This window comes from Maylandia zebra, linkage group LG2 (genome assembly GCF_041146795.1).
Source record: "Maylandia zebra isolate NMK-2024a linkage group LG2, Mzebra_GT3a, whole genome shotgun sequence".
Lineage (NCBI taxonomy): Eukaryota > Metazoa > Chordata > Actinopteri > Cichliformes > Cichlidae > Maylandia > Maylandia zebra.
In genome coordinates this window covers 38,376,574-38,437,521 of record NC_135168.1, presented here as the reverse complement: position 1 = coordinate 38,437,521, position 60,948 = coordinate 38,376,574, and the positions used below count along the sequence as shown (strand labels likewise).

Here is a 60,948-nt window from a genome sequence, read left to right as displayed (position 1 = left end):
GAAAAGTCAGCAGCTAGGAGAGAATTAGAGGAGAAATTAAGAGAAGTTTTTAACACATAAAATTGGGGCCAACAAACTTGTGGAGGTTGGGAAAGCGCCCGGAGCATCACAACAAAAGGTGAAACAAAAACACACACACGCAATGAACAAACAGCTTACATTCATGAACACGTGAAGATTTTCCAGCAAGGTTAAATCAGCGAAACTTAGCATACACCTGTTGTTAAATGATAAAGGTTATCCACTACTAACGAATAAACTCTCTGGGTTGCAGGACAACAACTTAACTTCAAAAATAAGGACACTGGTCTGACCAACCAGTGATGACACGACAAATTTAGTGAGTAAAAGAGTCAAATTGTGACATGTTTTCTGCTGATTGATTAATACAAGTGATTGCTGAATGAAAGAAAATTCCATTTTTGGGGTTTTAAACATGATCTTAAGGATTTTAACATGTACCTGTGTTGTCCTGCCAGCTTGGTGGGTTATGAGTTGATTATATGTTATATATATATATATTATATTATATGGTGAGAAAAAACAAAAAAAGGGGGAGAGAAGGCTAACACAGGGCCTGGCCCCGTTGTTCCTCCCCTCTCTGAATAACACAGCCAACACAACATTTCATGACAACATCACCCGTTCGTCCGTTTTTGTTTTGTTTTTGTTTTGTTTTTGTTTTGTTTTTTCTCTTTATGCTTGATTACAGGCTGCTTTGTCGGCCCGGAAAGCCGAGGCTGACCTGGACTCCTGCTCTCCCCTCCACCATCTTTGCTCACTCCTCTACCATCTTTGATGTGACCCTGACCAAATGCTACAGCAGCTGGACCGACAACAACAACCTGAAAATGTCAACAGTGCTGCAGGAAAACGATCTCATACAGCGGAGACGGAGAGCGTTAAATCCAAGGCCCGTTTCACTACACAGGGGAGATTTCCAGACAGCTTCAGCTGACAGAGCTGTGACGAGACGCCCATTAAGCCCAGATGAAAAGTGAGGCCGAGCAAAGGAATGCTGACCTTAACAACGCTGCATTAAAACTGTGCAGGACAGTGACGGACCAACACGGATGATCGGGCAGCAAAAAGGGCGTGCCAGAGACAGGAGTAACTGAGGTCAGGAGGCACCTCAGAATGGACAAAAGCACCAGAAGAAAATAAGCTGAAGGCACAGGTGTCGGGGCTCGGCCAGGAGCTGACCTCTGAGAAGAGCCGAACAGCAGAGCCGCAAAAGGCCGTGGAGCAAAGCAAGGACAACATCAATGGACTTCAATCTGACTTGTACGGAAAAGACGCTGAGGCTTCTGCCCTCGGTGGGAGTTCAAGGCATCAGAGCAGAAACTGAACATGGCTCAGGAGGAGCTGGCTGACAATCGAACCCATCAGTCAGGCTTGGAGTCCCAGACACAGGACTTGAAATCAGGCCGGAGCTCGCTGGAGCAGGAGGTCGCCAAACCTGACGGAAAAAGCGCCAGCAGCATGAAGCCAGCCCTGAAGGAGCTACGGAAGCAAAAGGGTCAAGTTAAGGAGGAGCTGAACAAGGAGAAGATGCAGGACACTGGAGAAAAGGACTTCCTCAATTGGGGCCAGAACCAGTATGGACAGAACTTTGAGCAGCAGCACCAATGGATGCAAACAGACGGAGATGGAGGAGGGCAGGACCCCAGGGCACGCTTCAGGCCGCGGTTTACCCAGAACACCAGAACAGGAAAGTGATGAACACAAACACACACAAACACACACATCTACATGCACTGACTCAGAACGAAGAGAAACACACACATGAACACATATGCACTCATTGATTGAGTGAGAAATGATGCATACACACACGCTGATGCAATGAAGAATGCTTTACTAACAAATGCTGCACACAAACATCCAAATACAGAATCTGTTACAACAACAAAAAGCCATTGATTGTTTATTGGTTAAATGCATTTCATGTCACCCAGAGTGCGTTTGTGTAGATTTGGGGGACAATGTCTAAGGCGGTTTGGTTATGAAAACAATGTCTGTGCGTGATGTCTGTTTATGGCTTAATTATACATGAAGGTAAGTGTAAATGGTTATTTGTTTCTATCTGATGACTTTGTTTCAATCGTGTTATGAACACAAAAGGCACAGGTTTACTGAATATGAAAAGGTTGTGTTGATTTAACTCAGTTGTTTAAGTTTCTACCAAAGCAAAACATTTGTGTGTAGCCCGTGTCCTCTATTGAATCGAGTAAGTCTGACATGTTTTTGTCAGTGCAAAAAGGAGTTACGGTATCTGTGCTCCTACACAGTATTGTCCCGCGAGGGAGAAAAACTTTCTGGTGAAGTTTTGGTTGATTTTTGGGTTTTGCTTGACACTAGGTTGATTTTATCAGTGAGGTTTGGATTGTTTTCTTTCTCTAAGAGAGAGAAAGATGGTTTGTGCTTGGACGTGTTTTGCAATGAGCCCCAGTATTTGTTACTATATGAGTATTTTATTGGTTACGTTTGTTTTTGTTGTTGTTGCAGTGCACTGAAATAAGAACATCTGAGAGGTGTGGTCCACCGGTGGTGATAGTTTGGTATTTTGTGAGCTCCTGATTTAACAAATCAGCTCTTTAATCCAGGCCTGAGAGATTGAACTTTAAAGCGCTATAAAATATTCTTTCTGAAAGCAGTCGCAAAGTGTTTTCTCCATGATTATAATGGGTTTGGGAGAAATTCACTTATATGGGACATTGAACCACATGAGAAGTTCTGACCCTAAGAGGATTGCAGCGAGTCAATCCAGTCCAAAAACAAGGAAGTGTTTTCCTTTAAAATGATGACGTCATCTTGCTGGTGATGGAGTCTTGAATAAGTTGCGCGTGAGACTCTATTATCAGCAACAACTGGTATGAATGTGTGTGAAAGTATGCATGTGACTGGACTGTGATGGACTGACGACTAAAAGTTTTAACTGACTGAGACAAAAACGATACTGACTTTAGAGTTAGTAAAAACGTCTACAAACAATTCACCCAGCCTGTAAAAGAAGGGTGGATGTTTTGTCTTGCTTTGTTTTGTTTGGCAAAGAACAGAAGGATGATAGAGACGAAGGGGGAGGCTGTAACTTCACAGGAGTATAAACTGCAGACTTAACCCTTTAGTTGCTAAATTTGGAGTTACTGAGGTTTGCCTTAGAAAAATTGTGTTTGAATAACTGTGTTTTAATTAATTATATCATTTATATTGTTGGGAATGTTAAAATGCTAAAGTGAAGAAAAGCTTTGATTTCACTCATGACTGAACATCTTATTATTAATCATTGCGGGCCACTGTAAAAAGTCAATTAACTTTTATGGAGGTTTTAAAAAAAAAAAAAAAAAAAAAAGAATAACAGGGGAATGATAGACTTGTCACACTCAAAATGGAGATATGTAATGATCAGTGGCGTCGTTAGGCCTATTTTAGGGGTGCTGAAGCCTCCCTAAAATATTCTTAAGCCCCCCTAAATAATTTGGTGGGGGTTTTTTTTAGTTTTTTTTTTTTTTTTAACTTATTCGATTTTTTTTTACAGAACTTGCAGACAAATTCAATATAAAGATGCAGGAATATGAGTTTAAAGAAATAATAATATAAACCTGTCGCTATTCACACAAATATGATCATAACTCGGTTGGTCCCTTTCGCTTTACATTGTTAAGGTAGCGTCAGTGCTTCGTTATCCAATCCGTTCCAGTTGTTCACAGGGGACATCCACATGACTGAAAATCCAGTCCTCGTTTTCACTGCTACTTTACACTCCGCTCGTATACACCTGCGGACACACTAGCGTACATGTGGCAAACGGCAAGAAATCATGGATATACGCAAGTTTTTCAAGAAAGTAAGTCTTCATCACTGGCTGGTAGTAACAATTAGTTAGCTCCAGCTAACAGCAGAGAGTCCCATGTAAATAATGAACCAGGTGTTCCCCATTTTGTAAATAAAAACCTGGCTAGCGCACTAAGTTAAATTGTTAGCATAATTTTAATTTCTGTCACTCGTTTTAGCTCTGAAAAATCCAGCTGAGCTCATTCAGGTATAGTTATCATCAGTGGAAATAATAATAATCATCACTCCATCCCCATTAACCTGTAGGAGTCAGGGCAGAGGAGCACAGAGAGGCAGAGGGGAGAGACGTCTGCTGGAGAGGTGAGTCAAAGGATGGAGTCATTTGTGATGCAGACAGTCTGATTAGAATTTTATGGGACTCAATATGGATATGAAATATGAAACATTTCAGTCACGGTACAACATATAAGACCTGTTTAACTTGAGCTTTTATTTAGGAGAGTCAAGGTTAGAAAGTGGAGAGAGCAAAGAGAGAGAGATATATATAAGTCAAATTAGCCTGACTCACATATTTTTGAGGGTTCTATTTTAATATTACTTCAATTCAAGTAATTTAGTAATATTTTTCAGGGCTTTAAATTGCAACCATTTTAGTCACATGCGTGCTCAAAATATAATGTTTGTAACTTCAAAATATTTGGGAGCAACAAATTACTGTGGAGCGGGAGCAGAAGTCATGATATTAGCAATTTACATTACAATTCAGTATGTTTTAATGTATCTTGAAGGGTGAGGCAGAAGGAGTGGCTGAGGGAGAAAAAGGTCAACAGGCAAGTTCAAGTCAGAGAGAGCAAGGAGAGACAGAGGAGCTGCAGCAAATGGATCGAGAGGCAGAGGAAGATCAAGTTATTACAGAGAGAGGAGAGCAAACAGGCCAAGAGAGGGAAAATGATGAAGCAGCTGCAGCAACTCATTCTACTACAGGGTTTGATTTAGGTGACAAAGACACAGGGCCCAGACAGGTGAAGCTGAAGAGCTATCCACATGATACGTTTGGTACACAGAAGCGAGCATTTAACCACAGCTGGTTTGAAAAGCACAACTGGTTAGAATATTCAGTCAACCAGAATGCAGCTTTCTGCTTCCCATGTAGAGTGTTTGGCAAAAACATCAAACATGATAGTTTGGTCAGTAACGGTTGCAAGAACTGGAAGAAAGCTTTAGTCATCTTTGGCAAGCATGAGATGGCACAAACACATAAGGACAGTGTTGTTACATGGAAAAGCTACCAGGGAACTAGCAAACAGGGAAACGTTGCACAGATGATAGCAACTGCAAATGTGAGTGAGATAGTCGAAAGAAGAGAGTATCTCAGACGAATTGTTGCAGTCTCCTCTATGTTAGGGAGACAGGGACTCCCTTTTCGTGGCCATGATGAAGGTGAAGACAGCCCAAACAGAGGGAATTTTCTTGCATGCATGGAGCTTTTGAAGGAGTTTGATCCTTTTCTTCAAAAACATAATCCCCCATCAAATGCACAGTATATCTCACCATCATCCCAGAATGACATGATTGACTGTTGTGCCCAGGAAGTTACTAGTGTCATTGTATCTGAAATGACAAAGTCTAAAGTCTATTCCATCATGGTGGATGAGGCAAGGGATAAAAAGGCAGAGCAGTTAGCTGTTTGTGTCAGGTACGTGTCAGAGGGGGCAGTGAAGGAGCGTTTCCTTGCACTTGCAGAGATAAAATCATTTGATGCCCAGTCCATTGCAAATGAGATTCAGCAGCAGATCCAAAACTATGGTCTTGCAGAGCTTAAGTGTGTAGCACAAACATATGATGGTGCAGCCGTTATGAGTGGCTCCACTGGAGGTGTACAAGCACATTTTAGAAGGCTCCATCCTGAGGCTATCTATGTGCATTGTTATGCTCATCAACTCAACCTGGTTTTGTGCAATACTTGCAAGGCTGTCCCAGAGGCTGTGGAGCTTTTCAGCTTGTTGGAGTGTGTGTATTCTTTCTTCAGCACCTCCCTAGTCAATCATCATAAGTTCATGGAGACTCAGGCAAAGCTTGGATTGACAAAAACTGAGCTTGTGCAACTTTCAAACACTCGCTGGGCATGTCAGTTGCGATCAATCAGTGCAGTTCTTGAGACATTGCCTGCCATTTTGGAGTGCCTATCTGCAATTGGATCCCCCATAGCTGTTGGTCTCAGAGCAAAGCTCTACAAGTTCTCAGCAGTCTATGCACTACTGATGTTTCAGTCGATTCTGTCTGTAACCGAAGGACTCCACAAATTCCTGCAGAAAGAGACTTTAGACCTGGCAGAAGCTTTTATCTGCAAACAAGCTGTGTGTGACACACTTAAGGGCAAACACTCAGATGCATTTGCTACAGAGCTGTATGAGAAAACCAAGGCCCTGTGTAACACCCACAGTATCCCTGAACCAGGTGCCAAGACAAGGCACAAACAGAGGAAAATGGAGGATTTTGTCCTGGAGGCAACTGTGGGTTCACGCACTGAATTGAACAACTCAGACACATTGAAAAGAGAGTTACTTTTCCCTTGTGTGGATCGGCTGGTTGGCGAGCTTGATCAAAGATTTTGCAGTGTAGATGCAGGGCTGCTAAAAGGCGTCCAGGCATGCAGTCCTAAATCTGAGAACTTCTTGAGTGAACCACACTTGAATGAACTTGACCTGAAAAAAGAGGAGGTTCTGGTGGCCAGAAACTTTCTTACCCGGAAAACAGAGGCTGGATGTCCACCCAAAAATATGTTGTCTGTGTACAACCTCCTTGATTCAGACATGTTTCCCTCTCTGAAGGCAACCATCCAAGTTGCCCTAACAGTGCCTGTCAGCAGCTGCTCGTGCGAACGGTCCTTTAGTGCACTGCGTCAGCTGCACTGCTGGCTGCGTCAAACAATGGGTCAGAAAAGACTTCACAGTCTTGCAGTCATGTCTATTGAAAAAGACACGCTTTAGCATCTGAGTCACAACAGAGTGATTGACCGATTTGCCACTCTTAAAAACAGACGTCATTCTTTGATGCTTCCACCCACCAAGTAACTGGTGATTGCAGCCAGAAAAATGTACTTTTTTATTTTCAGTTTTTTTCTTGTTATTGATGCGGCAAACACATTTCCTCTGTTTTTTTGTTGTACTGTATTATAAAGCAGACTTAAATAAAACAATAGATCTATTGGTGGCCTAGGATGTTTAATCTGTCCAAAAAAGTAGGAAAACAATTTCTCAGTCTTTGTTTTCTGTTTGTGAAATTTTGTGCTCATTCTCTACGTTCGTTCATGTCGTGTGCATCTCTTGGGGGCTAAGCCCCCCCTGTCCTTAAAACCTAGTGATGCCCCTGGTAATGATAAAGACTGGGCCCCGTCTTTTAGGTCCTTTCATTGAAATAGTCAATAATTCAGAAAAAGTAGAGACATAGCCGACAGGGGCATGCGACATGAGGTGGTGCTGCATAAGAGTAGGAGCCAAATAAAGAAAACTATTGTTCTTAGCTTTGAGAAATTCAAATTAAAATGTACCATTGCACTCAGAGGATCAATATGAAATTCAATATATCTTAATTTTGTATAAAGTACATGACTGATGACTGTTCTGTTCTGAGCTTTTGTTTTTACAGCACCCACTTGACCACACCAACAGTTTCTCGCCACCAACAGGGGGTACTTGCAAAGAATAGGGAGGAATTGAACTCAAGACTGAGAAAGGTAAGCCCCAAAAGGGGGTGATAACACCATAACTTTCACTTATTCCTGCTCCAAATTCTCAAAAGTTGACCCCAAACATGAGAAAGTCTTCAAACCTTTAGAGACAGAGTGGAGTTCTAGATAAATGTAATGTGCCAAACCACATGCAAAGGGAGCATTTGAATCGATAAGATGGTGAAATAACACGCAGTAAAATGTTGATAATATTGATTATGTTTATTCCAGTGTGCAGAGCAAGGTTATTAGTATTAAAGAAAACAAATGAAATAACAAAAACTAGAAGTGGAAAAACATTTGTGCTAACGGAAATAAAATAAAAACAAAAAAAAGGAAAACTAACTAAAACTAGAAAAATTTGCATTTCCTGTGAAAAAGCAGTGTGGATGCTTTAAAGCTGAAGCTGCATGCAAAAAGTAGCTGAAAAAAGCTGAAAAGTAGCAGAAATTGTAAGAAACTTTGCAGAAGCAAAAGAACTTTGCGAAAATCTAATAACTTAGTAAAACTGTAATATCTTGGAGGAAACATAATACTTGGCAGAAATACAATAGCATAGCAGAACTTAGCAGAAATATTGTAACTTACCAGAAACATGATAACTTCTCAAAAGTATAAGAATTTAGGGGAAATAGTATAAGATAACAGAAAAGAAATATATTTAACCAAAAATACTTAAACATTACAGAAACACTAGGATTTAGAAAAAATAGTACAACATAGCAGAAAATACTGTGATTTACCAGAGACGCTGTGATGAACTATGAATATTGTAATTTTAAATTAATGCTATATTTAGCACATCTACTGTAACATGACATTCCCATTTCCCTCAAGCCAAGAGCATAGCAACCATAACAACGCATGTATTTTGTGAAAAATCACAATTTTGCAACTCAAAACGTAGAGAGGGATAAGATGAAAACGGTAAAAGATATGAAAAAGCTGAATCATACATGAATAGCCCAATAATTCATGTACATTTTAAAGTTTGAATGGTTGCTCTAGCCGAAAGGATGGGGTAGTAGTTAAAGTTTCAAAAAAACAAAAAAAAAAAAACAAGCAAGGTTTGGCAGAATTGCGGAAGTTTCCCATTCATTTCAATGGGACAAATTAGAAGAAAAAGCTTAAATTTTTTAAAGAAAAAATATCAAAAGTTATGGCCGGAAAGAGCAAAAATAGCAGAATAGATTAAAATTTAAACGGTGAAAATAGCACAAAATTGTGGAAGTAATAAAGAATAAAGAGAAACAGGATCTTAATGGTGTGGATGCTTAAAGCATACACACAACTAACTGAATGTATAGCAAAATGTGTTTAATTTTCATTGATGTCAATAGTCAAGAATGAAAATGAAATTTAGTTTCCAGATTTTTCCTTGCTGTCTCATTATGCCAGCAGGTGGTGGTACGTTAGTCGAGTCATCTGTGCTGCTGCCAGTGGTGCCAACTTAGCGACTTTGTCGCTATATTTAGTAAGTCTCCAGACCCCTTAACAAAAGATGTGATAGCGCGTATCACTTTTACTCTCAACAAGCAGCGGGGCTATAACGCAGTCAGTTCTTGTTTTACCGTTTTACTCTTATGCTGTTTTATGGATCACAAGGTTTAAAATTAGTTATAAACCCACACACACGAAGTAACTCCACAGGAGTGCCTATTTCGGATCACTTTTGCCGGTCCAAGCCCAGGTGAAGGAGCAGGGTTGGAATTGTGTCAAAAAACAACAAACAATAATGGCAAAACAAATTTAACTTGTAGTTCTAAATAGACTCTAAATGCAGTTAGGACGTTTTTTACCCACTTTATGTCTCTTCCACGATGTTATTTCTCTCTCCAACAATTTGGGTTACAATGAGGTTAGCATGACCAATTATGCAAAACTAGGCGATGGCGTCATTCAGCGACTTTTGGAGACTTCTAGCGATTTTTAGCACAACCAATAGCGATTTCCCCTCTGTGAGGAGTTGGCGACACTGGTTTCTGCGTCGTCCTCATGCAGAATCATGTCAGGAAAAGTTGGGAGAGAGCAACAGAGTTCAATTTGGGATTATTTTGAATATGACTGTGTTTTGGTTAAAGCAAGTGTCTTTTAGTGGAAAGAGACAAATTATGAGGGATATTTATAAAATGGGAAAAAATCCCACAAACCTTAAAGTGCACTTGAAAAGCTCACACAAGGAGGCTAACCTAGCTTACCTTGAAAAGGTAAGGGAGTACACTCCCCTCCACTCAACCACTCATCCCTCATCCCCAGAAAACAGACGCTAACCTCAGACAAGGCAGCGTGACGCATCCCGAGGCAACAGGACGGGAACATCTAGACAACGGTGTGAGTCAACTGCCTTCACAAAGTTTATCAATTCACCTGAACCAAAATTACGAACACCCGGTGCTGTAAGAGTTAATAATTTCAATACCTAAAGATAAGTAGCGGAGGAGCATGACTGATATGATGAAACTGGAATTTTGTTACACTTAATTATTGCAAACACAATTAAAACTAAACTGAAACTGAGGATTTTCAAATAATAAAAACTAAACTAAACTAGCACATAGTTGGTAAAAACTAATTAGAAATGGATATAAAATTGAACATCTGACGTCAAAGCTAAATAAAGAGATAAACTAATGAAAATTGCAATACTATTAAAACTCTGGTGCAGAGGTTGGCAAATCTGACCAGATTATGATATGAAATGGATTGTCAGAACAGTCAGCGTTAAAGTTGCCTTTGACAGTCCAGATTAAGATGGCATTGAGCATCTTTAGGGCGGAAAAAGATTGGTGTGACCAAGGTGTGGTTTGGCTTGTTGTAAGTATATTTCATGATCATGTTGCTCTGGATGGACCAGTTACCAGGGCATGGAAGGAGGACAGACTCATTAAATGAAGAGAAGGAAACTTCTGGGATTGGAAATCCTCTGGGTGAGTGGTTGACTAAAAGCATGCATGAAATAAAAGCTATTTTGATTTTGATTGGTAATAGATTGATAATTAGCCATATTTACAGCTGTATTGACTTGTTGTGGACGCAGTCTACTTCATGTTTAAGCACTCTAATTAACAGATTGAAAATAGTGACATTAAAGGAAAAGCATGCAGCGCCACCCTTTCAGACGCCAGTGACGGTGGAGCTCAGTGATGAATCAGGTGAGCTGCATTCATGGCTGAATCAAAACTAAGTTTCCCCTGCTGTGATCAGTGAGGGAAAAATGGGGGGAAATAAAAAATTTAAAAGAGGCTGGTAAAAGATACATTTATGTACGTTATATGTGAAGTAAAAGAGGTAAAAAAAAGGGGTGGTTTTACTGTGATTTCAGCATCAGTATTATTATTGCACCAGAATAATAATAATAATAATATAACAAGCATTGCATTAATGATTTATTGAAGCTTTCGACATTGTACTAACTTTTGTGTTGCAGTGATGGTTATAACCTAAGGTTAATCTTCTATTTACAGGTGTCGGAATAATGTGATCTTTCATTGCCGGTGTAACCATGATCATCTCACACATTGCAATCTGTTGCTCATTATAGAGTTGTGTTCAAAGTCAATAAAGGGTTAAGAGCCACAGTCAGCGCTATGTCTGAACTGATACATGGGGGGGAAAGGCTTCGAGCATAGAAGGCCGCACGCGCTTACATAACACTGATATCATTTTTTCAGTCATTCTTTGTGATCTTTTTTCAGTTATATCCTTTGCTAAGGTTTAAGTAGTGGCAGTTAATTAAACGACATACATTTACTTTTATATACATGAGTTAGAACATTACCCACAGATCAACTTAACAGTATTCCTTTGCTGTGTCAAAAAGTAGTCAACAAGTTCATATTCAAGTGAAGTTCATATTAATGCAGGTTTTGTTTCTTGGTGATTCTAAGGACGCAGGCTCTGGGTGGAACCAATAGTTAAACAGATCTAACATGTCAATTAGATTGATTTCATTCCCTAACATGGGATGACAGCACTGGAGGTCTCATGGTTTCTAAGATATGAGGTCACTAACCTTTTAATTTCCTAGCTCCGTTGGTTTGACACATGGGAATGTGTCAAAAAAAGGGGGGAGTTGAGTATTAACATTAATCAAGGGTTATATGAACATTTCTATGACTTCATTTGTGTTTTAATAACTTAGGTTTGGTAAATTTAAGCTAATAGTGACCCTAAAGGTTTTATAAATCATTTTTCATCATTGAATCATTGAAATGAACTGAATTTTTTTAGGGGGGGGGGGGCAAATGTTGGGATTATAAATGGCTAATTTGTTTTTGATGCCTTTTGTTAAAATGAGTGGTCCTAATAATTTTCTTACACACCTTGCAAATGTGCTTATAATGAGTTGGCACTCGGTCTTTTGAAGGTCATAAGCTTCGTTCGGCGTGATGGTCCGGATTGATAAAGTGTAGGAAATGCCTTGAGTGCAGAGGGCTAAATGCAAACACGCTTACACACACATAGGATATGATTAGAATAAGTCCCTGGGACATTCTCAGTGTTCTACACCAATTCTGAATCACTGGAAGGTCAATAGATAACAACATTAGATTATTAGGGCTAGGTAGGGAGGTGTTTTGGTTTTTTGTCTCTTACAGAGAAAGGAGCAGACACCAGACGAGGTCACAGATATACGAGGATCCTTTGCAGCGGAGACAGACACAGTGATGGCCGAGATACCAACTGGGTCCAAGTGTCATGGCGTTTGGGCTCCGATTAGTCACCTGAAAGGATGGATCCCATAAACACAGCGATAACCATGAAGGGGTTGGCGGAAATCCAGGAACACCAGAACAACGACGTTCGAGAGGCTCTTGGGCAAAAGGGGGACACGTTCCTGTTCCTTTTTCTGGAGGATACACCGGACCGGAGGATACACAGATTGTTGTTTGAAATCGGGGCAGAATAATCCCCTGATCTGTGCAACGACTGAAGGGTTGTCTAACCCCTGAGGTTGAAGAAAGAAGAGCAAAGGGCCACCCAACTGGACGACACTGGTGGCTGCAGCAATAAAATAAAGGTCAAAAGCTCCTTGGACAGAGGTTCTAGTCTGAGTACGTCTGAAGGGTATAAGGTAGCACCAAAATAAAGCTGTGGGAGACCTGGGGAGTGTCATCTGTACCTGCTACTGTTGTAAAAATAGTTTTTCTTGCATCTGAACCGCGCGAACACAGAGGTCATCTCACATATGGTTCGCCCAACAGAGGGACAAAGGGCCGGAGGAGTGAGTCAAAATGGACCCGGCCACACTGGATTGCAGGGTGTAGGTGAGCTCTGGAGAATCCAGAGCTCAACAGAGGGAATTATTAAATTTTAATGTTGGGTTATAATATTATTTTATGCCTAATTAAGGATTGTGAATTATTATGTAGTTTTAGTTTGCATTATTCTCCTGAACTAGAAGAAGCTGATAACTATTGCATTTGTTAGACTGATTTGCATTACCTTAGACTGCTGATTTATTGTGAATGAATGATGTTGTTTTATGATGCATTATACTGCTAAGTTATAAGAAATACTGTTCGCAGAGAGTCATCGTCTTATTTGTCTGATTAGAAGAGAACAGAACATACTGGAGCTTCCTGCTCCATCTCAGCAGGAGCAGATAAACAGGGAGCCAAGGTCGTAGCTTAGGCGCCATGTGTGAGAGAGAGTGTGAATGTTTATGCTTTTATGATAAGGTGGAGGCACCAGAGCCTATAAGAGTTTGAGCAATGCTCCACCATTTTGAGATCTGATGCTGTCTGCATACGGTGTTTATCTCCCACGCTGTGATCATTAAAATCATTGTTTGACTGAACCCGACCGGACCAGTGTTGTTCTTTTGGTTTTTCATCTTGTCTCCATCCCCAATTTTGAACTCGTAACAAGAGTGAAATTTGTTTTAATTCATTCTACACAATTTAAAAAGTTTAGGAAAACAGAATTAAATCTTGTTGTTTCAACAGCTACTTTGTTAATCAAGGCAATGATTTCACTCATTTCAACCAAATTATTTCAATTAGATTTGTTTACATTTGTTACACATTTAGAAACCCACTACTTTACAAAAAAAGTCACAATCAGATTATGATAACATTATCTTTATTAACTGGATTTAATGGACAATATAAAAGCTCACCATTTTTGTACACCTGCAAGCATTATGCCACTTCAAAAGGTAAAACGTTAGAATACTTATTTACATAGGTAATATGTTGGAACTAAAGCTTCCACAACTAAAAACAGATGAAAAATTTGCTCAATATATCGACTGCATTTAAAAAAATTAAACTAAAAGATAAAAATACATCTCCCACTTGGCAAGTTAAAACATGTGACAAAATAGAATTGTGTGAATTTGGAAAAATAGAATAAAATAATTAGAAATAATTTGGGGGCAATACAACAACAAAAAAATCCATAGGTGATGAAAATCTATATTTGTTTGGTGTATCTCATTGAAATAATTATTAGTTTGACCAATTTTTATATTTCTGTATTTATTTTTTAAATTTTGGTTGCAGTCCTCCACAGCTAGCAATATAGTTTTGCTGTGTTTTAAAACATGCTAGCAAGCAAAATGGACACAATAATACAGTGAACTTAACAGGTGGCAGTGGTCTTAAACTTTACAGGCCATTGACACATAAACACAACATAGTACTTCTGTCAGTACTTCTGATCCATTTTGAGCCATCTATATAAGGACAAACAAAAATCATCTGCAGTGCTGTATAAAAGGTGAATTGCCCAACAGAGAGAATCCAAAAACTTTAAAAAAAAAAATTTTTGAATGAAAGAAAAAAATATAAACAACTCAAATATTAACATTATATATTGGAAATCACCATTGCACCAATGAACCATTCAAGACCTATCAGTCATTTTCAAGTGCTCTCACCCCATAAGCTTGTTTTTCAGAAACTGTACCTTTGAAGAGAGCTTTTGTCCATCAAGATTTAAAAGTATCTTCTGGAGGACTTCAAAGGTGCATTTAAGTTCTGGTGGGTAGCTCAGGTTCAAACAGTATATGAGTCCAAACAACAGAGCACATGCTCGTGCAATGTTACCCAAATCAGTGTTAGCCTCCACACCCTCAATCAGGACACCAACGTCCTCTGGGTCATCTTCAGGTTCAGCACCCTCCTTCTGGATGACGTACACCCCCATCACAGTTTGCTCCATGCAGCTTTTTGCCTCGATGTCCGTATCCTACATGAAAAAATATAAGACAACAAAGTAAAAATTAAGAGATTGTTTAAACAACTGTTTCTATGCTGTTCATAAAATCCAAGTAGTCAAAGTAATAAACAGAAAATTACACTCATCGTCATAGTCTTCGTTTAGGTGGATGCACAAAGACTTCAAGATGCATGCTCGTCTGGTATGGATGTTATCATGCTGGAGAGGAGGAGGAGATAATATGAGCCAAAACCATTCTGTTTTTCTTAAAGCTAGGGTAATCAGTTAACTTGCATAATTATTCTTTAGGTTAGAACCTGGCATCTACCACTTGTTAAGCCGAAAAAAAATTGACAACTTCATCTCCAAATAAAAGTTATTTTTGCTGCCTATGACAAAGTCTACTCAATCCTAATACAAACCTTGGAGATGGCAAGCATGAGACCTCTTATTTTCTTTCCATGTGTCCCTCCTTTGGTCAGAAAGATTTCCATTAAGCGTGGCGCGTATTGGTCAAGCTCGGCAAAGAAAGTAGATAGCAGAGGCTTTGTGGTGATTCGCAGAAACTCCTTGTCAATCTGCAATAGAGAACAAATACATTGATTAAAAAGTCAACTGTATATTTCACTCACTTCACATCTAAGCTGACTAAAGCTGCTTTTAGAAGACCATGCAGACATCAGTGCTGTCTGTGTAGGACATGAATCAGTCTGTGTCAGATCCTGAATTTGAAATTTCCACTAAAGTCACAAGTAAGAGGCAAGTGGAACCAAGATCGAGGCCGTTTGCTTTTTGAAGTTTGCAAAGACTGCTAAATTGCACCAGTGGTAGTTCACTCTTTGCAACATAGTACACTGTTCTAAACAGATTTTTCAGGTTTATTTTTAGTATATTGTTTGCAATTGGTGTTTGTTCTGGGAAAGATATTGCAGACTGAGCAATAATCCATTTCTAATGGGGGCCTTTCTTCAAATGACTGGTCCCAGTAACAAAGGCGCTGGTCGACTCAGAAATCGAGGGAAAACCAACAACACACCCGGCAGAACATTATGTTATTTACACGGGTGCACATAAGTGGTCCGCATGTGCGCATTCACTGTCAAAATAAAAGACGCGCAACAGATAAGAAGTTGCAACGAGCGTTTGCATCCATATAAAAAGCACTGTTTTTGTCCGCTAGAGTGGGATTTTCACGGCACATTCCGCACCACATCTCTGTGCGTTCATCATTTGTTTGAAGCCAGCTCACCTCCTGCAACCACTTTTCCGAGAATACGCGCTTCTTTTGTGGTTCGGACTCCTTCTGACATTTCTCTGGAGGTGGAGGAACACCAAAGTAATTGCTTAAAGGAGCTTCTTCGACATATTTAAGAGTTCTAAACAAATGTCTGTCCTCCTCCAGAAAATCTTATGTATGCAAACACGCGTTGCAACTTCTTATCTTGTGCGCGTTTTTTATTTTGACAGCAAATACGCACCTGCGGACCACTTATGTGCAGCCCTGGTTATTTAGCTCGTCATATTGCAGCCACAGAAATTCTTTTGTTCATGAAACCATAAAGCTGCACTTTCTTTTTGCCTTATAGTCTGATTTGTCATAACTTTTCCGTTTTGTGGTAAGCTTTTCTTTGGCTGTCACTTCTTCACCCTGACCTGTCTTATTTGGCTCAGCAGAACTAAAATATATATCCTGCTGCTTTTACACACCCACTCACATAACGCTCAGTGATTCTCTGCGCGATCAACCTCTCACATGTTTAAGCTGCGGGAGATTTCACTTGTCATGTTTACATAGTAAGCTAACGATTGATAAGACGATGTCAGAGGAATTGGTGCGCAAATTATCATCACTCACCAATCAGTACTGTCACTCTCTATACACAGTTCGCGCGATTGCAAAGTGAAAGCAAAAAACAAGCGCGAATTCAAACGCAATTTCAATATGTCACATATTGACAGTGGCTCACCGATGCCAATGACATAATTACCCAGCTACATTTCCGAAAGAATGCAAAAGCATTGACATAATTTTCCTTCCTATGACAGCCCGACGGGCAGGGCAGAGATAGATTTTGGTAGCCCGACTGGAAAAATCGCTAGCCCCGGGACGTCGGGCTAGCGATTTTGCGAGCCCTGTACAGTGTTTCAATAATTTGTACCTACTACTCTCCCTGATGGAACAACGCTTGCACTGCCACATACAAGTCACTGAAAGAAAAAAAGAAAAGCAGTTTTAAGGATAGTTTTATTGGCACCTTTTTTTCACTTTGATTAAATCATAAAACTATCATAAAAAATATATGATGGTAAAAGGCTTACCATGTATTAAAGAGGAGGCACAAACAATCAGAAAAAGGGGTCAGCTTTCTTTGTGGTGTTACTATGGTAAAGAAAACAGACAAAATTATTTTATAAAAATTCCAGTGGATTTTTTTTTACTTTGTTGCAAATGTATAAAAAAAATACAAATACATATAAATACCTCTTGCAATATAAAATTCACAGATAAATATCCAATCTGTTGCCAAATGTAATAGCAGTGTTTCACACTATGCAATAAAGATGCTGGTAGTTGCGGTAAAGGTCCGACAGGCAATTTTCATAACTATCCGCCATTGCCTTTTCCTTTGACCTCGTGCTTATGCTCTTTTTCCCATGCACTAGTATTCAAGTCAATTCGAAGGATGCAGCCCCTGAATTTGGACACAGCTAATATTTAGCAACTCGCATGCTAGTTTAACTTGCATTACTGCGCGAGGCCGAATGCTTAAAATAAAAGGAGAGAGAAAGAAAGAAAGAAAAAATGCAAATGATAATAAAAAAGTGAACAAAGACCATGTCTTGCAATAACCGTCATTTAAAACCAAAGTGAATGCTAAGAGAGCTAGGTAAAAGTTCAATGAGACAACCATACTAGCTTTAGCTAACTTCATTTACTTTGAAAGTGAATTACAAACGTGTTAAATGTTGAATTAAACATATCAATAACCGCTAAAAACACTATAAGACTAACTGCAAAAACGGGTAAAAAAAAAAAAAAGAAAAACAATGAAGTGGAAATGCTAATAATAGTATAAATATACCCAGAGCGGATTAGAAATCAGGTATTAGACGGTACCGATTGGCACCGTCTAATACCAGATTTTCACTGTATTTGCTCCACTCCCGCTGTCTAATGACAACTTACACATTTGGAATTAAAAACATTGTTAAACAATTAACGGACAGAACAACTTCGTTTGACCAAGATATTTTGAGTTATTTATTACTTACCTGTATTGTGGAAGATTCCGCAGAGGGAAATGGCAGTCCACTGAACACATATAACTTTCTCCGCGTTCCCGCCTCTTCACTTCTGGGAAGTTTGAGCATGCGCACTAGGCATCGGTTTTAGAGTTGTTGATTTAAAATAATTACATTTAATTGAACTGAAGAATGCAAATCTAGTTCATTAAACTTTTTGTTATTTTATGTTAAACCAACAACTGATAATGATTTAAAAACCTAAACTCAATATGTTCATGTTAAATAGACAAATGTCTATTGACTTAATCAAACAACTGCCTTAGTTGACTTTTTTGAGTGTACATACATAAGTTACTCATAAATAAATAGCTGGAAAAGAAACATGTGTAGTTGTAGCAGTAACCAGTGTGTTAAGTGGATGCGTTGTACAGGGAGATGGCCACAGGCAGGAAAGATTTCCTGCCATCTTCTGAAGATGGCAGGTCTCCGTGCAGTGGCTGAAGTCTGTGGTGTAGAGGGTGAAGAGGAAGGGGGAGAGGACAGTCCCCTGTGGTGCCCCTGTGTTGCTAATTACCTTGTCAGACATAGTGTGAGGAATTTATTGCCAGTGTAGTGGGATCTCTCAATGCGCATTGGTAATAAAGCTTTGATGAAAAATACTCCAGCCTCATCTGACTCTTTTTGTCCGGCTGGGATATCAAACGGTCAAGAAGAAGTAAACCTCAAAAACACTTAATTGACTTCAAAAGTATGAACACCATGAGCACATTTTGTTAATGAGAAGAATAACAGTACACAGTTAGATTTTAATGTATATTTATTTTTGGAATATTGTAACCGAGTTGTTTATCTCCCTTCTCATTCGGGCAGGAAGTCTGTAAAGTACATGATATTTGTAAGCTGCAAACAATTTTATTCTCTCTTGTATTATTCGTGATTAAAAATGAACATCTCTTTAAAGACATTTCTTTTATTTCTACGTGTGATGACTTCTTCTGGGCTTAATACTTACCAAAAATTAGGAGGCGCTGTAGATATTCTTGAATATCCTGAATGAGAATGAGGAATAAAATATCAAGCCGTGGTAACTTCATTTTCCAGTATGTGTAAATAATAATATAATTTGTAACTAAAGGTACTGGATTAATAGTACCGGATTCAATTTTATTAAAATTGTACTGAAGCCTAAATTATATATAAACTAACAGTGTGATCTCAAAGGTACTGGATCTGCTGCTTAGATATGGAACATTTTGAAACATAACAAAGAAATAACCACTCACTGGAATTGCCAAAAGGCCATCGTTAGACGAAAGTCCAGTTATTACGAACTCTCTGAATTTTATCTGGAGAAATATACAATATTAAAAGAGTACAACCACACTGTTCTGTCTATGAAACAGAAAAGAAGAACTCGTGTGTCTAATATGAGTTTTGTGATGCGCTCTAGATATTCATGATATTCATGAGTGTCATGATTCGGCTGTGTGGCAGGCAGGAGAGGACCCAAACTAAGAATACTGGGCCAACATGGCCCAGGATCATGACAATGAGAAGCTCAGGACACCTCTGATTTTCTGAATGTCTGATCTACTCCTGGATATGATAAACTATAGTTCATCATATCCAGGAGTACCACATGCAGGGGTGCAATCCAGGGTGCATCGTTATGAAAATACTGAGGGATGAGTAAATGTGTTAATTAATACTTATTAAAAATTGTACTGAAGCCTAAATTATATACAAACTAACAGTGTGATCTCAAAGGTACTGGATCTGCTGCTTAGATATGGAACATTTTGAAACATAACAAAGAAACAACCACTCAATTGACTTACCAGAAGGCCATCGTTGGGCAAAAGTCCAGTTATTGCGAATGCTCCAGATTGTATCTGGAGAAATATACAATATTAAAAGAGTTAAAATCTACAACCACACTGTTCTGTCTATGAAACAGAAAAGACTCTGATGAAACATAGTTCATCATATCCAGGAGTACCACATGCAGGGGTGCAATCCAGGGTGCATCGTTATGAAAATACTGAGGGATGAGTAAATGTGTTAATTAATACTTATTAAAATTGTACTGAAGCCTAAATTATATATAAACTAACAGTGTGATCTCAAAGGTACTGGATCTGCTGCTTAGATATGGAACATTTTGAAACATAACAAAGAAACAACCACTCAATTGACTTACCAGAAGGCCATCGTTGGACAAAAGTCCAGTTATTACGAACTCTCTGAATTTTATCTGGAGAAATATACAATATTAAAAGAGTACAACCACACTGTTCTGTCTATGAAACAGAAAAGAAGAACTCGTGTGTCTAATATGAGTTTTGTGATGCGCTCTAGATATTCATGATATTCATGAGTGTCATGATTCGGCTGTGTGGCAGGCAGGAGAGGACCCAAACGCACACTCACGGGGACACGGGGAATAAACTCAGAGAGCACAGCTTTATTGCTGGAAAGGCAGATCACGGGTAATACAAAACTAAACTGGGAAAAACTAAATATAAAGCTCACCAAGAAACACAGGGAGAATCACACACAGCATGAGGGAGAATGCGACACCGAACTGAGGGAGACGCAGACATAAATACACAGAGGGTTAACGAGGGAAGTGGGAGCACACGGGGAACACAGGTGACACTGATAATCATAACAAGACACGGCAGGAGTAAATGTAACACTGACGGGAGACTGTCAAAGTAAAACAGGAAGTACACAGAGGTTCAGACAGGAGGAGAGAGAGCACGGGGAGAACACAGACATAACGGGCTGGGGAAAACATGGAATAGAACACAAGGAGAGACGAGGGCTCACAAATACACAGAGGGGCACACAGGGGGTAAGAGTCACAAGGGGAAAACACATAAGGAACAACGTAAAAGGGCAACCCAGGAAGCATGGCCTAAATAAGGAACAAAATACAAAAATACATGAAAACTAAGAATACTGGGCCAACATGGCCCAGGATCATGACAATGAGCAGCTCAGGACACCTCTGATTTTCTGAATGTCTGATCTACTCCTGGATATGATAAACTATAGTTCATCATATCCAGGAGTACCACATGCAGGGGTGCAATCCAGGGTGCATCGTTATGAAAATACTGAGGGATGAGTAAATGTGTTAATTAATACTTATTAAAATTGTACTGAAGCCTAAATTATATATAAACTAACAGTGTGATCTCAAAGGTACTGGATCTGCTGCTTAGATATGAAACATTTTGAAACATAACAAAGAAACAACCACTCACTTGACTTATCAGAAGGCCATCGTTGGACAAAAGTCCAGTTATTGTGAATGCTCTGGATTGTATCTGGAGAAATATACAATATTAAAAGAGTTAAAATCTACAACCACACTGTTCTGTCTATGAAACAGAAAAGAAGAACTCGTGTGTCTAATATGAGTTTTGTGGTGCGCTCTAGATATTCATGACTATCCTGAATAGGAATAAGAAATAAAATATCAAGCCGTGGTAACTTCATTTTCCAGTATGTGTAAATAATAATCTAATTTGTAACTAAACAAAAACCAGAAACTAAAAAAAAAGAAAGAATGTTATTATAAGAAAAACAACCAAACTTCCCTAAAATTGACACATTTCATTTATTTTCTTTTTTTTTAATACTCACAGTGAGCAGCTCAGGACAGCTCTGATTTTCTAAGTGTCTGATGTACTCTGGATATGATAAACTATAGTTCATCATTTCCAGGAGTACCACATGCAGGGGTGCAGTCCGGGATGCATCGTTATAAAAAAAATACTGAGGGATGAGTAAATGTGTTAATTAATACTTATTAAAAATTGTACTGAAGCCTAAATTATATACAAACTAACAGTGTGATCTCAAAGGTACTGGATCTGCTGCTTAGATATGGAACATTTTGAAACATAACAAAGAAACAACCACTCAATTGACTTACCAGAAGGCCATCGTTGGACAAAAGTCCAGTTATTGTGAATGCTCTGGATTGTATCTGGAGAAATATACAATATTAAAAGAGTTAAAATCTACAACCACACTGTTCTGTCTATGAAACAGAAAAGAAGAACTCGTGTGTCTAATATGAGTTTTGTGGTGCGCTCTAGATATTCATGACTATCCTGAATAGGAATAAGAAATAAAATATCAAGCCGTGGTAACTTCATTTTCCAGTATGTGTAAATAATAATCTAATTTGTAACTAAACAAAAACCAGAAACTAAAAAAAAAGAAAGAATGTTATTATAAGAAAAACAACCAAACGTCCCTAAAATTGACACATTTCATTTATTTTCTTTTTTTTTAATACTCACAGTGAGCAGCTCAGGACAGCTCTGATTTTCTAAGTGTCTGATGTACTCTGGATATGATAAACTATAGTTCATCATTTCCAGGAGTACCACATGCAGGGGTTCAGTCCGGGGTGCATCGTTATAAAAAAAATACTGAGGGATGAGTAAATGTGTTAATTAATACTTATTAAAATTGTACTGAAGCCTAAATTATATATAAACTAACAGTGTGATCTCAAAGGTACTGGATCTGCTGCTTAGATATGGAACATTTTGAAACATAACAAAGAAACAACCACTCAATTGACTTACCAGAAGGCCATCGTTGGACAAAAGTCCAGTTATTACGAACTCTCTGAATTTTATCTGGAGAAATATACAATATTAAAAGAGTACAACCACACTGTTCTGTCTATGAAACAGAAAAGAAGAACTCGTGTGTCTAATATGAGTTTTGTGGTGCGCTCTAGATATTCATGACTATCCTGAATGGGAATAAGAAATAAAGTATCAAGCCGTGGTAACTTCATTTTCCTACAAAGCCCCGCAAGGGACATGGGAGAAAAAAAAATTAAGATGAACCTTTGCGAGATCTCGCAAAACTAGCTCGGGATTTCGCAAAAGTTTTGCGAGATCTCGCAAAGGTAACTCGGGATCTCGCAAAACTTGAATTCCAACAATGGCGGCAGCTACTTAGTTGTAATATTACTCTTTCTGGGTCACAAACTAAACTTTTAAGATATTTTAAGGTGTGAATGTAGCTGTGTAAACGTCAGATATCTGCTCCGTTTACAAGACAACACGTATTTGCAAAAGTGCTCCTACGTTTTCGGAGACGTCTGACACCCACCATCTCGAAGCTAATGGGAAGTTGAGATCTACTACAGCCGGGGGGAACACCGCTCTCCCGGCACATCGTGCCTCGACCTCCTGGTACATCGTGCCTCGACCTCCCGGTCGGCTTCGAGCTGGCGGCCTCCGAAGAATGTGGCCAAAACTTTTGCAAGATCCCGAGTTTGTTTTGTGAGATCTCGCAAAAACTTTTGAGCAAAAGTTCATCCTAATTTTCTTTTCTCCCATGTCCCTTGCAGTGCTCCGCATTTTCTAAAATGTGTAAATAATAATCTAATTTGTAACTAAACAAAACCCAGAAACTAAAAAAAAAAATGTTATTATAAGCAACCAAATGTCCCAAAAATTGACACATTTCACTTATTTTCTTGTTTTTTAATACTCACAATGAGCAGTTCAGGATGCCTCTCATTTTCTGATGAAGGAGTAGCCCCCAGGAGTACCCTCATGACTCCAGGAATAATAAACAACTGAGGGAGGAGTAAATGTGTTAATTAATACTTATTAAAAATTGCACTGAAGCCTAAAATATATAGAAACCAACAGTGTGATCTCAAAGGTACTGGATCTGCTGCTTAGATATGCAACATTTTGCAACATAACAGAGAAGCAACCACTCACCTCGGTGACCGGAAGGCCACAATCAAACCTATTACTGATCAAATATCTAAGAATCTAGAGAAATATACAATATTAAATCATTTAAAATCCACAACCATGTTTCTTTTCTGTCTATAAAACACAATGAATTGTGAGAAGCATGAAGAAATGGTGTTGCATTCACCTGTGATGCCATGCTTATCCTTCTTACTTAGGTTGCCGCCTACATATATACTCTGTGAGCCTCTCCAATTGGCTGATGCTGTTTCATTACGTGTACTGCTGGAATGTTGACTGTCAAGGCTGAAAGGTGTAATGGAAAAATTTGAGTCATATTCTGTCTCCATGTAATCTTTCATATAGACTACATGATGTCAAAGTTATCTTTAATTAAATATTTTGAGTTTACAGACTTTTTGTCAAAAAGCCTGTGGCCTGTTGCCCTGCTCTGTACTACTAACTGACCAATCTGCAAAGGTAACAGTCACAAATACAACGTGCTTCAGTGTCTTGATTTGCACAACAAGACTAAAGTGTTGATGTTTGCACTTTCTGATTGAAAGTCAAAACAATTTACTGTCATTATTATTTAGAGTTGCAGTATGTAACACTCCAGAGAAAAGTGATGTTTCTTAAAATAGTAGTCATGAGTCACAGAGACCTTAAGAATCATGTTTAAGATGGATTTTTTTTCGGAAATTACATTTAAGTGTTGTTTTTATTTATTGTTTCCTTCCACCTTTTAGTTTTCTGTCAGTTAATGTTCACCCTGTAACTGCAGGAATGCTGTAAGTCCTGAAAAAAGAGCAGCACAAAGGATTTCACAGAAACCACCTGATAATGTTCGCATTACCAGCTGTTTTAAAAAAAATGTTTTATTTGTGTTTATCTGTATCAGGCTCTTGCAATATAACACAACACAAGTTAGTTTTTGTTACTTACAACAGGCAAGTCAGTGTTTGTAGGGTTAATCAGGCATCTATAGGTCTAGCCCAAGGTTGAACAGCAGAAATGCTTTTGTTTCTGTAACGACAATAAATAAAATGTCAATCACTCACACATAGACGTGCAAATGAAATCCTTACTTATTACAGGGTTAAGCATTCATAGTATTCACTGACTAACAATGGGTCCAGCCTCAGATAAAAGTGTAGGAATGCTGTGAGTCCTGAATGAAGCTGGTACATCAACATTTTTGAGGCAGAAGGTATTCAGGGAGAAGTTCAAATGACTTGGTGGAAATGGTCTGCCAAAGACTAGTCTTCGATCACCGCATGTGCATTTTCAAAATAAACACAGACAACAGATCAGCATAACAAACATGTAGAGTGATTTAATAAGTAATAATAGAGAACCCACACAGCATCATGAATGAAGTAAAACTATGATTTATTTATAAAGCTGTTTTAAAACCTTGTTGTTCTGCAGTTTTGTGAATAGAAGCCTTGATCCAGAAATATAAAACCTATACTGATATAAAAAATAACAGTCATCTGTATACTGACACTTATTTGTGTGCAGCATAAATAAGTGTGAGAGCACAGATCCCTGTAGTGAGCTGCTGATGATCAAACTTGATTGGACATTAGGGCTGCCACAATTCGTCGACTAGTCACGATTACGTCATCGACTAATTTAATAGTCAACGCCACGTTTGAAGCTTTGTAAGATCCTGAAAGACGCAGGACTAAGAAGTAGGATTTAAGAATATAGTAACAGACTGAAACAGAAGATGGCAGCACTGCATCTACAAGGATCCCAGCTGCCGTTAAACGCCGAAGAAGAAGAAGGAGCAGTTTCCGGTATCGTAGCTGTTGTCGGGTAGTGTCCAAATTCAGGGGCCACATTTGTAGGTCGATAATGTTACAGCGGTTAACAAAGGTTTTCCAAACTTGAAGACTTGTACAAATGCGTCCTTTATTTCCCCAGATTTGAAGGATTGGTCAGGTGTATTCTTCGTGATCCAAACTATCCCAGAATTCATAGTGCGGCTCAGCCAATTCCAGTTTTCAACAATGGCGACAGCTACTTAGTTTTAATATTACTTTTATTACTCTTTTTGCGTCACAAAATAAAGTTTTCAGATATTTTCGGCGAGAACAGCGAACTTCGGTGGCAGATCCTTTTCAAACCCCCCGTGGTCTTTGGCAACTCAGGTTAAACATGATATATAAATCACTTAAATAACCTAAGAATTGTCGCGAAATCGATCAATGTAGAGCAGTGTCACAAACCATGGAGGCCCCAGAAAAGTGCAATCAAACGTTGAGTTTATTAACAGCCCGGAGAAAACATCAACATATGTCTTCTGACCAAAATACATGTTGTGGATAAAGCAGTGGGGTACACGCCCCCCCATGGCGTCAATTACAGATTAAAATAGGTTCCAGACATTAGTCACAGTTAATCGTACATTTTAATAGCTATAAACAGACATAGAACTTCTCTTTTCTATAACACCGGCCATATAAGGTAATAAACTTCAAGCCCTCAAAGTCTCTGAGGCTAATTCTTGACTCTGGTCATCTGTTGCCAAGTAGAGTAAAATATAGTGAGACACCAAATGAGTTTAAGGCCTTAGGCCTGACACATTCCTAGATTATATGTATTATATGTACTGTAAGCATGCATTGCAGTTATCTTTCTATGTTCTAGTTTCCCTCAGCATGTATCACCTGGACAGTCACGCCAGTGAAGCTTAAGACCCTTAATGAACCGAACATCAACTCAAAATAAGCACAGATATGCAATGTGTATAAAATACTTCTAACCGTACTTGTGATAAAAGTTAACATAATGGAAGGATCCTCAAATGGACATCTTCAATAAACAACTGTAATGCAGTATCAATACTATGAGAAATATTACTAGATGAAATAATGCTGTAAAGAATGTTATTAATGCAATTATAATGATGCAGATTATATGGCAGCAATAAAATAATTTCTGTATCTCCACAGAATGTTACTGTTTGGCTTTTTTCAGTGTTTTATTTGTTCCTGAGTAAATTGGTTTCGCTGAGATTAAAGTTATAGTTTTCACACAGCTGAATAAACGTCAAACAGAAAACTGATTAAACAGAAGTGTGAGATGGTCGAGAATTTACTCCAGTGTCCTTTTTATTTTAGATAGCAAGGAGCAGACAGCTGAGTTTATTAAACTCCACCGAGACAATCTGCAAATACTGTCATCTTGTCTTTATTTTTAGTTAGCACATACCTTAAAAAATATAAGCTGTAAGCTAATGATAGTTATATAAGAGCAGATGCATGTTGGTGCAAAAAGCTGTACTTTTATGTCCAATGGATGCTTGATCTGATTAGTCGACTAATCGCAAAAATAATCAGTGAATAGTCAACTATCAAAATAATCGTTTGTGGCAGCCCTATTGGTCATGAGCAGTGTTGGGAAGGTTACTTTTAAAATGTATTCCATTACAGATTACATGCCCCAAAATGTATTCTGTAACGTATTCCGTTACGTTACTCGACGAGAGTAACATATTCTGAATACTTTGGATTACTTAATACAGACCTTCCCAAAGTGTGGGGCCTAGGGGGCGCAGAGCTATGGCGGGGGGGCGCGGGATGACAAGGGGGGGGGGGGGGGGGGGGGGGGAGAGACAAAACGCTTGGACACTGCTAGCACGGGCGCCTACAGAAACGCAAAGCAGGAGATGAAGCATAGCTGAATATGTTTCCAAATCAACTTCATTCTAAGCCAAAGATTAGAAAATATGGTGAAGCATATCTTCCCTTCACCTGCACAAGTGCCGAGGTAGGTCTCCCCTGCAGAATTGCTTTTCCCTTTGTCGGGAGCAGTGCTGGGCTGTTTAAATCACGGACAAACAGTAGTGATGTGCGTTACCACTGATTTCCTTTCCGATCCGATACCAAGTAATATTCAGGGTGGTATCGACGATAGTGATCCGATACCGATACTTTGTACAAAAAACGGATTTTATTTATTGTATCTCAAATTATAGCACTATAATGATTACAGGACATCAGATTACTTGTTCTTATCACTTAATAATGCAGAGTTCATCATATAGAAATAAAAAAACTAAAGTTGTGCGCTATTTGAACACCTTGCCTGCCTGCAGGACTAAAGGACTCCGTGAGAGACTCTCACCCTAGCAGCACCTGTCCCTCTCCTCCTCTTCAGTTCGCCTCAACATACGCTCGTCATATTCTGTGATACGATTTACTCTGAGGTGTTTGACAAGGTTAGTGATGTTGCCACAACCATACATGCCAACCCTCCCGATTTTTCCGGGAGAATCCCACCTTTCTCCAGATTTTCCACCCGGACAACAAAATTGAAAAACCATATCGCAGAATTCATAGCGCGGCCCAGCCAGTTCCAGTTTCCAACAATGACGGCAGCGACTTAGTTTTAATATTACTCTTATTTCTCTTTCTGGGTCGCAAAAAAACTTTTAACATATTTTCAGGTGAGAATGTAGCTGTGTAAACTTCAAATATCTGAGCCGATCGACACATCGTCTTCAAACCCCCGCGGGCTTTCACCACTCGGGTTAAACATGATGTACAAGTCACTTTGATAACTTAAAAATGTTATTGTTTGGCTTTTTCAGTGTTTTATTTGTTCGTGAGTAAATCGGTTTGGCTGAGATTAAAGTTATTAGATTAGATTAAATTAAATTAAACTTTATTATTCCCTCGGGAGGGTTCCTCCGGGGTTTTCACACAGCTGAATAAACGTCAAACAGAAAACTGTTTAAACAGAAGAGTTGACGTCAGTGTCCTGTTATATTTTAGATAGCAAGGAGCAGACGGCAGAGTTTCACTCCACCGAGGGAGCTCGTGACGTACTACCCGGCTTTCTTTAGACCGCGAAGGCCGGTCCTCAGGTGGAAGCAGCCTCTGAATTTGGACACCCCCGCTGTTTCCGGGCCGGCCAATAATAACGGTGACATTTAACGTATTTTATCCGATAAATAAACCCTGTAAAATATATTTATCCCCCCAAACAGCCCCTTTGAATGTCTCCCTAATTCTGAGGTCTCAAGGTTGGCAAGTATGGCCACAACACCTCACTATTTTGCCACATTTATTGCAAACCACGTCTCAGCTGTTTGTGGAGGTAAAATACATCCGCACAATTACGCTCAGCCATTGTCGTGAGTGCGCACGCCAAGGGGCTGCGAGACATTTATACAGCCGTATTTCGCACATGACTATGAAAGGCAGAAGAGGAAGTAGTTCCTTTGAATGTAGACAATCCGAATGTTATAGTTTCTGTTGGGTCTGTGTTTCCACAAACCCCGCTAATTCTAGAGACTTATTCATCATGAAGAAAACAAGACAGTCGATCGATCCATTACTTGCGCAAGGGAGGCCTCTCATCAAGTCAAGTCAAGTCAAGTCAACTTTATTTGTCAATTCTGCCACATGTACAGGACATACAGAGAATAGAAATTGCGTTACTCTCAAACCCTAGTGATTAGAAAAATGCAAATAAAATAATTAAAAAGTAAAAATTTAAATAAATTTTTACTTTTTAATTATTTTATTTGCATTTTGCATTTGCATCTGTGTCCAGCACGACAATGACCCCAATGGTGGCCTCCTCTCGCTGCCTTTTATTGACAATCTTCAAACAATAGTTTACAAAGCACCTCCCCTTGCAACCCCCCTTTGGTTACGTAGACAAGGCACTGTATGTAAATGTATATGTGTGAACTTCTGTAAGAGTGTGTGTGTGTGTTATGTGAGAGTGAGTGTGTGTCAGACCTCCTGCTGACCAAAGGGTCGTAAACGCAGGAAGCTTACATCAAAAGAAACAGATCTTTCAGATAGGATGTATCTACAATAAAACCTCCCCCAGCACAGAGTGGTTGGAGAGGTGGTCAGGATCAAAGGGATGGCTTTGATCCTACTGCTTAAACTAAGACTGTACAAATTTAAGAAACACAATGGCAACATTCAACAATTAGACTTAACAGTTTCTTTCCACTGTGTTCCTGTTAATGATAAACTACAAATTTACTCTAAATTACTAAAATATCGATATTTTAATGTGAGAATCGATTCTAGAACATAAATGATTGGTATCGGAGGAATCGATATTTCAGGATCGATCCGCACATCACTAACAAACAGTATCCCACATTCGTGATTTTTAGTTCACAAACACTTCTTGTAATGACTAACTACTCCTGACATTTTGGAGATATACATACTATACTATACTTTATACAGTATAGTTACAGACTATAGTTACAAACTATCTTTACTTTGTTGTCTGGGTCAACTTTGTGCCACCTGTCCACCTGAGGACCCGGCCTTCATGGTCTAAGTGGGCCGGGTCCTCCAAAAGCCAGGTAGGCCGGAAGTAAGCGACTGTGACGGTCTAGCCTTCTGAATTACGTCACGAGCTCTCTCGGTGGAGTGAAACTCTGCTGTCTGCTCCTTGCTATCTAAAATATAACCGGACGCTGGCGTAAATTCTCGACCATCTCCTACTTCTGTTTAATCAGTTTTCTCTTTGATGTTTATTCAGCTGTGTGAAAACCCCCGGAGGAACCCTCCCGACGGTTTAATACAGTTTAATTTAATCTAATCTAATCTAATAACTTTAATCTCAGCCAAACGGATTTACTCAGGAACAGATAAAACACAGAAAAAAGTCAAACAATAACATTCTTAGGTTATTTAAGTGACTTATATATCATGTTTAACCTGAGTAGCGAAAGACCGCATGGGTTTGAAATCGATGTGCCGGGAGTTCGCTGTTCTCGCCGGCTCAGATATTTGAAGTTTACACAGCTACATTCTTGCCTGAAAATATGCTAAAAGTTTATTTTGTGACCCAGAAAGAGTAATAAGAGTAATATTAAAACTAAGTAGCTGCCGCCATTGTTGGAAACTGGAATTGGCTGGGCCGCACTATGAATTCTGCGATATGGTTTTTCAATTCTGTTGTCCGAGTGGTGAATCAGGAGAAATGCGGGAAAATGGTGGCTCCAGGAGATTCTTGGGAGGGGCACTGAAATTCGAGATTCTCCCGGAAAAATCGAGAGGGTTGGCATGTATGGTAACAATACATAAAGCAACTATCAGTACAGCAGGCATCGAACATTCAACATGCCCAGACATAATTCTAGCACAGAGATTGCAGAAAGAAACTGTATTCAACACTCACGTATATAACAATTTCAACAATTACACAAGGTTTCTATTTAGCATTAACCAACTTAATAGCTTCTGTAGCGTATTAGCGTAGGATAACATTAGCATAGTCACGAGGGAACAAATACACACAATAGCATTTGACATACACAACATCACGCAAACAGAACCCACATTCTGGCATTCACACACAGCAATAAACCAAATCCCCCCAAGTTGCAGTGAGAGGACACAAGGAAAAAATGCTGGCTATCAGCAGCTAAGAAGGCAGACTAGCAGAACATGGCACAGAGTGGTGCATTCAAGGAGCGTTAGCAATAGATATGGTGAGTTCAATGAAGTAAGACATATCAACTTCCACAGCAAAAACGCTATCAATAAAAAAACCACAACACTTCAACCAAGCAAACACTGAAGGTTAACCCAGGAGGCCCTGTCCTAGGAGTCCTGAAGGAAGCCGGTACATCATCATGAAGAAATTCATGGTGAAGTTCAAATGACTTTATGAGAAATGGTGTAACAATGGGTCCAGCCTAAGGTGAAACTGCAGGAATGCTGTGAGTCCTGAATGAAGCTGGTACATCATCATGAAGAAATTTAGGGTGAAGTTCAAATGACTTTATGAGAAATGGTGTAACAATGGGTCCAGCCTAAGGTGAAACTGCAGGAATGCTGTGAGTCCTGAATGAAGCTGGTACATCAGGATACATGCAACTGAAAGAATTTCAGGACTTTGTTTGTACATGCAGATAGAGATGGTCTACCATAGATGAGTTTTACATTCTCACATGCATCTTCAAAACAAACACTGACAACAGATAAGCGCAATAAATGTAAATGTATATGTGTGAACTTCTGTAAGAGTGTGTGTGTGTGTGTGTGTGTGTGTGTGTGTGTGTGTGTGTGTGTTATGTGAGAGTGAGTGTGTGTCAGACCTCCTGCTGACCAAAGGAAAAAATAAATGATCAGCAGAGTATCATGTATGAAGTGAAACTAAGATTTATTTACCTGAGTTATGGCTGCTGGAACAAAGATGTTTCTAAACTTGAGCCTTCGTCCAGAAGGAAGAAACTGATCCTGGTGAACAAGGACATGGGAAGAAGGGGTGCTCACATTTTGTTGGCAAATGGTTATGGTAATGTTGATTAAATGGTAATAACATGTTTTATCATACACCTTTTTTACATTTTTATTGTGTAACTTTAACATCTACTCTTACTAGTTAGAGTTCATAGAGAGATGAAATTAATATTGAGTTTGTTGATGTAGCCCTCCAAAAAAGTTTCAGTTTCTCATGTGGCCTCTTGGGCAGTGGCGTGTCTAGAAAATTTTTGTTGGGGTGGCCAGGTAGGGGCACAGATTTGGAGAAGGGTGGCAGATGTAATTGGCAGATAATGTTTAAAAAAAAATTCTACCAACCGTTAACCATAATTCAATAACCCTATAAACCTAACAACCGAATGCACTTTTAACTCTTATTAGAATGAGATTTTAACCACTACGGTGCAAAGTTTTTAGATACTGTGTTGATAAAGTACAAGAGATACAATCAGTCAGTGTTTATTCAGCAGTCAAGGACAGCAATATTTACATAGTATTTTTACTGACATGTAGTGCACATATGTTTTGGGCAAAAACATTTTTGAATATTAAAATACGAACATTTGTAACAAACAATTGACAAATTAGCCAATGCCAATGTAAAACTTTATCTGCCTATTAAAAAAGAAGATAATCTTCTCACAAACTGGTGTTTGATTTTGAAACAGGAAAAAAGTGGGGAAACAACTGAAAAGACTAACATTTGAATAAAACCTGAAAGCAAGTAAATACTTTCTATGCTGCCTTATCTTTTAACTTTATGCATCAAGCAAAAATTTAATTATATGCAACATTCTCTGACTTGAATAAATTAGTTTAACATTTAAACCTATTTTCTACACATTCCAGCACATAAAATAAAATATTTTTTGTGTTTACACTCACTCTTTCAAATAGATGCAAGTAAAACACAGCAGAAAATAAATAAAGTCAAAGACTCAGCGGTCCTGGTGCTCTATTTTCACCTGTAAAGCAGGACTGCGGTAGGCGGAGGTTTACCCTGGTGCAGGTGTGCTGCGGTCAGTTGAAGAATCCGCGAGTTTCTCTGTGAATTTCCCATTATGTCGTTGCGCACTCGGTGCTTGCTTGGGAGTTTAGGGGTTTTTTTCGCTGTAAAAAGAAGTTTTCTTCCCACGCACGATGGACGCTAATGTTTTTGTCACTTTTTATGGAATCAAACTCAAAGTAAGGTCAGTACTTCCACGCTTTAAACGCTGCACGCTCATACTCTCTCCCACAATCGATATGTGATCCATTGTTGATCTGCACACAGCTGTTGTCACCAGTGGTGCCAACTCCTCAGTAAGGAAAATCGCTATTGATTGTCCTAAAAGTCGCTAAATGACGTCATTGCCTAATTTGCATAATTGATCATGCTAATCTAATTGTAACCTATGTTGTTGGAGAGAGAAATAACATCGTGGAAGAGACATAAAGTGAGTAAAAAACGTCCTAAATGATTTAGAGTTTATTTAGAACTACAAATTAAATTTCTTTTAGCAATTATTGTTTTTTTTTAATGTCACAATTCCAACCCTGCTCCTTTACCCGGGCTTGGACCGGCAAAAGTGACCCGAAATAGGCGCTCTGGTGGAGTTACTTTGTGTGTGTGTGTGTGTTTATAAGTAGTTTTAAACCTTGTGATCCACAAAACAGCATAAGAGTAAAAGAAGAACTGACTGCGTTACAGCACCCGCTGCTTGTTGAGAGTAAAACGATACGCGCTATCACGTCTTTTTTTAGCGACTTTCTTTAGAAAAAAAAAGTGGCTAAGGGGTCTGAAAACTCGCTAAATATAGCAACAAAGTCGCTAAGTTGGCAACACTGGTTGTCACTAACGGCGCACTTGCTTACGTCACTGTCGTGAGACATTCTCGCAAAAAATCACGGTTTTAGTAACGCAGTAACGCAGCATTCCTACGGGAAAGTAACGGTAATCTAATTACCGTTTTTGCAATAGTAATCCCTTACTTTACTCGTTACTTGAAAAAAGTAATCAGACTGCCCATCTCTGGTCCCAACACTGGTAATAAGTAGGGCTTTTGATTATCGATTTAGAAACAGAGAGATAGAGCTCTGCATGAAGTGTGATTTCATCGTGGTGGAAGTTAAACAGCAAATGCAAGAGGAAATTCGTGATGATGTTTATGTGAAGCAGCTGGTTACAGCTTCAGAATCGAGCGCAAAAAGGATGTAAACACAAAGCGCCCGCAGACGCTTCAAATTCAGTGAGCTCTCAGAGTACCCCCTCTGTATGCTTGCACAGACCCCTACAGTAGGGAAACATGCAAAACGGTGCCCAAACCTTTGTATTTTAGCTTTATTTATGTCTTACACAGCATCCCAACTCTTTAGCTAACTTAATAACTTTAGCTAAAGTGAATAGTTGGTCTAATTCATTAGTGCAGCATTACTGGGTCTGAGAGGGTCCAAGATGACAACTTTGGAATTCTACTAGAAACAGTCGATCATATTTGTTTGTCAAAGCTGAATTCAGGGCAAACTACGCTAAATTAGCGTTTTTAGCTAACAGCTACAATAAGCATAAAAGTTACCTTACGGCTATCATTTGTTAACATGACGCTTGTTCTTATACATGTAATACATTTATTACCAACCTCAGAGTTTATCCGCTGGTCATTCGACATAACGAATGACTTCTGAGGTCTTAATTCAGCTCAAGACGCTGTAGATTCCCGTCAGTAACACTTTCGGTCCGCTAGTAAAACATAGTTCTATTAATCTGCGCTTGAACCGGAACCGGATGTAAGTTCCAAAAAACTGAATTTTGGAACTGAAATTGAATTGTAGAACTGAAACTGAATGGTGAGAAGTGAAACTGAAATTATTCGAGAGCTGAATTTTTAAAGGATAAAATGCAGTTTCAAAGCAAATCAATTCATTTTCAAAATATAAAATTCAATTTCAATTTAGTGATGATCATTTTCAAACCATAAATTCAATTTCAAATTAGACTAATTCAAATTCAGTTTTCAAAAGCATTTATTCAAGTTACAATTCAGATTCAATCTGAGCAATTCAAATTCAAATTTAACTTATTCAAATTCAGTTTCTGATGGCACAGATTTCTGCCCATAGTGTCTGCATACGTGCTGTCGGGTGAAAAGGCAACATCTCCGATTCGGATGCAAAAAAATTTGGAATTCTGACTTTAATCTCAGAATTCAGGAAAAGAAGAAAAAAAAAGAGGTGCCCACTTTTTTTTTCAGTGGCCCTTAATCCTCTTCTGTAATTTTAGCTGTTTGGTGGTTGTAGAAATTCTGGCGTTTTGGGCAAAATAAATGTATATTTAAAAATCGATTCAGGATTTTAATGAATCCTGAAATTTAATGAATTTGTGAGATTTTATTCTTCCTTCCAGGTTTTAGATTTAGTTTCTTTTATAGTACACACCCTAAAAAATTATTCAGGGGCTTATCTCCACGCCCCAAATGGCGGAGAACTCTCTACGCCCCAAATGGCGGAGAAGCCTGCGTCTCTCTCACGCGGCTAGCGCGCTCCCGTACCTGCGGTCAACGCAGGGTCACGTAGCCGCTCTCTAAGGCCTTCTGTACTCACTGTTTGTTTACGTTCATGGGAAGAGTCTCTGGATCCCGTCAATCGTCATCCATCCCGAGGGGAGGTCAGGCGCAAACTTCCCGGCCTGGTGACAAGCCAAAAACACCAGGGCTTTACGTCAATCATCCCAGACGTTGCGGTGGCGTCCTCTCCCTCTCCTCGGTGGATGCAATGTGTTAGGCTCCGGCTCCGAAGGACCAAATAAATGTTGGGTCTGTGTTTCCACAAACCCCGCTAATTCTAGAGACTTATTCATCATGAAGAAAACAAGACAGTCGATCGATCCATTACTTGCGCAAGGGAGGCCTCTCATCTGTGTCCAGCACGACAATGACCCCAATGGTGGCCTCCTCTCGCTGCCTTTTATTGACAATCTTCAAACAATAGTTTACAAAGCACCTCCCCTTGCAACCCCCCTTTGGTTACGTAGACAAGGCACTGTATGTAAATGTATATGTGTGAACTTCTGTAAGAGTGTGTGTGTGTGTGTGTGTGTGTGTTATGTGAGAGTGAGTGTGTGTCAGACCTCCTGCTGACCAAAGGGTCGTAAACGCAGGAAGCTTACATCAAAAGAAACAGATCTTTCAGATAGGATGTATCTACAATAAAACCTCCCCCAGCACAGAGTGGTTGGAGAGGTGGTCAGGATCAAAGGGATGGCTTTGATCCTACTGCTTAAACTAAGACTGTACAAATTTAAGAAACACAATGGCAACATTCAACAATTAGACTTAACAGTTTCTTTCCACTGTGTTCCTGTTAATGATAAACTACAAATTTACTCTAAATTACTAAAATATCGATATTTTAATGTGAGAATCGATTCTAGAACATAAATGATTGGTATCGGAGGAATCGATATTTCAGGATCGATCCGCACATCACTAACAAACAGTATCCCACATTCGTGATTTTTAGTTCACAAACACTTCTTGTAATGACTAACTACTCCTGACATTTTGGAGATATACATACTATACTATACTTTATACAGTATAGTTACAGACTATAGTTACAAACTATCTTTACTTTGTTGTCTGGGTCAACTTTGTGCCACCTGTCCACCTGAGGACCCGGCCTTCATGGTCTAAGTGGGCCGGGTCCTCCAAAAGCCAGGTAGGCCGGAAGTAAGCGACTGTGACGGTCTAGCCTTCTGAATTACGTCACGAGCTCTCTCGGTGGAGTGAAACTCTGCTGTCTGCTCCTTGCTATCTAAAATATAACCGGACGCTGGCGTAAATTCTCGACCATCTCCTACTTCTGTTTAATCAGTTTTCTCTTTGATGTTTATTCAGCTGTGTGAAAACCCCCGGAGGAACCCTCCCGACGGTTTAATACAGTTTAATTTAATCTAATCTAATCTAATAACTTTAATCTCAGCCAAACGGATTTACTCAGGAACAGATAAAACACAGAAAAAAGTCAAACAATAACATTCTTAGGTTATTTAAGTGACTTATATATCATGTTTAACCTGAGTAGCGAAAGACCGCATGGGTTTGAAATCGATGTGCCGGGAGTTCGCTGTTCTCGCCGGCTCAGATATTTGAAGTTTACACAGCTACATTCTTGCCTGAAAATATGCTAAAAGTTTATTTTGTGACCCAGAAAGAGTAATAAGAGTAATATTAAAACTAAGTAGCTGCCGCCATTGTTGGAAACTGGAATTGGCTGGGCCGCACTATGAATTCTGCGATATGGTTTTTCAATTCTGTTGTCCGAGTGGTGAATCAGGAGAAATGCGGGAAAATGGTGGCTCCAGGAGATTCTTGGGAGGGGCACTGAAATTCGAGATTCTCCCGGAAAAATCGAGAGGGTTGGCATGTATGGTAACAATACATAAAGCAACTATCAGTACAGCAGGCATCGAACATTCAACATGCCCAGACATAATTCTAGCACAGAGATTGCAGAAAGAAACTGTATTCAACACTCACGTATATAACAATTTCAACAATTACACAAGGTTTCTATTTAGCATTAACCAACTTAATAGCTTCTGTAGCGTATTAGCGTAGGATAACATTAGCATAGTCACGAGGGAACAAATACACACAATAGCATTTGACATACACAACATCACGCAAACAGAACCCACATTCTGGCATTCACACACAGCAATAAACCAAATCCCCCCAAGTTGCAGTGAGAGGACACAAGGAAAAAATGCTGGCTATCAGCAGCTAAGAAGGCAGACTAGCAGAACATGGCACAGAGTGGTGCATTCAAGGAGCGTTAGCAATAGATATGGTGAGTTCAATGAAGTAAGACATATCAACTTCCACAGCAAAAACGCTATCAATAAAAAAACCACAACACTTCAACCAAGCAAACACTGAAGGTTAACCCAGGAGGCCCTGTCCTAGGAGTCCTGAAGGAAGCCGGTACATCATCATGAAGAAATTCATGGTGAAGTTCAAATGACTTTATGAGAAATGGTGTAACAATGGGTCCAGCCTAAGGTGAAACTGCAGGAATGCTGTGAGTCCTGAATGAAGCTGGTACATCATCATGAAGAAATTTAGGGTGAAGTTCAAATGACTTTATGAGAAATGGTGTAACAATGGGTCCAGCCTAAGGTGAAACTGCAGGAATGCTGTGAGTCCTGAATGAAGCTGGTACATCAGGATACATGCAACTGAAAGAATTTCAGGACTTTGTTTGTACATGCAGATAGAGATGGTCTACCATAGATGAGTTTTACATTCTCACATGCATCTTCAAAACAAACACTGACAACAGATAAGCGCAATAAATGTAAATGTATATGTGTGAACTTCTGTAAGAGTGTGTGTGTGTGTGTGTGTGTGTGTGTGTGTGTGTGTGTGTTATGTGAGAGTGAGTGTGTGTCAGACCTCCTGCTGACCAAAGGAAAAAATAAATGATCAGCAGAGTATCATGTATGAAGTGAAACTAAGATTTATTTACCTGAGTTATGGCTGCTGGAACAAAGATGTTTCTAAACTTGAGCCTTCGTCCAGAAGGAAGAAACTGATCCTGGTGAACAAGGACATGGGAAGAAGGGGTGCTCACATTTTGTTGGCAAATGGTTATGGTAATGTTGATTAAATGGTAATAACATGTTTTATCATACACCTTTTTTACATTTTTATTGTGTAACTTTAACATCTACTCTTACTAGTTAGAGTTCATAGAGAGATGAAATTAATATTGAGTTTGTTGATGTAGCCCTCCAAAAAAGTTTCAGTTTCTCATGTGGCCTCTTGGGCAGTGGCGTGTCTAGAAAATTTTTGTTGGGGTGGCCAGGTAGGGGCACAGATTTGGAGAAGGGTGGCAGATGTAATTGGCAGATAATGTTTAAAAAAAAATTCTACCAACCGTTAACCATAATTCAATAACCCTATAAACCTAACAACCGAATGCACTTTTAACTCTTATTAGAATGAGATTTTAACCACTACGGTGCAAAGTTTTTAGATACTGTGTTGATAAAGTACAAGAGATACAATCAGTCAGTGTTTATTCAGCAGTCAAGGACAGCAATATTTACATAGTATTTTTACTGACATGTAGTGCACATATGTTTTGGGCAAAAACATTTTTGAATATTAAAATACGAACATTTGTAACAAACAATTGACAAATTAGCCAATGCCAATGTAAAACTTTATCTGCCTATTAAAAAAGAAGATAATCTTCTCACAAACTGGTGTTTGATTTTGAAACAGGAAAAAAGTGGGGAAACAACTGAAAAGACTAACATTTGAATAAAACCTGAAAGCAAGTAAATACTTTCTATGCTGCCTTATCTTTTAACTTTATGCATCAAGCAAAAATTTAATTATATGCAACATTCTCTGACTTGAATAAATTAGTTTAACATTTAAACCTATTTTCTACACATTCCAGCACATAAAATAAAATATTTTTTGTGTTTACACTCACTCTTTCAAATAGATGCAAGTAAAACACAGCAGAAAATAAATAAAGTCAAAGACTCAGCGGTCCTGGTGCTCTATTTTCACCTGTAAAGCAGGACTGCGGTAGGCGGAGGTTTACCCTGGTGCAGGTGTGCTGCGGTCAGTTGAAGAATCCGCGAGTTTCTCTGTGAATTTCCCATTATGTCGTTGCGCACTCGGTGCTTGCTTGGGAGTTTAGGGGTTTTTTTCGCTGTAAAAAGAAGTTTTCTTCCCACGCACGATGGACGCTAATGTTTTTGTCACTTTTTATGGAATCAAACTCAAAGTAAGGTCAGTACTTCCACGCTTTAAACGCTGCACGCTCATACTCTCTCCCACAATCGATATGTGATCCATTGTTGATCTGCACACAGCTGTTGTCACCAGTGGTGCCAACTCCTCAGTAAGGAAAATCGCTATTGATTGTCCTAAAAGTCGCTAAATGACGTCATTGCCTAATTTGCATAATTGATCATGCTAATCTAATTGTAACCTATGTTGTTGGAGAGAGAAATAACATCGTGGAAGAGACATAAAGTGAGTAAAAAACGTCCTAAATGATTTAGAGTTTATTTAGAACTACAAATTAAATTTCTTTTAGCAATTATTGTTTTTTTTTAATGTCACAATTCCAACCCTGCTCCTTTACCCGGGCTTGGACCGGCAAAAGTGACCCGAAATAGGCGCTCTGGTGGAGTTACTTTGTGTGTGTGTGTGTGTTTATAAGTAGTTTTAAACCTTGTGATCCACAAAACAGCATAAGAGTAAAAGAAGAACTGACTGCGTTACAGCACCCGCTGCTTGTTGAGAGTAAAACGATACGCGCTATCACGTCTTTTTTTAGCGACTTTCTTTAGAAAAAAAAAGTGGCTAAGGGGTCTGAAAACTCGCTAAATATAGCAACAAAGTCGCTAAGTTGGCAACACTGGTTGTCACTAACGGCGCACTTGCTTACGTCACTGTCGTGAGACATTCTCGCAAAAAATCACGGTTTTAGTAACGCAGTAACGCAGCATTCCTACGGGAAAGTAACGGTAATCTAATTACCGTTTTTGCAATAGTAATCCCTTACTTTACTCGTTACTTGAAAAAAGTAATCAGACTGCCCATCTCTGGTCCCAACACTGGTAATAAGTAGGGCTTTTGATTATCGATTTAGAAACAGAGAGATAGAGCTCTGCATGAAGTGTGATTTCATCGTGGTGGAAGTTAAACAGCAAATGCAAGAGGAAATTCGTGATGATGTTTATGTGAAGCAGCTGGTTACAGCTTCAGAATCGAGCGCAAAAAGGATGTAAACACAAAGCGCCCGCAGACGCTTCAAATTCAGTGAGCTCTCAGAGTACCCCCTCTGTATGCTTGCACAGACCCCTACAGTAGGGAAACATGCAAAACGGTGCCCAAACCTTTGTATTTTAGCTTTATTTATGTCTTACACAGCATCCCAACTCTTTAGCTAACTTAATAACTTTAGCTAAAGTGAATAGTTGGTCTAATTCATTAGTGCAGCATTACTGGGTCTGAGAGGGTCCAAGATGACAACTTTGGAATTCTACTAGAAACAGTCGATCATATTTGTTTGTCAAAGCTGAATTCAGGGCAAACTACGCTAAATTAGCGTTTTTAGCTAACAGCTACAATAAGCATAAAAGTTACCTTACGGCTATCATTTGTTAACATGACGCTTGTTCTTATACATGTAATACATTTATTACCAACCTCAGAGTTTATCCGCTGGTCATTCGACATAACGAATGACTTCTGAGGTCTTAATTCAGCTCAAGACGCTGTAGATTCCCGTCAGTAACACTTTCGGTCCGCTAGTAAAACATAGTTCTATTAATCTGCGCTTGAACCGGAACCGGATGTAAGTTCCAAAAAACTGAATTTTGGAACTGAAATTGAATTGTAGAACTGAAACTGAATGGTGAGAAGTGAAACTGAAATTATTCGAGAGCTGAATTTTTAAAGGATAAAATGCAGTTTCAAAGCAAATCAATTCATTTTCAAAATATAAAATTCAATTTCAATTTAGTGATGATCATTTTCAAACCATAAATTCAATTTCAAATTAGACTAATTCAAATTCAGTTTTCAAAAGCATTTATTCAAGTTACAATTCAGATTCAATCTGAGCAATTCAAATTCAAATTTAACTTATTCAAATTCAGTTTCTGATGGCACAGATTTCTGCCCATAGTGTCTGCATACGTGCTGTCGGGTGAAAAGGCAACATCTCCGATTCGGATGCAAAAAAATTTGGAATTCTGACTTTAATCTCAGAATTCAGGAAAAGAAGAAAAAAAAAGAGGTGCCCACTTTTTTTTTCAGTGGCCCTTAATCCTCTTCTGTAATTTTAGCTGTTTGGTGGTTGTAGAAATTCTGGCGTTTTGGGCAAAATAAATGTATATTTAAAAATCGATTCAGGATTTTAATGAATCCTGAAATTTAATGAATTTGTGAGATTTTATTCTTCCTTCCAGGTTTTAGATTTAGTTTCTTTTATAGTACACACCCTAAAAAATTATTCAGGGGCTTATCTCCACGCCCCAAATGGCGGAGAACTCTCTACGCCCCAAATGGCGGAGAAGCCTGCGTCTCTCTCACGCGGCTAGCGCGCTCCCGTACCTGCGGTCAACGCAGGGTCACGTAGCCGCTCTCTAAGGCCTTCTGTACTCACTGTTTGTTTACGTTCATGGGAAGAGTCTCTGGATCCCGTCAATCGTCATCCATCCCGAGGGGAGGTCAGGCGCAAACTTCCCGGCCTGGTGACAAGCCAAAAACACCAGGGCTTTACGTCAATCATCCCAGACGTTGCGGTGGCGTCCTCTCCCTCTCCTCGGTGGATGCAATGTGTTAGGCTCCGGCTCCGAAGGACCAAATAAATGTTGGGTCTGTGTTTCCACAAACCCCGCTAATTCTAGAGACTTATTCATCATGAAGAAAACAAGACAGTCGATCGATCCATTACTTGCGCAAGGGAGGCCTCTCATCTGTGTCCAGCACGACAATGACCCCAATGGTGGCCTCCTCTCGCTGCCTTTTATTGACAATCTTCAAACAATAGTTTACAAAGCACCTCCCCTTGCAACCCCCCTTTGGTTACGTAGACAAGGCACTGTATGTAAATGTATATGTGTGAACTTCTGTAAGAGTGTGTGTGTGTGTGTGTGTGTGTGTTATGTGAGAGTGAGTGTGTGTCAGACCTCCTGCTGACCAAAGGGTCGTAAACGCAGGAAGCTTACATCAAAAGAAACAGATCTTTCAGATAGGATGTATCTACAATAAAACCTCCCCCAGCACAGAGTGGTTGGAGAGGTGGTCAGGATCAAAGGGATGGCTTTGATCCTACTGCTTAAACTAAGACTGTACAAATTTAAGAAACACAATGGCAACATTCAACAATTAGACTTAACAGTTTCTTTCCACTGTGTTCCTGTTAATGATAAACTACAAATTTACTCTAAATTACTAAAATATCGATATTTTAATGTGAGAATCGATTCTAGAACATAAATGATTGGTATCGGAGGAATCGATATTTCAGGATCGATCCGCACATCACTAACAAACAGTATCCCACATTCGTGATTTTTAGTTCACAAACACTTCTTGTAATGACTAACTACTCCTGACATTTTGGAGATATACATACTATACTATACTTTATACAGTATAGTTACAGACTATAGTTACAAACTATCTTTACTTTGTTGTCTGGGTCAACTTTGTGCCACCTGTCCACCTGAGGACCCGGCCTTCATGGTCTAAGTGGGCCGGGTCCTCCAAAAGCCAGGTAGGCCGGAAGTAAGCGACTGTGACGGTCTAGCCTTCTGAATTACGTCACGAGCTCTCTCGGTGGAGTGAAACTCTGCTGTCTGCTCCTTGCTATCTAAAATATAACCGGACGCTGGCGTAAATTCTCGACCATCTCCTACTTCTGTTTAATCAGTTTTCTCTTTGATGTTTATTCAGCTGTGTGAAAACCCCCGGAGGAACCCTCCCGACGGTTTAATACAGTTTAATTTAATCTAATCTAATCTAATAACTTTAATCTCAGCCAAACGGATTTACTCAGGAACAGATAAAACACAGAAAAAAGTCAAACAATAACATTCTTAGGTTATTTAAGTGACTTATATATCATGTTTAACCTGAGTAGCGAAAGACCGCATGGGTTTGAAATCGATGTGCCGGGAGTTCGCTGTTCTCGCCGGCTCAGATATTTGAAGTTTACACAGCTACATTCTTGCCTGAAAATATGCTAAAAGTTTATTTTGTGACCCAGAAAGAGTAATAAGAGTAATATTAAAACTAAGTAGCTGCCGCCATTGTTGGAAACTGGAATTGGCTGGGCCGCACTATGAATTCTGCGATATGGTTTTTCAATTCTGTTGTCCGAGTGGTGAATCAGGAGAAATGCGGGAAAATGGTGGCTCCAGGAGATTCTTGGGAGGGGCACTGAAATTCGAGATTCTCCCGGAAAAATCGAGAGGGTTGGCATGTATGGTAACAATACATAAAGCAACTATCAGTACAGCAGGCATCGAACATTCAACATGCCCAGACATAATTCTAGCACAGAGATTGCAGAAAGAAACTGTATTCAACACTCACGTATATAACAATTTCAACAATTACACAAGGTTTCTATTTAGCATTAACCAACTTAATAGCTTCTGTAGCGTATTAGCGTAGGATAACATTAGCATAGTCACGAGGGAACAAATACACACAATAGCATTTGACATACACAACATCACGCAAACAGAACCCACATTCTGGCATTCACACACAGCAATAAACCAAATCCCCCCAAGTTGCAGTGAGAGGACACAAGGAAAAAATGCTGGCTATCAGCAGCTAAGAAGGCAGACTAGCAGAACATGGCACAGAGTGGTGCATTCAAGGAGCGTTAGCAATAGATATGGTGAGTTCAATGAAGTAAGACATATCAACTTCCACAGCAAAAACGCTATCAATAAAAAAACCACAACACTTCAACCAAGCAAACACTGAAGGTTAACCCAGGAGGCCCTGTCCTAGGAGTCCTGAAGGAAGCCGGTACATCATCATGAAGAAATTCATGGTGAAGTTCAAATGACTTTATGAGAAATGGTGTAACAATGGGTCCAGCCTAAGGTGAAACTGCAGGAATGCTGTGAGTCCTGAATGAAGCTGGTACATCATCATGAAGAAATTTAGGGTGAAGTTCAAATGACTTTATGAGAAATGGTGTAACAATGGGTCCAGCCTAAGGTGAAACTGCAGGAATGCTGTGAGTCCTGAATGAAGCTGGTACATCAGGATACGTGCAACTGAAAGAATTTCAGGACTTTGTTTGTACATGCAGATAGAGATGGTCTACCATAGATGAGTTTTACATTCTCACATGCATCTTCAAAACAAACACTGACAACAGATAAGCGCAATAAATGTAAATGTATATGTGTGAACTTCTGTAAGAGTGTGTGTGTGTGTGTGTGTGTGTGTGTTATGTGAGAGTGAGTGTGTGTCAGACCTCCTGCTGACCAAAGGAAAAAATAAATGATCAGCAGAGTATCATGTATGAAGTGAAACTAAGATTTATTTACCTGAGTTATGGCTGCTGGAACAAAGATGTTTCTAAACTTGAGCCTTCGTCCAGAAGGAAGAAACTGATCCTGGTGAACAAGGACATGGGAAGAAGGGGTGCTCACATTTTGTTGGCAAATGGTTATGGTAATGTTGATTAAATGGTAATAACATGTTTTATCATACACCTTTTTTACATTTTTATTGTGTAACTTTAACATCTACTCTTACTAGTTAGAGTTCATAGAGAGATGAAATTAATATTGAGTTTGTTGATGTAGCCCTCCAAAAAAGTTTCAGTTTCTCATGTGGCCTCTTGGGCAGTGGCGTGTCTAGAAAATTTTTGTTGGGGTGGCCAGGTAGGGGCACAGATTTGGAGAAGGGTGGCAGATGTAATTGGCAGATAATGTTTAAAAAAAAATTCTACCAACCGTTAACCATAATTCAATAACCCTATAAACCTAACAACCGAATGCACTTTTAACTCTTATTAGAATGAGATTTTAACCACTACGGTGCAAAGTTTTTAGATACTGTGTTGATAAAGTACAAGAGATACAATCAGTCAGTGTTTATTCAGCAGTCAAGGACAGCAATATTTACATAGTATTTTTACTGACATGTAGTGCACATATGTTTTGGGCAAAAACATTTTTGAATATTAAAATACGAACATTTGTAACAAACAATTGACAAATTAGCCAATGCCAATGTAAAACTTTATCTGCCTATTAAAAAAGAAGATAATCTTCTCACAAACTGGTGTTTGATTTTGAAACAGGAAAAAAGTGGGGAAACAACTGAAAAGACTAACATTTGAATAAAACCTGAAAGCAAGTAAATACTTTCTATGCTGCCTTATGGTAAACTTTGGTAATATTGATGTATAAAGAACAACACTGGCTGATGATGAAATACAGTCAGCTGGCATGGTGACACTGCCAGTATTAACCTGCAGGACTGGACGGGGACAGAAAATCGGGCAGTTTGACTACAGACCGGCCCCCCAGGTATTAAAGCCATAAAGACTTTGACTGAAAACAAACCCTGTTGTGACAGTGATGTACAGTCTCGTTGGTATATGTATGATTTCTATACATTTTACGTCAGATAAAAACTTTGGTTGTAAGATTTAGATAATTATTTAATAAAAGCGAGACATTTTAAATGAGAATAAGAAAGAAAAGTATTTCTTTGTGCCCCCCTCTCCCTGTTAATGCCCTACCTGCCCCCCTGGCAAAGCTTTGCTAGACCCGCCCCTGCACAGTTACCAGCTGTCAGCTACTTAGAAAAGGATCCTGGTGTTATTTGTCTCTCAGAAACAGTTCATAACTTCCCTTCAACTCATTCATGTCACCTAAAAGGTAAACCTGTTTCTCCATCACCCGTTCAGCTTTGATTTTTTGTATTGTATTGTATCTTTATTTGTTTCAGACATATAAAAAAAAAAAAAAAACAATATATACACACTGCATATATTTTCATTTACAGATATGAATATATATGTAGATATACACACACACATGTATGTGTTCAGATAAACAAAAAAAATATATAATGAAATAAAACAAAATCGTCTGACATAATGTAACAATGTTTGGTCTGAAAAGGAGTAGGAAGAAGTATGAACATACTTATTAATTCCTACCCCTGCTCAACATCTTATTGATCCCACATAATTCACCTAATTCCCATCATCACATACTCCACACAATACACGAGGAGAACCTATATAAACATGGCTACCGTGATTGATATAATTTGGATATAATTTGATATTTTTATACATACAATGGGTGATCGTCTTTATCGGTATCATATTCTTCCAAAATCATTTTTCGAAGTATTTTCATGAACTTACTAATTCCTGAGCATTGCTGTAGATCTATAGTAAAACTATTCCACAGTTTTACCCCATAAATAGTGACACAAAAGGTTTTAACCTTTGACCGTGCTTTAAGAATCCTTAGATTCAATTTCCCCCTCAATTCATAGTCTCCTTCTCTGTCATAGAACATCCTCTGTATATTTCCTGGTAACATATTGTATCTGGCCTTGTACATAATTTTTGCAGTTTTATATTTTATAAGATCCATAAACTTCAGTATTTTTAATTTCAAAAACATGATGTTAGTATGGTCTCTAAATCCTGCTTTATTAATCATCCTGATTGCTTTTTTTTTAATTTTACATATCATATGATGATTAAGGACATCACCTGGTTTCATCTTCATGTTTCCCTCTCACCAGATAACCAAACCGATATCATGACCAGCAGATTTTTTGCAGCTGTGGCTCCAGCAAACATCAGCTGATAGTAGAAATTAATATTAAATAAATTCTAACAACAGCTGATCAAGCTTAAACGTGCTGCTGTTGTTTAGTGCAACATCGGCTGGTTTCCTCTTTCTGGCGCAAAGTGGGCGATAAACAAACAAGAGAGAAAAGCCGATCAGCTGATCATTGATCAGTTTTCATGATTGAAGTAGAAACGGGAGAGGGAGGGGGAGAATGAAAGAAGAAGAGGCAGCTGTGCAGCAAAGACACAGAATAACTCCAGCTTTGTGTCTTTTTCAATGTAGCTGAATTACGGGACAAACTGTTCCTTTTCACCTCAATAAGAAACGCGTAATATTTTCTCTGAATACCAGACGGGACGGTTGGCAACTCTAATAACTTATGAACAAAATAAAGTTCAACATCATTAACTTCATGGCACCCACCCAGCTGTATAGAAACTCCGTCATGCTAGCTAGTACGCAGTACGGAAAAAGTCAGAATAACAAAAATAAACTCCACCTAAACTTGGTTTATATCTGACCCAGATAGACTGCAGGTCATAACTTCTTACCTGAAGTTCAGTTCACCTGACACCGGCGGCCGCTTCGGGTCTCTCCTCTTGCCTCCCTTTTCCTTCATCCACCTGCTGGCTTCCACCACTTGCTAATGTTACTGAATCTGTGGAAGCTCCGCGATAGCCACCACACTAACTAAAGAATAACGAGCCTATCTAAATCCCAGTAACGAGTAACGCGTTCCTGGTTTTGGCATAATAACTAGTTACCGTGCTCGTTACCACAATAATAACGAAATTACTGTAACGCGTTACTTAATAACGCATTAGTCCCAACCAGTGTTGGTCAAGTTACTTGAAAAAAGTAATCAGTAACTAATTACTGATTAGTTCCCCAAAAAAGTAATCCCGTTACTTTACTGATTACTTATTTTCAAAAGTAATTAATTACTTAGTTACTTAGTTACTTTTTAAAAACACGATTTACAACCTGAAGAGGTGATAAAGCGATAGATCTTTCAGCCCAATTCTACTTTTTCTACATAATCCATCATACAAAATGTAATCAAATGGAAAAGTCTCTCTTTTTAACTTGTTTTATCAGTTTTAATCTTTTAACTTTATGCATCAAGCAAAAATTTAATTATATGCAACATTCTCTGACTTGAATTAATTAGTTTAACATTTAAACCTATTTTCTACACATTCCAGCACATAAAATAAAATATTTTTTGTGTTTACACTCACTCTTTCAAATAGATGCAAGTAAAACACAGCAGAAAACAAATAAAGTCAAAGACTCAGCGGTCCTGGTGCTCTATTTTCACCTGTAAAGCAGGACTGCGGTAGGCGGAGGTTTACCCTGGTGCAGGTGTGCTGCGGTCAGTTGAAGAATCCGCGAGTTTCTCTGTGAATTTCCCATTATGTCGTTGCGCACTCGGTGCTTGCTTGGGAGTTTAGGGGTTTTTTTCGCTGTAAAAAGAAGTTTTCTTCCCACGCACGATGGACGCTAATGTTTTTGTCACTTTTTATGGAATCAAACTCAAAGTAAGGTCAGTACTTCCACGCTTTAAACGCTGCACGCTCATACTCTCTCCCACAATCGATATGTGATCCATTGTTGATCTGCACACAGCTGTTGTCACCAGTGTTGCCAACTCCTCAGTAAGGAAAATCGCTATTGATTGTCCTAAAAGTCGCTAAATGACGTCATCGCCTAATTTGCATAATTGATCATGCTAATCTAATTGTAACCTATGTTGTTGGAGAGAGAAATAACATCGTGGAAGAGACATAAAGTGAGTAAAAAACATCCTAAATGATTTAGAGTTTATTTAGAACTACAAATTAAATTTCTTTTAGCAATTATTGTTTTTTTTTAATGTCACAATTCCAACCCTGCTCCTTTACCCGGGCTTGGACCGGCAAAAGTGACCTGAAATAGGCGCTCTGGTGGAGTTACTTTGTGTGTGTGTGTGTGTGTGTGTGTTTATAAGTAGTTTTAAACCTTGTGATCCACAAAACAGCATAAGAGTAAAAGAAGAACTGACTGCGTTACAGCACCCGCTGCTTGTTGAGAGTAAAACGATACGCGCTATCACGTCTTTTTTTAGCGACTTTCTTTAGAAAAAAAAAGTGGCTAAGGGGTCTGAAAACTCGCTAAATATAGCAACAAAGTCGCTAAGTTGGCAACACTGGTTGTCACTAACGGCGCACTTGCTTACGTCACTGTCGTGAGACATTCTCGCAAAAAATCACGGTTTTAGTAACGCAGTAACGCAGCATTCCTACGGGAAAGTAACGGTAATCTAATTACCGTTTTTGCAATAGTAATCCCTTACTTTACTCGTTACTTGAAAAAAGTAATCAGACTGCCCATCTCTGGTCCCAACACTGGTAATAAGTAGGGCTTTTGATTATCGATTTAGAAACAGAGAGATAGAGCTCTGCATGAAGTGTGATTTCATCGTGGTGGAAGTTAAACAGCAAATGCAAGAGGAAATTCGTGATGATGTTTATGTGAAGCAGCTGGTTACAGCTTCAGAATCGAGCGCAAAAAGGATGTAAACACAAAGCGCCCGCAGACGCTTCAAATTCAGTGAGCTCTCAGAGTACCCCCTCTGTATGCTTGCACAGACCCCTACAGTAGGGAAACATGCAAAACGGTGCCCAAACCTTTGTATTTTAGCTTTATTTATGTCTTACACAGCATCCCAACTCTTTAGCTAACTTAATAACTTTAGCTAAAGTGAATAGTTGGTCTAATTCATTAGTGCAGCATTACTGGGTCTGAGAGGGTCCAAGATGACAACTTTGGAATTCTACTAGAAACAGTCGATCATATTTGTTTGTCAAAGCTGAATTCAGGGCAAACTACGCTAAATTAGCGTTTTTAGCTAACAGCTACAATAAGCATAAAAGTTACCTTACGGCTATCATTTGTTAACATGACGCTTGTTCTTATACATGTAATACATTTATTACCAACCTCAGAGTTTATCCGCTGGTCATTCGACATAACGAATGACTTCTGAAGTCTTAATTCAGCTCAAGACGCTGTAGATTCCCGTCAGTAACACTTTCGGTCCGCTAGTAAAACATAGTTCTATTAATCTGCGCTTGAACCGGAACCGGATGTAAGTTCCAAAAAACTGAATTTTGGAACTGAAATTGAATTGTAGAACTGAAACTGAATGGTGAGAAGTGAAACTGAAATTATTCGAGAGCTGAATTTTTAAAGGATAAAATGCAGTTTCAAAGCAAATCAATTCATTTTCAAAATATAAAATTCAATTTCAATTTAGTGATGATCATTTTCAAACCATAAATTCAATTTCAAATTAGACTAATTCAAATTCCGTTTTCAAAAGCATTTATTCAAGTTACAATTCAGATTCAATCTGAGCAATTCAAATTCAAATTTAACTTATTCAAATTCAGTTTCTGATGGCACAGATTTCTGCCCATAGTGTCTGCATACGTGCTGTCGGGTGAAAAGGCAACATCTCCGATTCGGATGCAAAAAAATTTGGAATTCTGACTTTAATCTCAGAATTCAGGAAAAGAAGAAAAAAAAAGAGGTGCCCACTTTTTTTTTCAGTGGCCCTTAATCCTCTTCTGTAATTTTAGCTGTTTGGTGGTTGTAGAAATTCTGGCGTTTTGGGCAAAATAAATGTATATTTAAAAATCGATTCAGGATTTTAATGAATCCTGAAATTTAATGAATTTGTGAGATTTTATTCTTCTTTCCAGGTTTTAGATTTAGTTTCTTTTATAGTACACACCCTAAAAAATTATTCAGGGGCTTAGTAAATATCATTATAATTCTAAGTTAGATGACTTTGATTAAATCTTTGAAAATCACAAAAGTGTTATCTTGAGTTGAAAATACTGAAAAGAATGCTTAAATTTTCAAAACCAGTTTTTGAGTTGAACTGAGCTCTTTTGTTCAAGTTTATTTAAAAGAAAAAATTCTGTATTTGAAACACAGGGTGCATTATTTAAATCTACTCAATATATCTCATAGAAAGTACTCAAAATAACTGAGACACTGGTATTCATACTTATCATTGTCTTTAACTTTAATTATTAATGGTTCAAAATCAATATAATTTTGTCCCCCAATACTAACTTAAAACTTTGAGTAAGACTAATGACCTTTGGCATGTAGCGCGCGCGAGGAGCATGGCCTCATGGGAGATTTTCTGCACATTGAATGAGACAGACACACATCCACTGCAGACTTGGTAACGTTTTCAGGTAAGTGACCAATTCTTACATTAGCTGTCTTTATCCACACCGTTCTTTTATAACATGTTCTGAAGAAAGCGTTTGTCATGGTGGCTCACTTTTCGCACGTTAATTTAAGTTTTCAACCCGTCTTCCAGTCAAGGCGGCGGGAAACCGCGCCCTTTTATCCTTTTACGTTCTGAGTCGCTATCTGCGTTCCGGGTAATTTGACCGGAATGTCCCGGTACCAGCGACCTGACCGTTTAATCGGGGGCATTTTAGGAACCACGTGAAAGCAGGTGTGTTCAGACATTTCTAGAAAATGGCCCTGTTGAGTCGCGGTGCGGGAGCTGCGGTAGTCATGCGGCCTGACTCACTCTGTCAGGTTGTTCAGGAGGAGATGAACAGACGTCATCAATGGCTTTGGTAACTAAGAAGACCTGCCCGCGGAACAGTTCATAGCAGCAACCATGCTGCCTAGCTTTCTTGTTCTATGTGGGGTCTTTCAGAGCATATAAGACGCTGCTTTCAGCTTTGTCCCGAACAGGGCCAGTTTTTGAGAGAACGCTGAGAGGACCGCCCGGGTCAGCAGATTACCTCATCCAGGGCCGGTCCAAAGTACTATGGGGCCTTAAGTAAATTTAGACTCGGGGCCCTACTTCCTTTCAGATCCCAGAAAATAATGAAAAAAAAAAAAAGCTTTGGTCCTTTGGGTCAAGCCAAAAGTACCATCATTTCCAGTATAGTTACTCCCAATTTACATAAATAAATGTTTATTTCAATCCAAGCTAAAATTTCTTATAAGCGATTGATGTTATGGCAGATTACTCAGTGACATGTTTTGTAATGATAAAGTTTTGATTTGTATTTTTTCAGCACCATCTTCACCACCAGGAGAAAAAAATCTGCATCAACTACAAAGTAAAGCAGGTAATTTTACTCAGAGGACTTGATGTGTTAAATTTTGGAATGATATGATATTGTTTTATAAAAGCTGAGTAGTGGATGGTGATACCACCTAAATATTTATACTGGTTTTGTGGTGGGTTATTTTAGTCATACAAATGCCAAATCTAAATTTTGAGAATTTTTCAGTTCGGTAAATATATTGATGAGTTCATGGTCTGTCATCTAGTGTCACCATACTATCTTTTTATTTATACAGCGTGGTGATGTGATTCAGATTATTTCAATGTGGTTAAGTATTGTACTTTGTTCCATGTTGACTTATTTGTAAGTTGTATCCTCCACCTGAATTGGTAGTGAGTATTGGTTATTCAATCAGTTAATCATACAAAAACTGCGTAAATATGGTTATACACCATTCTGTCATCTTCATACTGTGAGACATATTTTCTCACAATTTTTTAGGTCACAGGTGATGAGATGGCAGTGTAAACTCTGCAAACATGAGGAGTCATCAAAAGTGTCACTACTCAAACATTATCAAGTGAAACATGGTACATTTGGTCATGGCTATTCCATACCCTGTCTTCATTTGAATGGTCCTTGCTCTTTTAAGACATGGGGTGCCTTACGCTCACACTTGTCTAGGTCTCACAGTTCGCATGAAACGGAAGAGTGTGAGGTCCTTCCAACTATTAGATGTAAAATCTGTGACTCTTTTTACCCAAACACAAAAGACTATTTTCAACATATAAATTCCCATTTGAAAAGCCATGAAACCATAGAGTGTGTTTTTGATGGTTGTGAGTTTAAGACAAACATTTGTGGGACTTATGCGACTCACAGAAGTCGAAAGCACAGATTTTGTTCATGGAAGCACTTTAAAACTAACTTGATTTCAAAGCAAACTGTCAGTACATCTAATGAAATCTTCTTACCAGCACTGGAATTAGAAGATCACGAGGACTTGGATGTCACCATTGAACTTGGTTGTGAAAGGGAAACAACAAATTAAATTTTGAAAAATATTGGTGTGCTCTTGTTAAAACTGGAAAGCATCTATAATGTTTCTGGTAAATGTGTGGATGACTTGGTGGAACAGCTCAGTTATATCTGCACATTATCACTTCAGTATATTCCAAAGTCAATAAGTGATATTCTTATTAAGAATAACTGTAATATTGATCAGTCTTTTGTCAGTGAATTGGCTGAAAAAATGTCACTGTAGTCCTTTATGTGCAGCCCTTAGTCCTGATGGTCCCTTTGCGTCAAGATATAAGAGACAGAAATATTTCAAGGAAAACTTCTGTGTTATTGAACCAGTAGAATACTGTTTGGATCCAGAAAAGAATTCCACTTTTCAGTATGTGCCTATTCTTCAGTCCTTGCAGCTGTTACTGAGTAAAGAAGATGTTAACAGTATATTAACTAGACATTTGAACACTTCACAGTTATCCTCTTTCCACGATGGACAATATTTCAAGCAAAACCAACTTTGTGCTATTGAGGACTTAAGTATTTCCCTTGTTCTCTATGTGGATGACTTTGAAATTTGTAATCCACTTGGGACTTCAAGAAAAAAACACAAAGTCACAGCTGTGTACTGGGTACTTGCTGATATACCAACGGAACTGAGATCACAGCTAACATCAATTCAATTGGCTCTCCTGTGTAAGGCAAGTGATGTTAAAACTTTTAGCTATGGAACTGTTCTCGAGCCACTTTTAAAGGATCTCATAACATTAGAGAGAGACGGGATTTTTTGTTCACAGCTTGGTAGTAGAGCTGGGTGATAGAACGATAACGATATTGTTGGTGGAAAACTCTGCAAATAACCCAGGAGAAATAAAGACACAATGAGACAAGGTTACTTTCTTTGCGAATGTGTACACGGGTGAGCCGTTAAGAACAACTCACACCATGCACAGTGGCTTGGCAATTTTTATAGGCACAGAGCACAGAGACAGTGAGAACAGGATAAGAAAATAATAAACAGATAAAATAAAACAACTCCATATATGGTGCTAGTCTCGTCAGCAGAGAGCTAGGGAAGATAAAACAATCTAAAACAGTATGTCCCAGAAACAAGATGTCTTTGCTGGGAAAGTCAAAAGACACTTCTAAACTAATCTAAACACAGACAAAGGGTATCTTTGTACATTTAAAAGAAGGTAAAGAAACATAGAATAATTTTTCCTCTAACATATTCCCTCCTGTTTTAACTTATTTTAAATGTATACAACAATTGTCTGAAAAGTTTATTTATTAAGTATCTTTAGCAATTTTTAATTCCTCAAATGTCAGCATAGCAGAAATTTAAATCATGTGGTAAAAGAATAAAACAAATAAAATAATAAAAGAACAAAGAAGGGCACAGTAAAGGAAATAACAAAAGGAATAATCAAGAAAAAATAATAAAACTAAAACTACAAAAATAAAAGGATAAAAAGAAAAAGAATATAAACCTTATGTTGTACCTGCATAAACTACTAATATGTTAATCAGTGCATGATCACTTGACAAGTCATTTTTAATCACCACGTCATTTATTAGCAGCTATTACAGGTTCTCCTCTAACAGCATGGCAACGGGATGCTGTTCTTCTTGAGGCACGGCAACATAAGCAGTCATTGTAGTTGTTATCATCTGTGAAATCATTACTCTTAGACATGGCACCACACACAACACTAATATGAGCAGTGCAGCCATGATGAAACCTAGAAAGACAAATGGCTTCGCTACAGCAGCCAACCACGAGCCGCCAAATAACCAGTCCAGCCAGCCTTGTGGTGTAGCTGCTCCAGGTGTGTGGTCAGTGACATATTTCTGCAGAACGGTCAAATTCTGCAAAGCTTCATAAATGTCTCCTCCGGCTTCGTATCCATCAGGGATAAACGTGCAACATGTCTCCCCGATCAGCTTGCAAACTCCTCCTTGTGATGCTGTCAGCAGATCTAGAGTCAGTATGTTCTGCAGCACCATCGTTCTGATGGCCTGCTGTTCTCCTGCTAAGGCCGTTCCCAGGGTCTTAGTCAAGTTGATGTGTCGTAGCAGAGCATATCGGTTGATCTCCACATGATCCCGCACCTCGGCAACTCCAATGCGGGGGATCAAGCTCTGTAAGAATTTCACTCCTCCTCCCCAGATGCGAAACTCTGGTTCCTTTACTGCTTGGTGCCGTCCGTGCACATCCTGTCTGGTATTGAGTCTTTGTTTTTAGTGGCATTCGGTAGCTGTAGTTGGAGCGACAGTTGAGGCTCATCAGCGTCGTGCTTCTGGCACAGGTTGTGTTGGTTGAACAGGCCATACACTCCCTCTCGTTCCTCGGTTGGCAGAAAGTGTATATGTATTTACATAGGTGAGTAGGCAGCTCCCCCACTGCCCGCGATCCATTGTTCATCACACATACTGGCAGTTGCGCTGCGCTCAGTTTGTTTAGTAGAATTACATCAGGCAGTGGGTCTGAGACTTGGGGCCAGGTCAGTAGGTTGGTCTGTCCGGAACAGTTCACATTCGTGAGTGACGATGACCTCCAGGTTGCGTTTGCTGGAATGCTGTAGTTGGCCTTGGACCAAAGAGTACCGTAGCCTGGATGCGTTGCCAGGCCCAGCAGGCGCCAACTGCGATCTTCCGGTATGCTGTATGGCCATAGGCCAGACGTCTGCGAGGATAGGGGCATATGGGCACATACATAACAGTCAGTTTTATTATTCAGGTGAGCTGTAGTGTTCATAAACTGCCACCAGAAATTAGTGGCGTAGCCATGGGGAAACTTGGTGTGCCTTCCTTTGTCATATAGTGTCTGCCTCTCCTTCAGATGACGTGACTTGTTGTCCCTCACGGACACAAAGATGAGGAGCCCGGCCAGGGTCAAGCCTGCTGCAGTGATAAGCAGCCAACACCTCATGACAACAGAACACACCCTCCTGTTGTGAGTAGAGCTCTCGGCCAGAAAGGCTGATCCCTCCACCGAGCAGGATCACAACAATTGGGCGAGCCTGTGTCGGCTGAGTTTAGATGGCTTCACTTACTCTCCTGCAGTGGCTCTGATGGATCCAAGATGGTTGTTCCGCTATCTTGCAAGCGGTGGGCGTGGTGAGAAGAACTTGGTATGGTCCCTCCCACCTTGGTGAGCTCCAGTTTTTCCTTTGGAGCACCTTGATCAGAACCCAGTCACCGGGCTGTAGTCTGCAAGACACTAGAGAGACATCATCAGGTTGTTGATTATGTACAATGATCTCTTTGTTTTCCAACAACTTAGACATCCATTCTGCTAATGTGGTTTCTCTGATTGATTTGCCTATTGGTTCACTGGTGATGGGCAGTGGGAATGGCCTACCATGAATGATTTCAAATGGAGTTAGTTTCTGGGAGCCTTGCGTTAAGCGCATCCACATTTTCACTAAACCCAAACATTCAGGCCACGGCCTTCCTGTTTCTGCCATGCATTTCCTGAGCCTTTGTTTTATCGTGCCGTTAGTTCTCTCTACAAGGCCTGCACTTTGTGGGTGATATGCACAATGGTGTTTTATGCTGAAACCGAGTGCTTCAGAGACCTTAGTGATGACATCATTTACAAAATGAGTGCCGTTGTCTGATCGTATCAAAGCTGGGATGCCATATGTGGGTATGAAGTGATTGCACAGGCATTTTGCTACTGAAATTGCATCTGCCTTTTTCACTGGATAGGTTTCTGGACATTTTGAGAATACATCTATAACCACTAGGGCGTATTTCGACCCTTGACATTCGCTTAGCTCAATAAAATCCATATGAATTGTGTGAAAAGGATAAGGTGGAGTGGGAAAATGGCCTCTTTTTGGTCTCAGGTTTCCCTGAGCATTATATTTTTGACACGTCATGCACGTTCTGACAAATTGTTTTGCTGAGGTTTCAAAGTTTACAGTGTAGAAATGAGAGTTGACAATACAGGTCATTCCCCCCGATGACAAATGCGTACAGCCATGAGTCACTAATGCTGCTGTTTTGTGGAGAGATTTTGGCAACACTGGCTTGCCATAGCACATCATTAAGTCGTTTGTCAGAACTGCACCGTGTTTTAGCCATTTTGCCTGCTCTGCTGTGCTTGCTGCTTTTTGTTCATTTTTCAACACATCCAGTGGAATCTGAGGTGTGTGCACTGCCATGACTGTAGTGTTTGGCATTTGTGCCGCCTGTTTTGCTGGTCTGTCAGCAAAGTTGTTGCCTCTAGAAATGAAAGAGCCATCAGTTTTGTGTGCTGCACATTTACATAATGCGAGTTGTTGTGGTAAATTTATTACAGTCAGTAGGCGTTGTAACAGGTTGGCATGCTGAACCGGTTTTCCGGTTGATGTAATCATTCCTCTGTTTTGCCAAATTTTTGCGAAATGATGCACAGCAGAGAAAACATACTGGCTGTCTGTATGTATGTTTATTCGTTTGTCTTTGTGTATTTCACATGCGCGTATCACAGCTGTCAGCTCAGCGCTCTGTGCAGAATATGAAGAAGAAAGTGGTTTTGCTTCTACTATCCTACGATCTGTGGTCACTGCGTAACCTACACAATTTTGGCCTGTGCTGTAAGGTCAAACGCTGTTCTCCTAGCTTCCACACTTGCTGATCATAAGGTGGATCTGGGCCTGGAGTTTGTGTAAATGTCATATATGCATTTAATGACGCACCGGCGGCCACTTGCTGTATGTACTAGTTCTAAAGGGGCAGTTAATTGTTGTACAGTTGTGTGGCCTGAAGCTGACTTTACAACTAATTTGTCCTTTGAAAACTGTAAGTTCTTAAGTGGCTGCCTCAAAACTGTTTTGCATTATTTCTCTGTGGCCTACTCCTACAATCTCGTGTGAAGTGACCTTCCTCTCCACGGTTCTAGCAGGCGTTGTCTCTATGTTATCTGCTGTCTCTGCGTGGCTGTCTGTGACCTTGCTTGCCTCTCTGTTCCTGATAGCCACCTGCAAATGAGTCTCTTAGTCTATTGCCAACACGTCAGCCTTATTTTTAAGTTACAGAATGCTTCTTCTTTTCTTCTCTTCTCTATAGATGCAACACTACATTTTTACTTAAAGCATTTTTAGATAATTTCTAGTTTTTCAAACAATTCATGCATCTCACACATTTCAAACTTTGAAGTTAGGGTTGTTTCCCATTTATACATATATATATATATATTTAAACTTTGCATTGCTCACAGCTCATAGCTCACAGCTCTAAACCTAGGCATTTTTCAGTCATATGCCTAATCACTATGTGTCACTGTGATTCTCAAGTATTGTCACAAGTTCGTTTAAATTCGTTTCCAAAACCAACAAAATAATCAAACAAAAACAAAAAACATACACGTGTCAGGACACAAAAGAAAAAAGAAAAAATGCTGCCACCCGAACAAGGCAGAAGTCTGCATATGTTGGCTTTTAATAGCATGCAGCTTCTGCTCTAAAAGAAACAAATAAATAAAAATAAGAGAAAATGTGTAACATGCTCATCAGCTTAGCAGTGTCTACATATTTAATTCAGCTTCTCAATCCTGTAGTTTTAGCTGTTGTCTACAGGGTTTTGCTTATTGGTTGTTATTATAGGTGTGCTCTATATCTCAGCAATGTGTCATTCTAGAATGATAGGTTTCAAGCTGGTCAAGTGCCTCTATGCACTTCATTAGTTTAGTTATTCTCTGTATTGTCTTCATCTCACATGTCATTACACTGAGTTTCAGCAAACCTTAAGCTTGATGCAGACTACTGTTTAACAATTATCCACCTCACATCATAACCGACTAAGGTGCCTCTTCATATTAATATTATGTCATTGTTAATATTTTATTTTGTATCCATCAAGGGCTTCAGGTGATCTGCAGTATCACCATTTTCCCAAGCTGGAGACAGTTACCTTTTCACACACTGTCCTTGGCTGAACAGTGACACAGCCTTAATATACTTTATTTATTTTATTAAAATATTTTCGTGTGAATTATTTGCTTTATATTCATTTTATACATTCTGGGCATGGTCATCATGCCAACTGTGTTTCATTTGTTAATATCACTTTACAGGTTGTTATCCTTGCTATTATTAATTTCAAATACTCTAAAGATAATTTCTACTGTAATTTTCCCTTTGTTTATCTTTATTTCGTACTTTTTATATTTATATCTACTCAGTGGGGTCTGTTTTCAACCCTTTTACACTACTTCAAACTACTTTGATCTCTAGTTTTCACTTAATAAGGGATTATTATTGTGGGGACTGCACAGTGTCTCGTCTTCTGGTTTTACTAAACTGGCAGTTGAGCTCTGTTCTTCTGACTGTTTATATTTTGTTTTCTTAAATTTCTCAATTTACAGACATTGTTTTGTCCGGCGCCTGGACTTTTCTTTTCTCACCACTGCTCGTCAGCAGGAGTGAGTTTTAATTTCACTTGTTTGATTACCCATGCATGTACTTATATTATTTATAGTAAATTGACAACACAGCTGCTATCCACCTTCGCTGGTATGAGGAATGAGAGTGGATGCTCACACGCCCTTCGACTTTCGGACTATTTCCAAAAGCGGTGTGAACTTTACGAGACGAAACTCGACCGTTCTCCCAAACCACCAGCACTTCAGTGAACAGCAGTGAAAAAAAAAAACACAGTAGGAGCAGCTCAGTCTCTTATTGGACCGTGAAAATTCAGCTTGCTCCGTTAATTAAAACAATACACACATTCACACCTATTCGCGCGACCGGAACCCTTATCATAAGGGGAGCTCCCAGAGCTACTTACTCCCTAGACCCAGTCTAGACCCAGCTGGGGGAGCTACCCAGAGCTCCAAAGCTACCAGTCGACGAGCTACGCTACCAGTCGACGAGCTTCCAAAGCTACCAGTCGACGAGCTACTTCCGCTATTTTAAATTCCCTGAATTTAAAATACGCTTTTACGCAAGATTGTGTCAGTGTGTCTGTATCTACCTGGTCAGTGTCGCCGGATCTGGTTCACCTCGATCGGGCCCCACCGCCGTGGGTCGCTTTCTAAGACGTTGGCCAAGACCCGAATTAACGCTCTTGGACTTTTATCACACACCTAGTATGTGAGCTGTCGACAGTCATGCAACGTGGACTGGTCACGGAGATGGGACACGATGGAGGTGCTCCGGCTCAGAAGGACCAAGAAATGTTGGTGGAAAACTCTGCAAATAACCCAGGAGAAATAAAGACACAATGAGACAAGGTTACTTTCTTTGCGAACGTGTACACGGGTGAGCCGTTAAGAACAACTCACACCATGCACAGTGGCTTGGCAATTTTTATAGGCACAGAGCACAGAGACAGTGAGAACAGGATAAGAAAATAATAAACAGATAAAATAAAACAACTCCATATATGGTGCTAGTCTCGTCAGCAGAGAGCTAGGGAAGATAAAACAATCTAAAACAGTATGTCCCAGAAACAAGATGTCTTTGCTGGGAAAGTCAAAAGACACTTCTAAACTAATCTAAACACAGACAAAGGGTATCTTTGTACATTTAAAAGAAGG

General features: G+C 39.2%; 1 protein-coding gene and 1 long non-coding RNA gene across 2 annotated transcripts; one reads left to right on the top strand and one right to left on the bottom strand.

The window, feature by feature from the left end:
• Positions 1–3,536: 3,536 nt before the first annotated feature.
• LOC143413946 (uncharacterized) lies at positions 3,537–5,168 on the top strand. Its single transcript, XR_013094505.1, has 3 exons — positions 3,537–3,847; positions 4,102–4,155; positions 4,584–5,168. It is a non-coding gene; the product is annotated as an uncharacterized LOC143413946 (long non-coding RNA).
• Positions 5,169–13,620: 8,452 nt separating this feature from the next.
• On the bottom strand, positions 13,621–23,881 carry LOC143413906 (uncharacterized). The gene is made up of 18 exons (XM_076877313.1): positions 23,870–23,881; positions 23,707–23,760; positions 23,472–23,555; positions 22,546–22,599; positions 22,255–22,386; positions 21,882–21,935; positions 21,590–21,721; positions 21,208–21,270; positions 20,136–20,189; positions 19,774–19,827; positions 19,219–19,281; positions 18,948–18,984; positions 17,963–18,810; positions 17,009–17,069; positions 16,849–16,897; positions 15,112–15,267; positions 14,830–14,908; positions 13,621–14,719 (listed from the first exon to the last, which is right to left on the bottom strand). Exons 1-13 carry the CDS (start codon positions 23,879–23,881, stop codon positions 18,794–18,796), a joined length of 810 nt encoding a protein of 269 aa, XP_076733428.1. The 3' UTR covers positions 13,621–14,719; positions 14,830–14,908; positions 15,112–15,267; positions 16,849–16,897; positions 17,009–17,069; positions 17,963–18,793.
• Positions 23,882–60,948: the final 37,067 nt, after the last annotated feature.

What these genes read in the sequence shown, in the direction of transcription:
- LOC143413906 (XM_076877313.1), bottom strand. An exon ending in ATGGCCTTCTGATAAGTCAA is followed by an intron (nt 20,190 to 21,207) that starts GTGAGTGGTTGT and finishes ATATTTCTCCAG; the next exon opens with ATAAAATTCAGAGAGTTCGT. An exon ending in TGTCCAACGATGGCCTTCTG is followed by an intron (nt 19,828 to 20,135) that starts GTAAGTCAATTG and finishes ATATTTCTCCAG; the next exon opens with ATACAATCTGGAGCATTCGC.